The sequence below is a fragment of the Lygodium microphyllum genome, chromosome 18 (assembly GCF_053477565.2).
Source record: "Lygodium microphyllum isolate KBCC chromosome 18, Lygodium_microphyllum_v1.1.10, whole genome shotgun sequence".
NCBI lineage: Eukaryota > Viridiplantae > Streptophyta > Polypodiopsida > Schizaeales > Lygodiaceae > Lygodium > Lygodium microphyllum.
The window spans coordinates 54681902-54753990 of record NC_141152.1 but is presented as its reverse complement, the minus strand read 5'-3'; positions in this window follow the sequence as shown (position 1 = coordinate 54753990).

The following is a 72089-nucleotide window of genomic DNA, read 5'->3' as shown; positions in this document are numbered from 1 at the left end:
AGAGGATTTTCATGTCCTTTGTCTTTCCCCTTCTCTTTGCGCTTCTCATTGCACAACTCATGACACTGTGGGCATATATGACCCTTCTTGCCACAATGATGACATGCCACATTAGCATTTCTCCCACGAGACTTGCTGCATGACTTACCACACGACTTAGACCTAGACTTCCGTGAGTCTTTGCCACAGCCATTCCTACAGTCATTCTTGCCATTACCATCTCTGCCTCTAATAATCAAAGGATGCGACACATGAGAGGCATCCAAGTTCTTACGGTTGATCTCTTCCTGCAAAAGAATACTCTCTACATCAGGCAAGTTCAAAATAGTAGCAGGAGCACATAAGGCAATGCGGAATACATCCCATGACGCACTTACAGTCCCAAGCAAAAACAATGGAGTAACCTCATCATTAAAGGTAATACCCTGCGAAGTCAAGTTCTTGAGAATAGCATGGAACTGGTTCAAGTGAGCAGACATCGTCATATTCTCCTTCATGCGGAGGTCCATAAGTTGCTTCAACCAATACATCTGACTTGCTGGACTTTTCTTGTCATAGAGGTTTTGATCTTATCCCAAAGCTACCAAGCACTCTGTGCTTCTTCAACCACATTGTAATGCACCTGTTCAGTGAGAGATAAGATGAGGGTGGACTTGCATAACTCATCAAGCTCATCCCATTCGTCATCAGTCATAGTTTTGGGCTACTTGCCATGCATCCTTGGTGGCTTTATCTACGATTTTTGCACCAATCCCTGCCAAACTTAGCTCTTCCAATAGGCATAATTCATCTCACCTTCTACAACCTGCAATTCATTTTCCATGACCATTCAAGTATGTAAGGATGAGCGGTGGATTTTTCCTAAAAAACATGCTCAAAATTTGCCAAAAAAATTAAATTTCAAGGGAAAAATAAACTCCGTCGAAGGCGGCAGAGGCATTTGGGATGATTTTAAGTAGCAAGTAGTCGATAGGTGCCAAAAGTGCTTTAAAGACTCACCAAGTGACGGTTGCGGATTTTTCATAAATTTTTCAACCGCCAGATTGGATCCCGATTAGTGCGAGGAAGTGCAGGACCTCGAGATGAATGCGCAAGATTTTTCAGACTTCAAATGGGACGCTGGACGCGAGACTAGAAGCGCCCGGAGGCTAAGACCCAAAACAAAATCAAGTGTAAATGAACTTTAGGCAAAAGTGTGTGACCCTTGGGGACTCCCCCTAGGGGCCCCCAAAAAATTTGACCATTGGGGGGGGGGGGGGTGGCCGTTTTTTGCCATGGCATGGAGGGAGAAGATGGCGTCCTCTTGCATGCGATGGATTTTTGGAGAAGGGTGGGGGGGGGGGGGGGGCGCTATGCCACCTAAATACAACCCCATAATCTGATCATACTAGTCGGAAGCTGCATTCTTTCACTCCCCATGGTTGCCTCCAGCCCGTATAATGGATGCCTGGACATGGAGATAAGAAACTAGTCTTTCTTTCTCCTCCCTCTCTCTCCCCTCTATGGGTTGTTCATGTGCATTATCTTGAAGGAAGAATCGAGAAGGAGATTGAAGCAAATGATGATGGAGATTAATGGAGATGCTGAAGATTGATGAGTAGCATGGAATTGAGAGTAATGAAGGCTTTGTCCACTGGTCACACAGTCATTTAATGCATCTCGGGTTTCGTAGAAACATGGTATGACTATTTTTAATGAAGGAAATCAATCTTTTTTGACATTTTATGATGGAAATGATGCTCTTATGTGATGAAAATTTGTTTGAGTGCTAGTTGCATCATGTTTAATTGCTGTCTATTAAAAACTATGATTTCATAATGATTTACATGTGTTATTTAAATCCAGAAAAGCTCAGAATACGGTTTTTAAGGGTAAAATGATGGTTTTGTCATTTCGGGTGGGTGAAATGTGTTTCTATGGGGAAAAATAGAAAATAAAATTGAATTTCAGTATGTGAAATTATTGGCATGAAAGAATTAGAAAATAATAGTGATTATTGATAAATAAATGTTAAAAAATAAGGAAAAATGGAAAAAAATAGAAATATGCTTCATAAAAATAAGAAAAAATATAATGAGTGTTTGTGAATGTATGATAGTGGAAGAGCATGAGGTTTAACCTTAGGTTGCCCTATTTCTTTGTCAAAGTTTGTGATTTATCACTTTTCATACATCAAAACATGTCAAAATGAACCCCTACACCTATGCAACAGAAGCACTACCTAAAAGTAGGGGGTGGGTGTTTGAAAGATGCGATTTGGGTGTTGTTTATTATTGATTTTGCTGATGCATATCATGATATAGGGTTCATAGTATTTTAATTTAGAGGATAGTAGCATGAGCATTGTCTCGGTGCTATTCTTACTTCGCCGCAATGAGTTAGTAAATGAGCATTGGAAAGCCTGGTTGTGCACGACACGTTTCTAATTAAAAGTTATGTTTGAGCACATTAGGATCATCCACTTTTGCATATGCATATCAATCATGGTATCAGAATATGAAGAACTAGATGCATAGCACCTATTTTCCATTATGATGACCTACGCTTGAGTGTATGAGATAACCTAATCTATAGGCTAGTTGATCGTTTTTGGAAATTGTTTGGTAAGGACACATGTATCTCTTGGAATACGTTCAAAATGAAAGAGTGGAGCTTGTATCCAGTGTAATTTATGTTGGAGCGATGAATCTTGGGGCAATCCTAGAGACGTAGGAGCGTTACAGTGGAGCTGTAGCAATCAACCGAGAGGTACTTCCCTATGTTTGTGCTATGAGATATTATGCCTATATATTATGGGATCTCCCTCTGAGGAGAAGGGATGGTAAATATTGGAATATGACCTAATAGAAATGTAGAATCAACATTAGCATTTAGTGTAGAGTGAGTCTTAGATGCTCTTGGCCGTGCGGCCATGTGGTGGAGTTGTCTCTTGTGTGCATGAGGTCTAGCTAGTGCCAACTTGTTTTAGGTCTCATCAGTGGTGCATTTGTCGGGAGCCGCCAATAAGTGGTGGTTCCAAATATAGGGTTTCTAGGGACCAAATAGTCAGGTTATGTCCTCTCACAAGAACTGTCAAGCCGAAGTACAAAAAGAGGAACGTTGTCATGATGTTATGAGGACACAGTGTGAAAAAGTATGGAATGCATCATCATCCGACTTCTTTATTGATCTAGAGAGTCAATGTGATCTGAGCCATTAGTACTAGTGTGAGTTGCATGGGTTATCTGAAAATACTAGATTTTTGGATAATTTTAGCCTATGTGGATATTATTTATTGTAAAAATCCAAAACATTTAGAAAAAGCTTCTAGATTAGGATGGCATGCAAAAAGCTAGTTGCTTTTTTAGCCAATTAGGGGATTTTCACAAAAAAGTCAGATTGACAAAATCGCACGTGTCACGATCGCTGTAAACAGGCTGAAAACTACAGATTGAATGGAAAGAAGAAGGAGTGATCTGGGAGATTCGTGAGAAGGTGTCCTAGAGTTTTACCCCCCTTTCGAAGCCAACGGAGCTATAAGATTTGGGTTCCGGAAGCAGAGAAAGAGCTGATTTTTTTGATCCACGTTTTTGGTCTATGAAGGAGCTCTAGGAGAACTAATGCCTGGAGATTGCTTCTGAGTAGTGCAAAGATTCTAGGTTCTTTCAATACATATTGATTCAATTCATTGTGATTTGTTTTTGTAGTGTTTACCACTTGGGTATTCTCTATCTTCTCTTCCATCTCCTATCTCTACTTCTAATCCCCGGTGGATTCAACCTTTTGACAAAAAACCCTCCGACATTGGTGAACCCGATGTGAAAGGTTGTCACAAAAGAAGGAAAGACAAGATGGAAGAATCTTTGAATACATTCTCTAGTGATGTTTTGCAACAGTTGGTGCAAAATATGAATATGCTTATGTAAGTACAACAACAACAACAGGTGATGCAAGATTCAACTCAAACAGAAAGTGTTGTGATGAATGCTTTGCAAGCAGTTGAGCGTGAGGTGAAGTTATTCAATGGCAGGAATGTATCTGCATATGTACATACCTATGCTCAGAAGATGGAATTCTTTAGAGTGACTCAATCTACATGGAGCCGGTATTTTGTACGTGTTATTGTTCATGAACTAAAAACACAGATTACTGAATTATATTTGCAGGATGCTGACTCGGCCCATCATCCACTTAAAATGAAGAGATAATGGATATGTGGGTTGCAATCCATCCCGATGTCTCACAATTGAATACATTTGACATGTCGTGCATGTTTCCACAAAGTGAGAAATATCCTTATACATACCTTGCCACCAATATCTTTCTTTGATCTTTGTAAAAGTAACCCAAACACCTCTATGACCAGCCCATAAGCTTTCATGAAATTCTTGCATAACAATTACTTGTGAAGCTCTGTCACCCAAAACTTGCAATGGCATACCCTGTTTCTTTTTAATACGTTTCCATAAGTATCCATATTTTTAAAAAAATCAATAGGATTTCCTCTTGATCTTCTTAAACTCCTCATCTGACCATTCATCTCTCTTTGTTAATGTACTGAGATATTGACCAATTCTCAGTCACTCTCCTGCATATTTGTTTCCAGAAACACTTCTACACAAGATGCAAAACACCTAAAGTGTCTTCTCTTTGTTGTCCAAGCTTCTGTTAATGCTGTAGCAACACCTTGCATTGCTAAATACCATCCATCATCCCATCTTCATTCTCATAGCGTGCTCGAGATAACATGTCTGCCCCACTGGGTTATCTCTTCCTGCAATATGCTAAAATTCAGGGTTCAAAGTTTTGATGTATGCAATCCACCGGAGCATAGCAATGTCCGGGGTAGCACAACTAGTAATCATACCCAATACCAGCAAACAATTAGTCTCAATGATTACATGAGCACCCATAAAATACTCATCACATTTAAGGGCTGTCACAATTCCCCATAATTCTCTTTTTACTTGTGGATATCTTCTCTGTTGTTCAGTCAATACTTTTGCACCAAAGCATATTGCATATCTTTGCCCTTCCTCATCATCTTGCCCAATCGCCCATCCAATCCTGATTGCCCTTGTATCAATAGTAATAATGATAGGCTTTCCATGTGAATAGTCAGCCTTTCTCAATGTAGGAGCAGATTTTAAGAGTTGCTTTAATTTCTTCATTGCTTTCTGATGCTTCCTTTCCCAATGAAATTTCTGACCTTTCCTTAGAAGCTGATAAAGAGCATCGGCTACATGTGCAAAGTGAGGAACCCATATCAAATAGAACACACATGCACCCAAGAATCTATGCACCTCTGATACATTCACGCATACATCTCGCATTCTATCAATCCCATCTTTTTTTGATGGTGATGGCCTTTGCCCATAAGGCCCACATATATGCCCAACAGTCAAAACCTCTTCAACTCCAAAGACAGATTTTTGTCCAGAAAGAGTTAAATGCACCTCTTCTAGACGTATCAAAATCCTCTCACAATCCACAATATGGTCTGCAATAAACTGTCTGCATCCATGAGCATCTATCTCTTCATTCTTTTCATCCACTACACACCCTTTGATTGGAACATCATCCAAAAAGGGCATAGTCAATTGTCATATAAAATCCCTGAGCCCTATTCATAGCATTTGTCATGTGTGCCACTGAGTTTATTGCACCTTGTGGGAGAGTACACATCCTTACTAACCCCAAAGGAGTCTTCATGGTTGTGATATCCCTGCTTTCAATTGCAAGCTAAAACTGATCATAACCCGAGTAAAGATCACCCAAAGAATAGATCGCTCTCCCTGCAAAAGCCTCTGCAAATTCATCAACCACAGGACATGCACCCACATTTCTTATGGAAACTTTATTGATTGATTGCATGTCTTGAATAAATCTCAAAGCCCCATTCTTTCTTCATGGAATCTTTTCATTTGGCAAATCCATTAGCTTTGGCAAGTAAGCTTTAGGCACTGGAATAGGCCTCAAGTTCCATGGTACATGTGGCATAGTAAATATGACCATAGGAGAGACAACATTTGGATCCACACAACCTATTTCACTTGGTTGAAATGCAAACGCCTTTCCATGTTTAGCCAACATCTGCATAAAACAGTCTCTCTCAGCAAGGAAAAGAAACCCTTCTGCTCCAACTTTCAATTCTTGTAATGTTTCAGATGTAAACTGATGACTATATCTTTAGGATCCCGTAAGCTTGGCTGCCTTGATACTTTTTCATACATACCCTTGTCAAGATTGTGGGAGAGAAGGAAGGAGTCTCGCTTGAAGCTTTCTTGCTTGCACAATGGGGGAAGACACACAAGGGTGGAGGCTGAAAACAGTTTTCCTCTTCTTAGTTGTGTAAGCCAAAAGAACTCAAGTACAAAGAAATAGAAGAACCCTCTATATGGGTCTCAAAACAAACTCAACTAACTAAGGTGGCATACTAACTGAGCCACGAACTAGAGTAGATAAGGATAGCTATCATGTAGCTATTATTCATGGGCGGTGTACCAACCGCATCTGCAACTAACACGTCGGTGACATAAATGCACAACGGTCACCCTGGCGTATCACGAGTGGAGCTCGATATCTCAACACTCCCCCTCGAGCTCAATCCCAATTCCTGCACACCAAGCATGTCTCTGAACTTGCGCAACTTCTCTGCGCCCAATGCCTTCGTGAATATGTCAGCTACCTGATCCTCTGTGCTGACATAAACTAGATCAATAAGACCTAGTAAAACCCTCTCTCGCACATAGTGATAATGCACCTCAATGTGCTTTGTTCTAGCATGATAGACTGGGTTATTTGCCAAGTGTATACTACTCATGTTGTCACAATAAATGACAACTGGCCCATCTGTAGACTGATGCATATCATAAAGTAGCTTATGCAACCAAGCTACCTCACATGCAGCCATTGCTGCACCCCTGTACTCAGCCTCTGTGCTCGACAAGGCAACTGTAGGCTGTTTCTTGCTGCTCCAAGTGACTGCAGCACTCCCAAAAGAGAATACATATCCACTGGTAGATCGTCTATCAGAAATACTACCAGCCCAATCAGCATCAGTGTATCTATGCAACTGTATCTGAACCCCAGTCTCATAAAATAGTCCACACTGCAATGTGGACTTCACATACCTAAGTATGCGTCTAGCCGCATCCAAATGTGGTTTCCTTGGAGCCTGCATAAACTGACTTACCAATCCAACAGCATAGCTCAAATCTGGCCTGGTAATAGTCATATAAATCAAACTTCCTACTATGCGTCTGTACATAGTAGGGTCTTCTAGAAGCTCACCTGCATCTGTGCTCAGCTTCACATTTTGCTCCAAAGGAACTGAAATAGGCTTACAGCCTGTCATCCCATATTTGGACAGCATGTCCAATCCATACTGCCTCTGCAATAGCTGTATCCCACTTGGTGATCTAATCACCTCAATGCCCAAGAAATAACGCAGCTCTCCCAAATCCTTCATCTCAAACTTCTGCTTCAATAGCATTTTCACATGAAGGATATCTTCATCACTGTCACCTGTCATAATCAAATCATCAACATAAATGACAAGCAGCATAATACCTTTCTCTGTTTTTCTCACATAAAGTGAGAAATCTGCCTTGGAAATCTGAAAGCCAATAGTGACAAGATACTGTCCTATCTTGTCAGACCATGCTCTAGGTGCTTGCTTCAAGCCATACAAGGCTTTCTTCAACCTGCAAACAAACTCAGGATGAACAGCATGCACATAACCTGGTGGCTGCTCCATATAGACCTCTTCTTGCAAATCACCATGCAAGAAGGCATTCTTTACATCCATCTGATGTAAAGACCATCCCTTTGATGCAGCCATAGCAATGACTGCTCTTACGGTTGCCATCCTTGCAACCGGACTAAATGTTTCTTCATAGTCAATGCCATATGTTTGTGCATACCCCTTGACTACTAATCTTGCCTTGTATCTGTTCACAGAACCATCAGCATTGTGCTTCACCTTATAAACCCACTTACAGCCAATTGCATTCTTACCTTTAGGCAAAGGTACTAACTCCCATGTAGCATTTGCTTCCAAGGCATCCATTTCTTCATCCATGGCTTTCTCCCATTTTTCTTTTCCCATGGCTTGCTCAAAAGAAGTGGGTTCTGGTTCCTGTATCACCTTGACCATATATGCATAGTGAATGGCTGTAAATCCATCATATTTCAGCCTATCCACAAGATACCTAGCTCTCGTAGACCTGCGCAAAGTAGGTTCACTCCCAGGTGCTCTCAAAACATCCCTGGTCTTCCTTACTCCAGGTGTAACAATAGAAGGAATACCCAACTCATCATCAATGCTCTGCTCTGAGCCACTGGATTCACCATCCACATAAGAGTGACCTGCATTCACATCAAACATGGGCTGATCAACTTTCTCTTTTCCTTTTCGTGATACCTGCATACCACTATCTGCATTGCTTTGAGAAGAATCTCCTGATCTCAATCTGCCTGTCCATGGCGAAGAATGTGAACCACTGCTAGAGGACGCTCCAGGTCCACTAATATTTTGTGACTGCTGCTGTGAATTTTGTGCAGCATTACCATTTTGTGCATCTACATCATCAATCACATTTACTGGTTTATACCAGCTACTCATCTCATCAAAAACAACATCTCTGCTCACTGTAAACTTACAAGTAGAAGGGTTATAGCATCTATACCCTTTTTGCTGCAGAGAGTAACCAATAAAGATGCACTTCTCAGCTTTTGGATCCAACTTGGATCTCAGCTCATCTGGCACATGTACATAGGCAATGCAACCAAAAATTTTCAAATGAGAAATATCTGGTTTCCTACCAGTATACCTCTCCTCTGGAGTCATTCCATGTATTGCTGCAGTGGGAGTCCTGTTCATTATGTAGACTGCTGTAGCAACTGCTTCAGCCCAATAAAAATCTGGCAAGTCTTTTTCATTGAGCATGGCACGAGATACCTCTCCAATATGCCTGTTTTTCCTTTCTGCAATTCCATTTTGTTGTGGGGTATAACTGCATGAATATTGCTGCTTTATGCCATGCTCCCGCAAGAACTTTGCAAACTCATTTGAGAGGTACTCTCCCCCTCCATCTGACCTTAGGCATTTTATTTGCAGACCTGTTTCTTTTTCAGCCATAGCTTTAAGGGTTTTGAAATGCCCAAAAACTTCACTTTTCTTTTTCATAAAATACACCCAAACTTTTCTGCTATAGTCATCAATAAAAGTGACAAAATAATGACAGCCTCCAAGAGATGCAGCTTTAGTAGTCCACACATCAGAGTGGATTAATTCCAATGGCTTCTCACTCTCTTGAACATGTCTAGGAAATGGTTTCCTTGCATGTTTTCCAAACTGACAGGCTTCACATACCTTATGCATTTCTGCAACCTTGAATTTGGGCAATCCTGCAACAATATTTTGGGCCTGCATTGATTTAAGTCGCTGTACATTAACATGACCAATGCGTTTATGCCAGATATCAATATCTGCAACTACACCGGTCCCATGTGCAAACATTGCTGCACTCAATTCAGACATGTCTGCATCCAATGTAAACATTCTGCCCTTCTTCTTTCCTTTTGCTATCAAGCGACCTTTATTTTTCATATCCTCAACAAAGCATCCATGAGGATTAAATCTGACCTGCAAGCCCTGTTCAACCATTTGACCAACTGAAACCAGATTCTTGGTGATATTCGGGACATGAAATACATCGGACAGGTATTTCTTTTTCCCACCCTGCATAGACAAGGGAATTTTTCCAATCTGCACAATAGGATGTGCAGTATCATCACCAGTCTCCACAAATCCTGGTTTTTCCATTTTCTTTGCATCCTCCATCCATTCTGCATGACCTGTCATGTGGTTTGATGCACCTGAGTCAACATACCATACATCATTGCTTTCTTCTGCACTTGTCATAGAATTGTTCATGTGCTGCACCATGAACAAATGCTCATTTCTGTCATCACCCTGTCTACTAGAAGATGCATAATTCCCTTGTTGCAGTTTTCCATTCATGATGTCATTCTGCTTTTTATAGCAGTCTTTAGCCATATGACCCATTTTACCACAATAGTAGCATTCAACATTACTGTTTGCATTTTGGCCTCTTTGCCATCCACCACGACCTCTTTGGCTCCCCCTGCCTCTAGAGTTACCACGTCCTCCTCCATAGGACTGGTTTTCTTGAGTTTGCTGCATATTCTGATTTCTGCCACGGCCTCCAAATCGGCCTCCTCTACCTCTGCCTCTACCTCTTCCAGCATTTGAGTAGAAGACAGCTTCTTTTGAAGTTCCTCCTGAAGAAGATGCACCACCATTTCTCTGTTCCTCAGAAATTAGAAGAGCAATCAACTCCTCAAAATCAGGAAATCTTTCACGAACTGAAATGGATGTCCGAAACTGTGCATAATCCTTTCCTAGACCATTCAAGGTCACGGAAACTAAATCATCATCTTCCACTGGCGACCCAATGGAAGCAAGTGCATCTGCAATCTTCTTCACCTTCATGTGGTAGTCGTTGATGCTCATACTTTCTCTTTGCACATTATGCAACTCTTGCTTGAGCTGCATTTTCCTGGCTTGCGTATTTGTGCTATACATTTTTGACAAAGTATCCCATGCCTCCTTTGGCGTACTTGCATCCTGAATATGCACAATCATAGAGTCTGAAATACTGATAGACAGCCAATACATAACTTTCCTGGCTCTCTCATGCCATGTTTTAAATGCCTGCATTTGTTGTTGATTGGGAACATCAGGAAGAACTGGTTCTTCTTCATTTCCTGCAACAAATTCCCAATATCCTTTTCCCATAAGGAAATTCGTCATTCTAAACTTCCATGCCTGGAAGTTGTTCTTGTCAAGCTTTTCAGTGACAATCTGTGAAAGAGAATCAGATGCCATTACAGAAGACTGCAAAAAATTCTGTCACTGCAAAAACCACAGCTTCAGCCTCACAAGGGCAAATCTGCAAAACTGGCAAAAGTGGTATTTGACCACACAGTCACTTCCTAGTGACGATTTTGCATAAACAGGAACCAAGGATGATTCTGAAACTCCCAATGTCTCTGCGCACAAGCATACGATGCAATTTCTACAGTAACTTTTCACCGACCTGTAGAACAGTGGTCGCACAGCATAAAACTGAGCCTTTTCTTGAGTGCGTGCAGAAAACTTCCGTCTGCAAAACAGGCCCCGAAATGGCCTCAAATCAAAAAAACAAGGTCGCCGAGGGGTAAACCCCCCCGTAGCATATACTGCCCTCTTGCTTCACCGCGAAGGGCGTCTCAACCAGAGACAATGCACTCCTGCAATTTCCGGCTGTGCTACCTGCAGAGATCTGCTCCCAAAACAGGAAATGAAAGCAACACTGCTCCTCTTACCAGACCACCGCGAGCTTGGCTTGCTTTCTTGAGCTCCTTACCACGAACAAGGCTCTGATACCATGTCAAGATTGTGGGAGAGAAGGAAGGAGTCTCGCTTGAAGCTTTCTTGCTTGCACAATGGGGGAAGACACACAAGGGTGGAGGCTGAAAACAGTTTTCCTCTTCTTAGTTGTGTAAGCCAAAAGAACTCAAGTACAAAGAAATAGAAGAACCCTCTATATGGGTCTCAAAACAAACTCAACTAACTAAGGTGGCATACTAACTGAGCCACGAACTAGAGTAGATAAGGATAGCTATCATGTAGCTATTATTCATGGGCGGTGTACCAACCGCATCTGCAACTAACACGTCGGTGACATAAATGCACAACGGTCACCCTGGCGTATCACGAGTGGAGCTCGATATCTCAACAACCCTCACTCTCTGGTGGAAGTGGCAAAGCAATTGGTTTCACCTTTTTGTCAACTGTCTTATACTTTGTCTCCACAAGTGCTTCAGCCCATTGTAATCCTTCCTGCTGAGCAAACAATGCTATAACATCATACATATCCAAAGAACATACTGACAACACTCTGTTTTCAGCCTCATTTTCTGCATGTAGAGTTGCTGAAATTTCAGCCATAGTGTCAATAATATTCAAGCCATAAAAGATACCTGAAATGCCATCATTTTCACCTAACAACCCCAATGCTCTTAGTCTCTTAGTAGCCCATTTCATAGATATGCGTTCAGCCCTACACATAGCTTCCATAGGCTTAAACCAACATGAACTGTTTGCTGTAAACTGAGAATTACCAATAGTAAATACATGCTTCATTTCATCAAGAGACGAGTACACCCTCTGAATAGCACTACTGTAGCCCTGCATTACAGCAATGCTTAATGAAAATCTAGGTCTTTGAATTCCCTTACATTTGGAACCAAAGGAGACTCTCGAAGCGTATCACGATTTTTGGGATGATTAACACAAACAGTAAGAAATTGGACTGCTTTTATCCCATCCTTGCTTCTGACTCTTGCATAAGTAGAACCATCATCAAGCACCTTTGTTTCCATACGCCCAACTGTAATATAGGGTTGTCCCAAAATCACTGCATATGAGGAATTATCTTGCACAAAGAAGTGTTGCTCTTCATGTACATCACCAATCGTCACTTTTACATTAGGACATGCAGTATAGAGCTCCCCTGAAGAATTATTTGCAGCCCTCATACGCCAACCATAATCAGTGTCCATAGGCCATGCACCATTTTCATACAATCCCTGCTCAATGACATTTATCTCAGACCCATGGTCAAGTAAAGCAACACAAGGAGTTTCACGTTTCCCTATTTTCACTACCGTTTCAGTGGTAGCTCTAGCCCAATGATTTCTTATGTAGTGACTTCGAGGAATAAATCCTAGAGTCTCTTCTCCATATTGTTGCATTTGCCTTACTCCACCATAAATATTGCTACAAGATAATGCATTTTCAGCCACTTTCTTCTCTTTTTCACATGCTGTCCAATGATTAGTAGCATTCTGCATAGATAATCTAGTACTTACTTCATGCTCATATTCATCCCGAATACCCAACAAACCAGTTTCCTCTTCAAATTGCAGCAATGCACGAGTGGTATCACCAAGAAACTGACGCTTCCTTTTAATTATGTCAATGATTTCATCATGAAATTCTGGCTTGGCAATGCCAAGCACCTCTCCCAATGTAAATTCCACCCGACTGTTTAAGATCCGTTCTTCAAGAACCTTCTTAAGATCTGTGGCTGTCTCAATGTCAGATTGCAACTTATATCCTGGCTGCTTGCCCTTCTTTTTGCCCTCTTGTTTGTTATCCTATTTTTGCTCTTGACTGACCTCTTCCATAACATGCTCGGGGGGTGGCTGATTTGCAGCTTTAGGCTGATCCATACTTCTTGTCTTTTAGATGTCCCTGCAATATCTTCATCTCTTTTTTATTTTTCTTCAACAAGTACATCTGTGTTTTGTACCTTTGCTAAAATATGCATACACTGAATATGCATCTGCCGGTGATTCCCAACCAGTTATGCCATGAATGTCTTGCCCTGCATGGGACATTTCACTATCAGTGACCTTTCTCTTTTGAGCTGCATGTAAAACATGTGTCCGTATTTCAGTCTTTGGACCAACCATCATTTGGCGATGCATTCTATCCAACTATAAACCAAAAGACTACTGCATAAGCATTTCGGGCAGCCAAGTCTTCCAACAACTTCTGCATACCTCCCTTTCCAAAATTCAAAGCAAGAGGCAATCCCGTTTCTTGTGCATGGATCTTGCCTTCTTTCCAAAAGATAAACTGTCATGCCAAGGCCTCCTGATAGGTAGCACAATCCTTTCTCTTGTGCTGCAAATTGTCACATCACATACATCTTTTTCTAGGCTTAGGGGCTGCTGCCTGTCCCCTTTCCTCTTGTCCTTTTTTGTCCAATTTTGCAACATTCAATTGAAGATGTTGCATCCCTTTGACCAATTCATCCAAGACATCTTCCGTAATAACAGAGGGAACAATAGCAGGTACAGCCATAGGGTTAGCCACATAAGTAGGTGGCTTACTAGATACATCAACTGTCTTGCCCATAACAGTGGGCAAGCTAGAGACATGCAATCTTTCTCTTCTTCTATGCTTCTTCACAAGTGCAGTAATAGCTTCCTTGACATGTCTTCACTCTATTTTCAAACCTGTCTCTGTAGTTTGATCCTCCAGCAAATCATCAAGCTTCTCTTGAAGCTCAGGATTAGCTGCCTGTAGAAACAATTCAATTTTCTGACTTGCAAGAGCTTGCTATTCTGCAAGATCCAACTGCTCAAATCGACTTTCAAATTCTCTTAACAATTCCGTAGCCACAAGACCCTTATTGGGTTGTAAAACCCACTCCTGAAAATTCTTGCGTGTAATCAAACTGGTATCCTCAATATAAAATTCTTCCATGAGTGTCTTCTTGAAGGCTACCCAGTCAGCATCCTACAAGTATAATTCAATAATCCGTGTTTTCAGTTCATGAACAGTAACACATACAAAATATCGGCTCCATGCAGATTGAGTCACTCCAAAGAATTCCATCTTCTGAGCATAGGTATGTACATATACAGATACATTTCTACCATTGAATAACTTCACCTCACACTCAACTGCTTGCAAAGCATTCATCACAACACTTTCTGTTTGAGCTGAAGCTTGCATCACTTGTTGTTTTTGTTGTACTTGCATAAGCATATTCATATTTTGCACCAACTGTTGCAAAACATCACTTGAGAATGTATTCGAAGATTCTCCCATCTTGTCTTTCCTTCTTCTATGACGACCTTTCACGTCGGGTTCACCAATGTCAGAGGGCTTTTTGTCAAAAGGTCGAATCCACCGGGGATTAGAAGTAGAGATAGGAGATGGAAGAGAAGATAGAGAATATCCAAGTGGTAAGCACTAGAAAAACAAATCACAATGAATTGAATCAATATGTATTGAAAGAACTTGGAATATTTGCACTACTCAGAAGCAATCTCCAGGCATTAGTTCTCCTGGAGCTCCTTCTTAGACCAAAAACATGGATCAGAAAAATCAGCTCTTTCTCTGTTGCCCGGAACCCAAATCTGATGGCATTCAATCTGCAGTTCAATCTGTATTTTTTGTGAAAATCCCCTAATTGGCTGAAAAAGCAACTAGCTTTTTGCATGCCATCCTAATCTAGAAGCATTTTCTAACTTTTTCATATTTTTACAATAAATAATATCCAAAATAGGCTAATAAATTCTAGTATTTTCACATAACCCATGCAACTCACACTAGTACTAATGGCTCAGATCACATTGACTCTCTAGATCAATAAAGAAGTCGGATGCTGATGCATTCCATATTTTTTTACACTGTGTCCTCATAGGATGGGAGAAAAGCAGTCCAATTTCTTAATGTTTGTGTTAATCATCCTAGAAATCGTGATATGCTTCGAGAGTCTCCTTTGGTTCCAAATGCAAGGGAATTCAAAGACTTGGATTTTCATTAAGCACTGCTATAATGCTGATGACCAAGAAATATGTGTAAATATAGGCACAAAAATGTGCTCACATGGAAACAATTTTTTGTAAAATGACTCATTGCAATTGTACCCCTTTGTCAAAAATCAAATATGAAGCAATGTAAAATGTGTAGTCCAAAAGGCTCACATTAAAAAAATGTTGAAAGGAAAAGGAAAGGTTAAACCTTTTGTCTCATGCTAAAAATGAAAGGTCCTTAGACCTTAGTTCATGTATGCAAATTTGAATTTTATAATTCAAGAAAGGAAAAGGAGGTGGTTGCAGTCGTGGGATTTGGGGAGGTGGGAGGTTGAGGTGGTTACACCCTCTCTCTTCCTTTATCTTCTTCTCTCACGGTTCATTTCTCCCTCTCCCATTTTGGCACAACACTTGCCTTCTTGTTCTTGCTTTTCTCTCTTGTGCTTCATGCTCATTTCTAATGGAGAGTGAGGAAGAGGAAGAGGGTGAGGATGGAAGACTTTCTCTTAATTTCTTGTGTGCCTCTCTCTTGTGTGTTTGGAGAGCATGGTTCTTGGTGAGAAGGAGAGTTTTCTTGCAGGTTTTCATGGCAAGCAATGTATTTGCAGCCTCTACCTAGCCGGTTCGTGGTTCGATTTGTGCCGTGGCAGGGTGCTCTTCATTTGGTGCACTGGTCGGGAAAAGCGGTGGCTATGGAGCTTGCAAGAAAACAAGGTTTTTGAGGTTGCCCATGAAAGGTTTCAGAAAATTTCTCTTATGTTTAGGAAGAAAGGGAAGAAGATGATGAAGTGCACGATGATTGGATTCTTCCAAAATGCAATCTGCTTATTCTTCATACCATGCCAAATCCTCCAAGCCCCCTGTGTGGCATTGCAATTGGGAGTGTTACTGCCAGTGTGAACCACCTTCAAAACTGCAACACACCTTTAGAACATTGCAATTGGGATTTTGACCCGCAGGTTCCCCACAAGGACCCCGTGGCCTATCTAAAGATGCGTGAATATATCGTCCATGAGAAATGGGTTGTCAATGAGAGGGCCAAGGTCTCTCCCTCCTACGAGCCCATCTCCATCGACCCCATGTCCTAGCCCTCCCAGGACTTCCTCATCCGCGTCCACCTTTCGCCCACAGGGCCTGCGCCCCTCTCACGAAGCTTCTTCATGAGCTCATCGTGGAGAGAAGGAACCAGCTGCTTATCCAAAGCTGCCCACAGTGGCGGCGCTGATGCCTGCTAACGATGATGATGGCTGTAGCTACAGGCATACATGGACAAGTAGGCAACATGAAGCGCGAAATGCGGGTCTCCAAACGACGATGCTGCCTTCTATCATGGCTCGATCCCCTCACGTCGCTTTGACCAATTGACATCTTCTTTTTCTCCCCTATCATGATGTGGCCAATCAGAAGACCTTGAAAAATTAACATAAGAAACCTTAATTATTAACATTTTTCTCATGGGTGGTTTATATGCATATCTTTTATTATCCTTAATGCAACCTTTATTCTCACCAAGAACATTCTCCAATACTCGCAAGCTTTAATTTAGGTTTTCCCTTTTGTTATTTTCTTTTTCAATTTTAATAAAACTTATCTGTCCTTTCCTTTTCAAAAATGAACTAGGTGGAATACCTTATGGTCATATCTTTTGGGAGGGTATGCATTATGGTTATATCTTTTTTGGGTTTTTGTTATGAGCTTTATGATGTGGTTGTTTTTTTTCTTTCTATGCTAAGAGTGAAGTTGTTCTTGTATGCAAAATTGTTGAAGAGGCCTATATTTCGGGTTTTTTTTGTGTGGTTTTAATTGTGTTATTTTCAACCTAGGCTCCCCGTCCTAGTTATGTGTGTATTTTTTGTGATTATTTTTCTTTCCTTATCCAATGACAATTCAAAGATGATGAAGAAGAAAATGAAGACCGAAGATGAAGATGAAGATTTTTCCAAGAGCTGATCGTGGTTCTTCTTCAAGTTTGTTCGCGGGGACGCTTCACACTTAAGCGTGGGAGAAAAATGATGACCAAGAAATATGTGCAAATATAGGCACAAAAATGTGCTCACATGGAAACAATTTTTTGTAAAATGACTCATTGCAATTGTACCCCTTTGTCAAAAATCAAATATGAAGCAATGTAAAATGTGTAGTCCAAAAGGCTCACATTAAAAAAATGTTGAAAGGAAAAGGAAAGGTCAAACCTTTTGTCTCATGCTAAAAATGAAAGGTCCTTAGACCTTAGTTCATGTATGCAAATTTGAATTTTATAATTCAAGAAAGGAAAAGGAGGTGGTTGCAATCGTGGGATTTGGGGAGGTGGGAGGTTGAGGTGGTTACACCCTCTCTCTTCCTTTATCTTCTTCTCTCACGGTTCATTTCTCCCTCTCCCATTTTGGCACAACACTTGCTTTCTTGTTCTTGCTTTTCTCTCTTGTGCTTCATGCTCATTTCTAATGGAGAGTGAGGAAGAGGAAGAGGGTGAGGATGGAAGACTTTCTCTTAATTTCTTGTGTGCCTCTCTCTTGTGTGTTTGGAGAGCATGGTTCTTGGTGAGAAGGAGAGTTTTCTTGCAGGTTTTCATGGCAAGCAATGTATTTGCAGCCTCTACCTAGCCGTCGATTTGTGCCGTGGCAGGGTGCTCTTCAAATGCGGGGACTATAATAGTGCTATTCAGAGGGTGTACTCGCCTCTTGATGAAATGAAGCATGTATTTACTATTGGTAATTCTCAGTTTACAGCTAACAATTCATGTTAGTTTAAGCTTATGGAAGCTATGTGTAGGGCTGAACGCATATATATGAAATGGGCTACTAAGAAACTGAGAGCATTGGGGTTGTTAGCTGAAAATGATGGCATTTCAGGTATCTTTTATGGGCTGAATATTACTGACACTATGGCTGAAATTTCAACAACTCTACATGCAGAAAATGAGGTTGAAAACAGAGTGTTGTTAGTATGTTCTTTGGATATGTATGATGTTATGGCATTGTTTGCTCAGCAAGAAGGATTACAATGGGCTGAAGCACTTGTGGAGACAAAGTATAAGACAGCTGACAAAAAGGTGAAACCAATTGCTTTGCCACTTCCACTAGAGAGTGAGGGTATGTATGAAAAAGTGTCAAGGCAGCCAAGCTTATGGGATCCTAAAGATATAGGTCATCATTTTACATATGAAACATTACAGGAATTGAAAGTTGGAGCAGAAGGGTTTCTTTTGCCTGCTGAGAGAGACTGTTTTATGCAGATGTTGGCTAGACATGGGAAGGCATTTGCATTTCAGCCAAGTGAAATAGGTTGTGTGGATCCAAATGTTGTCTCTCCTATAGTCATATTTACTGTGCCACATGTACCATGGAACTTGAGGCCTATTCCAGTGCCTAAAGCTTACTTGCCAAAGCTGATGGATTTGCTAAATGAAAAGTTTCGCATGAAGATCTTGGAGCCTTCTTCAGCCTCGTACTCAAATCGTTGGTTTACTGTGCCAAAAAAGAATGGGGCTTTGAGATTTATTCAAGACATGCGATCGGTCAATAAAGTGACCATAAGAAATGTGGGTGCAGGTCATGTGGTTGATGAATTTGCAGAGGCTTTTGCAGGGAGAGAGATCTATTCTTTGGGTGATCTTTACTCGGGTTAATATCAGTTTCAGCTTGCAATTGAAAGCAGGGATATCACAACCATGAAGACTCCTTTGGGGTTAGTACAGATGTGTACTCTCCCACAAGGTGCAACAAACTCAGTGGCACACATGACAAATGCTATGAATAGGGTACTTGGGGATTTTATACCACAATTGACTATGCCCTTCTTGGGTGATGTTCCAATCAAAGGGTGTGCAGTGGATGAAAAGAATGAAGAGATGGATGCTCATGGATGCATACAGTTTGTTGCAGACCATATTGTGGATTGTGAGAGGATTTTGACACGTCTAGAAGCAGTGCATTTAACTCTTTCTAGACAAAAGTCTGTCTTTGGAGTTGAAGAGGTTTTGATTGTTGGGCATATGTGTGGGCCTTATGGGTGAAGGCCATCACCAGCAAAAATAGATGGGATTGATAGAATGCGAGATGTATGCACGAATGTATCAGAGGTGTGTAGATTGTTGGGTGCATGTGTGTTCTATTTGATATAGATTCCTCACTTTGCATATGTAGCCGATGCTCTTTATCAGCTTGTAAGGAAAGGTCGGAAATTTCATTGGGAAAGGAAGCATCAGAAAGCAATGAAGAAATTAAAGAAACTCTTAAAATCTGCTCCTACGTTGAGAAAGGCTTACTATTCACATGGAAAGCCTATCATTATTACTGTTGATACAAGCCCAATCGGGATTGGATGGGCAATTGGGCAAGATGATGAGGAAGGGCAAAGATATGCAATACGCTTTGGTGCAAAAGTATTAACTGAACGACATAGAAGATATCCACAGGTAAAAAGAGAATTATGGGAAATTGTGATAGCCCTTAAATGTGATAAGGAGTATTTTATGGGTGCTCATGTAATCATTGAGACTGATTGTTTGCTGGTATTGGGTATGATTACTAGTTGTGCTACCCCATACATTGCTATGCTCCGATGGATTGCATACATCAAATCTTTGAACCCTGAATTTCAGCATAATGTTATCTCGAGCATGCTATGAGAATGAAGATGGGATGACGGATGAGGAGGAAGAAGATGACTTTCTTATTGCTGAAAATGATGTTGCAAGAGTGAATTTAGCAATGCAAGGTGTTGCTATAGCATTAATAGAAGCTTGGACAAAGAGAAGACAACAAAGAGAAGACACTTTAGCATTAACAGAAGCTTGGACAACAAAGAGAAGACACTTTAGGTGTTTTGCATCTTGTGTAGAAGTGTTTGTGGAAGAGAAATATGCAGGCAAGTGGCTGAGAATTGGTTAATATCTCAGTATATTAACAAAGAGAGATGAATGATCAGATGAGGAGTTTAAGAAGATCAAGAGGAAAGCCTATGGATTTTTAAAAAAAGATGGATACTTTTGGAAACATGCTAAAAAGAAACAGGGTATGCCATTGCAAGTTTTGGGTGATAGAGCTTCACAAGTAACTGTTATGCAAGAATTTCATGAAAGCTCATGGGCTGGTCATAGAGGTGTTTGGGGTACTTTTACAAAGATCAAAGAAAGATATTGGTGGCAGGGTATGTATAAGGATGTTGCTCACTTTGTGGAAATAGTACAACATGTCAAATGTATTCAATTGTGAGGCATAGGGATGGATTGCAACCCACATATCCATTGTCTCTTCATTTTAAGTGGATGGTGGATTTGGTCACAATGCCTACAGGTCTTTGGAAAATGAGGTATCTTGTGCTTGCTCGTGAAGACTTGACTAATCAAGTGGAAGGGAGAGATCTACATACTAAGATGACAAATGCCGTATGTACTTTTCTCTTAGAAGAGATCTTTTGTCGATATGGCTGCGTGGGAAAAATTACAGCAGATAGGGGTGAGCTAGATGCAGATGAGGCTCATGATTTCTTTGCACGATTGGGGATAAAGCTTGCTTTAACTTCATCCTATAACCCAGAAGGAAATGGAAAATGTGAAAGAGGTCATCCACCTATTGTGAAGGCATTGGCAAAAGCATGTGGAGAGAAGATAAAAGAGTGGCCACGATTGCTCCCTTATGCTTTGTGGGCTGACAGAACGACTCATAGTGCTGTTATAGGATATATGCCTATAGAATTGATGTATGGTCAAAAACCTATCATGCCGATAGAAGTGATGACAGCCACATGGAGTCTGTTACCTTGGAAGGAGGAGTTGAATCGAGAAGAGTTGTTGGCCTTACGCATTAGATAGTTGGAAAGAAAGTCATAAGACATAGAGGCAACAACTGCAAAGTTAAGGGCAGCAAGGATACAGAACAAGAAACGGTTTGACAAAAGACATAGATTGAGACCAAGAACCATACAAGATGGGGATTGGGTATTGCTTTACGATAGAAGTTTAGATAACCAGCATAGTGCCATGCGTCAAGTTTCCAAAAGATGGTTTGGACCCTATGTGGTAAGACATGTGTTTGATAATGCTACTTATGCATTAAATGAGCTGGATGGGACAGCCATAAAACTTTCGGTAGCAGGGAAAAGAATCAAATTATTAAAAAGGCGGGAATCTACTGCCTATGAGTTGCCAAAATTGGAAGAAAATAGTGACCATGATACAAGGGCTAGCCAGGAAGATATGGAAGATGAAGAAGCAAAGGATATGGTTGCAGAGGATGAGGAGGACTCAGAATCCGATGACAACTAGGATTTTGGCACATACCGGAGGATGTGCAGGTTCAGAGGGGGTGGATGTCATGATGTTATGAGGACACACTGTGAAAAAGTATGGAATGCATCATCATCCGATTTCTTTATTGATGTAGAGAGTCAATGTGATCTGAGCCATTAGTACTACTGTGAGTTGCATGAGTTATCTCAAAATACTAGATTTTTGGATAATTTTAGCCTATTTTGGATATTATTTATTGTAAAGACCCAGAAAAGTTAGAAAAAGATTCTAGATTAGGATGGCATGCAAAAAGCTAGTTGCTTTTTCAGCCAATTAGAGATTTTCACAAAAAAGACGGATTGACGAAATCGTGTGCTTCGCGATCATTGTAAACAGGCTGAAAACTGCAGATTGAATGAAAAGAAGGAGTGATTTGGGAGATCCGTGAGCAGGTGACATGGAGTTTTACCCCCCTTTCAAAGCCAACGGAGCCATCAGATTTGGGTTCTAGGCACCAGAGAAAGAGCTGTTTTTTTGATCCACGTTTTTGGTCTAAGAAGGAGCTCCAGGAGAACTAATGCCTGGAGATTGCTTTTGAGTAGTGCGAAGATTCCAGGTTCTTTCAATACATATTGATTCAATTCATTGTAATTTTCTTTTGTAGTGTTTACCACTTGGGTATTCTCTATCTTCTCTTCCATCTCCTATCTCTACTTCCTTCTACTTCTGATCCCCGGTGGATTCGACGTTTCGACAAAAACCCCTCCGACAATGTGCTAAGAGGGCTAGACAGTAGTTGGAGATTCTAAGGTGCTATTTTCCTCAAAGAAGTAGCCCGCTATTGTTGAGAAATAGACAAATGATGTATGCTCCAAGAGGAGCTGTCCTGAATTCCATATGCACAGTGAGGAGAGTGGAACAACTCAAAGCCTATAAAGCATTGTACTTGACTATGAAATGAACACAATATCATGATGCTTTGTACTTTCAGTTAAGTATCTGTCATTGTCGATTCTACACAAGATTGTGTTTATGAGTCCAAGCTAATCTATCTTGGAACCTAATTCACTTGTGTAATAGTTTGTCTCTACTTGTCCATGTCATTATGAACTTGGTTTACATCTTTGATCCACCATAGTTGTGTCATGTCCTAGATCCACATCATTTTACATGGTATCAGAGCCCAGTTGGGCATGGCACAGCTCACACTCTGAATCTCTAGTCTCCCTTCATCTCTGGTGATCTCTAACCAACCCACATTCAGCTCATATCTTTAGTTTCAACTTCAAATCTCAGTTGGACCTTGTGGCAGCCATAGCCAGCAGCACCCTGTCATCTTGAAGCTCCTGTATCTCACTCCACATACCAAATCTCTCTGAGCTTCCTTCTGGAAAGTTGTTCTCCACCTCACAAATGTCAAGATTGTGGGAGAGAAGGAAGGAGTCTCGCTTGAAGCTTTCTTGCTTGCACAATGGGGGAAGACACACAAGGGTGGAGGCTGAAAAACAGTTTTCCTCTTCTTAGTTGTGTAAGCCAAAAAAACTCTAGTACAAAGAAAATAGAAGAACCCTAGATATGGGTCTCAAACCAAACTCAACTAACTAAGGTGGCATACTAACTGAGCCACGAACTAGAGTAGATAAGGATAGCTATCATGTAGCTATTATTCAGGGGCGGTGTACCAACCGCGTCTGCAACTAACACGTCGGTGACATAAATGCACAACGGTCACCCTGGCGTATCACGAGTGGAGCTCGATATGTCAACACTCCCCCTCGAGCTCAATCCCAATTCCTGCACACCAAGCAGGTCTCTGAACTTGCGCAGCTTCTCTGCACCCAATGCCTTCGTAAATATGTCAGCTACCTGATCTTCTGTGCTGACATAAACTAGATCAATAAGACCTAGTAAAACCCTCTCTCGCACATAGTGATAATGCACCTCAATGTGCTTTGTTCTAGCATGATAGACTGGGTTATTTGCCAAGTGTATACTACTCATGTTGTCACAATAAATGACAACTGGCCCATCTGTAGACTGATGCATATCATAAAGTAGCTTATGCAACCAAGCTACCTCACATGCAGCCATTGCTGCACCCCTGTACTCAGCCTCTGTGCTCGACAAGGCAACTGTAGGCTGTTTCTTGCTGCTCCAAGTGACTGCAGCACTCCCAAAAGAGAACACATATCCACTGGTAGATCGTCTATCAGAAATACTACCAGCCCAATCAGCATCAGTGTATCCATGCAGCTGTATCTGAACACCAGTCTCATAAAATAGTCCATACTGCAATGTGGACTTTACATACCTAAGTATGCGTCTAGCCGCATCCAAATGTGGTTTCCTTGGAGCCTGCATAAACTGACTTACCAATCCAACAACATAGCTCAAATCTGGCCTGGTAATAGTCATATAAATCAAGCTTCCTACTATGCGTCTGTACATAGTAGGGTCTTCTAGAAGCTCACCTGCATCTGCGCTCAGCTTCACATTCTGCTCCAAAGGAACTGAAATAGGCTTACAGCCTGTCATCCCATATTTGGACAGCATGTCCAATCCATACTGCCTCTGCAAGAGCTGTATCCCACTTGGTGACCTAATCACCTCAATGCCCAAGAAATAACGCAGCTCTCCCAAATCCTTCATCTCAAACTTCTGCTTCAATAGCATTTTCACATGAAGGATATCTTCATCACTGTCACCTGTCATAATCAAATCATCAACATAAATGACAAGTAGCATAATACCTTTCTCTGTTTTTCTCACATAAAGTGAGAAATCTGCCTTGGAAATCTGAAAGCCAATAGTGACAAGATACTGTCCTATCTTGTCAGACCATGCTCTAGGTGCTTGCTTCAAGCCATACAAAGCTTTCTTCAACTTGCAAACAAACTCAGGATGAACAGCATGCACATAACCTGGTGGCTGCTCCATATAGACCTCTTCTTGCAAATCACCATGCAAGAAGGCATTCTTTACATCCATCTGATGTAAAGACCATCCCTTTGATGCAGCCATAGCAATGACTGCTCTTACGGTTGCCATCCTTGCAACCGGACTGAATGTTTCTTCATAGTCAATGCCATATGTTTGTGCATACCCCTTGACTACTAATCTTGCCTTGTATCTGTTCACAGAACCATCAGCATTGTGCTTCACCTTATAAACCCACTTACAGCCAATTGCATTCTTACCTTTAGGCAAAGGTACCAATTCCCATGTAGCATTTGCTTCCAAGGCATCCATTTCTTCATCCATGGCTTTCTCCCATTTTTTCTTTTCCCATGGCTTCCTCAAAAGAAGTGGGTTCTGGTTCCTGTATCACTTTGACCATATATGCATAGTGAATGGCTGTAAATCCATCATATTTCAGCCTATCCACAGGATACCTAGCTCTCGTAGACCTACGCAAAGTAGGTTCACTCCCAGGTGCTCTCAAAACATCCCTGGTCTTCCTTACTCCAGGTGTAACAATAGAAGGAATACCCAACTCATCATCAATGCTCTGCTCTGAGCCACTGGATTCCCCATCCACATAAGAGTGACCTGCATTCACATCAAACATGGGCTGATCAACCTTCTCTTTTCCTTTTCGTGATACCTGCATACCACTATCTGCATTGCTTTGAGAAGATTCTCCTGATCTCAATCTGCCTGTCCATGGCGAAGAATGTGAACCACTGCTAGAGGACGCTCCAGGTCCACTAATATTTTGTGACTGCTGCTGTGAATTCTGTGCAGCATTACCATTTTGTGCATCTACATCATCAATCACATTTACTGGTTTATACCAGCTACTCATCTCATCAAAAACAACATCTCTGCTCACTGTAAACTTACGAGTAGAAGGGTTATAGCATCTATACCCTTTTTGCTGCAGAGAGTAACCAATAAAGATGCACTTCTCAGCTTTTGGATCCAACTTGGATCTCAGCTCATCTGGCACATGTACATAGGCAATGCAACCAAAAATTTTCAAATGAGAAATATCTGGTTTCCTACCAGTATACCTCTCCTCTGGAGTCATTCCATGTATTGCTGCAGTGGGAGTCCTGTTCATTATGTAGACTGCTGTAGCAACTGCTTCAGCCCAATAAAAATCTGGCAAGTCTTTTTCATTGAGCATGGCACGAGATACCTCTCCAATATGCCTGTTTTTCCTTTCTGCAATTCCATTTTGTTGTGGGGTATAACTGCATGAATATTGTTGCTTTATGCCATGCTCCTGCAAGAACTTTGCAAACTCATTTGAGAGGTACTCTCCCCCTCCATCTGACCTTAGGCATTTTATCTGCAAGCCTGTTTCTTTTTCAACCATAGCTTTAAGAGTTTTGAAATGCCCAAAAACTTCACTTTTCTTTTTCATAAAATACACCCAAACTTTTCTGCTATAGTCATCAATAAAAGTGACAAAATAATGACAGCCTCCAAGAGATGCAGCTTTAGTTGTCCACACATCAGAGTGAATTAATTCCAATGGCTTCTCACTCTCTTGAACATGTCTAGGAAATGGTTTCCTTGCCTGTTTTCCAAACTGACAGGCTTCACATACCTTATGCATTTCTGCAACCTTGAATTTGGGCAATCCTGTAACAATATTTTGGGCCTGCATTGATTTAAGTCGCTGTACATTAACATGACCAATGCGTTTATGCCAGATATCAATATCTGCAACTACACCGGTCCCATGTGCAAACATTGCTGCACTCAATTCAGACATGTCTGCATCCAACGTAAACATTCTGCCCTTCTTCTTTCCTTTTGCTATCAAGCGACCTTTATTTTTCATATCCTCAACAAAGCATCCATGAGGATTAAATCTGACCTGCAAGCCCTGTTCAACCATTTGACCCACTGAAACCAGATTCTTGGTAATATTCGGGACATGAAATACATCGGATAGGTATTTCTTTTTCCCATCCTGCATAGACAAGGGAATTTTTCCAATCTGCACAATAGGATGTGCAGTATCATCACCAGTCTCCACAAATCCTGGTTTTTCCATTTTCCTTGCATCCTCCATCCATTCTGCATGACCTGTCATGTGGTTTGATGCACCTGAGTCAACATACCATACATCATTGCTTTCTTCTGCACTTGTCATAGAATTGTTCATGTGCTGCACCATGAACAAATGCTCATTTCTGTCATCACCCTGTCTACTAGAAGATGCATAATTCCCTTGTTGCAGTTTTCCATTCATGATGTCATTCTGCTTTTTATAGCAGTCTTTAGCCATATGACCCATTTTACCACAATAGTAGCATTCAACATTACTGTTTGCATTTTGGCCTCTTTGCCATCCACCACGACCTCTTTGGCTCCCCCTGCCTCTAGAGTTACCACGTCCTCCTCCATAGGACTGGTTTTCTTGAGTTTGCTGCATATTCTGATTTCTGCCACGGCCTCCAAATCGGCCTCCTCTACCTCTGCCTCTACCTCTTCCAGCATTTGAGTAGAAGACAGCTTCTTTTGAAGTTCCTCCTGAAGAAGATGCACCACCATTTCTCTGTTCCTCAGAAATTAGAAGAGCAATCAACTCCTCAAAATCAGGAAATCTTTCACGAACTGAAATGGATGTCCGAAACTGTGCATAATCCTTTCCTAGACCATTCAAGGTCACGGAAACTAAATCATCATCTTCCACTGGTGACCCAATGGAAGCAAGTGCATCTGCAATCTTCTTCACCTTCATGTGGTAGTCGTTGATGCTCATACTTTCTCTTTGCACATTATGCAACTCTTGCTTGAGCTGCATTTTCCTGGCTTGCGTATTTGTGCTATACATTTTTGACAAAGTATCCCATGCCTCCTTTGGCGTACTTGCATCCTGAATATGCACAATCATAGAGTCTGAAATACTGATAGACAGCCAATACATAACTTTCCTGGCTCTCTCATGCCATGTTTTAAATGCCTGCATTTGTTGTTGATTGGGAACATCAGGAAGAACTGGTTCTTCTTCATTTCCTGCAACAAATTCCCAATATCCTTTTCCCATAAGGAAATTCGTCATTCTAAACTTCCATGCCTGGAAGTTGTTCTTGTCAAGCTTTTCAGTGACAATCTGTGAAAGAGAATCAGACGCCATTACAGAATACTGCAAGAAATTCTGTCACTGCAAAAAACACAGCTTCACCCTCACAAGGGCAAATCTGCAAAACTGGCGAAAGTGGTATTTGACCACACAGTCACTTCCTAGTGACGATTTTGCATAAACAGGAACCAAGGATGATTCTGAAACTCCCAATGTCTCTGCGCACAAGCATACGATGCAATTTCTACAGTAACTTTTCACCGACCTGTAGAACAGTGGTCGCACAGCATAAAACTGAGCCTTTTCTTGAGTGCATGCAAAAAACTTCCGTCTGCAAAACAGGCCCCGAAATGGCCTCAAATCATAAAAACAAGGTCTCTTGCTTCACCGCGAAGGGCGTCTCAACCTGAGACAATGCACTCCTGCAATTTCCGGCTGTACTACCTGCAGAGATCTGCTCCCAAAACAGGAAATGAAAGCAACACTGCTCCTCTTACCAGACCACCACGAGCTTGGCTTGCTTTCTTGAGCTCCTTACCATGAACAAGGCTCTGATACCATGTCAAGATTGTGGGAGAGAAGGAAGGAGTCTCGCTTGAAGCTTTCTTGCTTGCACAATGGGGGAAGACACACAAGGGTGGAGGCTGAAAAACAGTTTTCCTCTTCTTAGTTGTGTAAGCCAAAAAAACTCTAGTACAAAGAAAATAGAAGAACCCTAGATATGGGTCTCAAACCAAACTCAACTAACTAAGGTGGCATACTAACTGAGCCACGAACTAGAGTAGATAAGGATAGCTATCATGTAGCTATTATTCAGGGGCGGTGTACCAACCGCGTCTGCAACTAACACGTCGGTGACATAAATGCACAACGGTCACCCTGGCGTATCACGAGTGGAGCTCGATATGTCAACAACAAAGCTTCCCTGTATCACATCAATCCATGAGATTTGTCTATCTAGACCTCAGCATTGTCACTATTGTCAGTTGCGGCCATAGCCCCAGTTTGTGGCCTGCAGGACATACCTCACTTTGAGCTCTCATATCACTCAAAACAGGAAATATTTCAGTGTGCTTTCTTTAGGAGGATTGTTCTTCTACTCAAGGAGCTTCTGCCTATCACATCTAAGCCTGACATTGGATACTTACAAGCTTGGCATTGCTGAAATTCGACGTCGCTGCCATATCTGCGCCTGGTTACGTTTCGCTGATCTGCGCGCGGACTGCAGTACCCGATCTTGACGATTATCATGGGGCTCTTGTAGAGCATGGAGTAAGCTACATTTCCATAAAAAAAGTTTCCAAAATGATCAACTCTAGATCTAGATATCTGGAAAAAACCAGGCCTGGGTCAAAACCCTAATCCATGAAGCCATAGCCATCAAGGTGCAAGCTCATTTTTCCTTCAATTTCTCATTCCTTTCAACTGAGGGCACGCACTGCCACTCTTATCTGAGTTTGAACTCAGTTCCCAGGAAGATTAACACTTCAAATCAACAAGCAAGAAGAAGATCAAGCACCGACATTCAATACTAAGCTCAAGAATAGTATCTATTGATACTCAACTAGTGTTAGTTGACACTAACCTACTTGTGACACTTCACAAATCCCCCTTGCTGGTCTTTTCTCAGTTAATTGGAGCTGCTCAACATGGCAGAACTTGAGCAAATAGCAAAGTTCAATGGAGAAGGCTTCCATGCTTGGAAGGAAAAGACCATGTACCACCTGATGCGAAAGGACTTATGGGACTTGTTTGAAGATGATGCAGATAACAAGAAGGAAGATGATGAAGACGGGTTCGTTGAAGAAGACCAGTTCAAATCCAAAGAATGGAAAAAGATGAATAATAAGGCACTAGGCATCATTGCTTGGGGTTAAGTGATGATGTGTTACATCATATATTTGGTATTAGAAATGCTAAAACCGCCTGGGAGGAACTTGATAAAATGTTTGGTACTCAAGCAAAGAATTCAAAGGTAAAACTTCTCATGCAATTTTATAAACTAGATATCAAAGGCAGTGCTTCTATGACCATACACATTAATAAGTTTAAGATTTTAAAAACTCAACTTGCATCTCTTAAAAAGAATATTGAGGAAGATGAAGCAATAGCCGTACTGCTTGCAAGTGTAAAAAAGGATCCATATGAAAATCTTGTGTCCACTTTGAGTAATGTTCCAAGCCTCACACTTAAAGATATTGAGCACTCACTACTCGATGAAGAAGGTAAAGTAACCACCAAGAATGCAAAATACAATGTCTCATCATCTAGGGAAAATCTTTTGTACACCAAAGGAGCTGCTGGACCTAAAGGAAGAGGTCGAGGATTCATCAACAACAATAACAAGGATCGGATTACATGTCACTATTGTGGTAAGACTAGCCATGTAGCCAATGAATGTTTCCACAAGAAGAGAGCCCAACAATTGCAAAGTGATCATCACCAGAACCAATTCATGGAAGAAGCAGAAGAAGAAGAATATGCTTCCGCTACCATCAACAACTCTGACAGATTGTTTTGAAGAACTTTCATTGTATCTTTCATATGTTTTTCCCATAGTGGATCTTTCTTTTCCTTAGTGGATTTGATTTGTACAACCCTTGCCAAGATGTAAAGTCTCAAGCTTTAACTTGACTAGGCTGCCTATGAGCTAGTCTTTCGGGCCACGTTATCATGAAGGGGGGGCAAAAGCCAGCAAGTGTAGGGACTCATCATTTGAGGGGGGGTGTTGAGAAATAGAAAAATGATGTATGCTCCAAGAGGAGCTGTCCTGAATCCCATATGCACAGTGAGGAGAGTGGAACAACTCAAAGCCTATAAAGCATTGTACTTGACTATGAAATGAACACAATATCATGATGCTTTTTACTTTCAGTTAAGTGTCTGTCATTGTCGATTCTACACAAGATTGTGTTTATGAGTCCAAGCTAATCTATCTTGGAACCTAATTCACTTGTGTAATAGTTTGTCTCTACTTGTCCATGTCATTCTGAACTTGGTTTACATCTTTGATACACCATAGCTTGTGTCATGTCCTAGATCCACATCATTTTACAGCTATGCATAAGCGGTAGTGGTTCTAATAACTTAAGTGTCACAAGCAGCCCTTTGAGTGCAAGCGGAAGTCTTAGTACTTCCCTTCTTCCAATCAATCAACCCGCTTGAAGTGGGGGTGTAGTTTTACCTACATAAACTCTTGTTGTCAATCCAGTTGTACCCATGGCACAACCCATCGCAATTCCAGCAGGGACAACAGATTTACCGGAATTAGGAGCACCTTTGCCCATCTTCCATGGGTTAGCAGAAGAAGATGGAGAACTCCATATTAAGGAGTTTCAAATGCTTATGTTCAACTATCGAATCCAAGATGAAGGACACCTAATGATGTTGTTCAATATGGCATTAAAAGGAAGGGCAACAGTATGGTATCACGGTCTAGAGGTCGGAACCATAACTAGCATTGACCAATTCTTCACGATCTTTCGTAGAGAGTTTACTCGTAAGAGGGGTGGACAATATTGGTTGCATGTCTTGAATGTAACACACCAAGAGCCAAATGAGAATGTCCATGCCTATACCAAGAAACTAAAGCAAGTTCTTCACAAATTGGTTGCATAGTTGCAATATTTCCTACTTGGATTAGATTTCAATATCCAAGTGTAGCTGAGTAGTGTCGCTTTGGCTGACATTGACATGGACCCCATGTCAAATGAGAATGGAAGAGGGAGTATCATGCCAAATTTGCAGATGTTACCAACTCCTCCTAGTTTGACTATGCCTATGGCTAGTCGGATGGGCCCACTAAGTGGTGGAGGCCAAACAACAAACCCGAATGTTGTCCCAGTAGGCTAGCGGCCAATTCCTAATCAAGTGGTTAGGCCGATGGGACGACAAACAGATGATCGTAGCTATGAGTCGAGTGTCTCTAATGTCCTTGGTGAAGTTAAGGACATGATGAAGCACTACATTCATATAATTTCTGAGTAATATAGACAAATATCTGTGGACATCAATTTCCTTAAGAAGCAGCATAATTTGATAGGGAGTCGACGCCTTGAAGAGGGTGCCCCCTCAAGATTCAGATGTAAGTGGTGTGGTGGCCAACATTTCCCTAGGAATTGTCAGAATGTCAAATGCAATATTTGCAAGAAGTCTGGCCACTTAGTTGCTACCTGTTGGAGTAAGATGTTAGATATGATCAATGCCCCACCCTCATTAGGTACTACCAATGATCCATGGTGCTCAAAGTTGTAAGGCCCCCATTATGAGGAGAAGCCAAATGTGAGCCCGGACATTGGTTGAGTCCTGACTTGTATATCAGATGAGGTCTATGTGACCGGATGGCAAAAAGGTGACTGTTGTGGGTCTAATCTTTGGGTTAGACGGAGTGGTTAAGCTGGTAGCAACTCGAGGCACATTGCATTGAGTTGCGTGGTAAGGGAGTTAAAAGGGGCCCCTATTGTGGGGTCCGGGGGCCGCGGAAGCGGCCCCTGGCTGGGGGGTCCCAGGGGGGCCAGCGGCCCCCCTGGCGGGGGTCCGGGGGCAGCGCCCCCGGCCCGATGGTAAAGGGAATATTCCCTGGAATATTCCCTGGCCGACTAGTGGAGGCTCATATGGTAGGTCGGTCAGCAGGCCGACCTAACGACCTTCGCGAGCTATAAAAGCTAAACCCCTTCGCAGCCATCTGACACTAATCTTTCATCCAGTCAGAGTTGTTGTTCCAGCTAGCCTTAAGCTCTTCACCTATCTTCTGTCTAGATCGCCATCTAAGCTTCATTCATTGGAAGCGCACGGGTGGACAGAGCCATCTTTGTATCAGTTGTTTGGAGTTAAAGAATTTTATTGATTCTCCTCTTATCTGTTGTGTACTCTCTATCTCTTTCTCAGATTCTGTTCGCTGCGCCGTGTAATATTTTACATGGTATCAGAGCCCAGGGGGCTCTAGAGATCGGAGAGCGTGCAAGAGGCAAAGGCTTCAACAGCAAAGAGAAACGATGTCGACTCCGGGAAGCAGTTCTGGCGCATCAGGAAGCGGTGCAGGAGGTGGTGCTGCTGTACCGGCTATTCAAACACTGAGGATTCGTCCACCAACCTTCAGCGAAGGCAAGTTAGATGGTACAAACTACACCTTGTGGAAGTTCAAAATTACAACTATCCTTGATTCTTATGAGCTTCTGGAGACTGTGCTGGGGACTGACGCAGAACCACAGCCTACCCCCGACCCATCAAATCCTAGTGTGATGATTCCTCCGAATGCAGATCTTCTACGAGCTTGGAAACGAAGGAATGCAGATGCATTGTGTGCCTTAGTTACAAGCTGTTCTGACAGTGTTTTGACTCTGATTCAGCATACAACCAAAGCGTCAGAGGCTTGGAATGTACTAAGGAGTCAATATGAAACACGAAACCAAACAAGGATTCAAAACTTGGAGAATCAACTAGCAGCGGAGAAGTTTGCTGAAGGAGAGACGGTTGAAGCATTCATCACTCGGATTAAGAATCTGCGCGACCAGATGGCTGGCGCTGGGATACAAAAGACTAGCGAAGAGCTAGCTCGGAGGTGTCTTCGGATTTGTCCACAAAAGTTTGATGGACTAGTAACTGCCCTTAATACTCAGGTGAGACCTCAAGCTTTGACTTTTGAGGAGTTTTGTGCATTATTAATGGAGGAGGAGTTGAGGCTGAAAGCCCGAGAAGGAAGCAACAATGGAGATGCTGCATTCTCTGCCAATGCAAAAGGCAAAGGTGTTTCCTCCACCAAAAATGATGGTGACAAAAAGAAAAAGGGCGGCAAGAAGAAGTTTCAAGGAGAGTGCTTCTACTGTAAGAAGAAAGGACATGCGATTGCAGATTGTCGTGTCAAGAAGGCAGATGAAAAGAATGGCACCCTTAAAACTAAAGGGAAAGAGACAGCCAATACGGCTGAAGCAGAGTTGGAATTATTCATGGCGACCATTGAGGAAGTGTGCTCCTCGGCGCAAGAAGAATCTACCACTGACTCTTGGGTGTTGGATAGTGGGGCCTCCCGTCACATGACCAACAAGAAAGGTCTATACAGTTCTATGCAGCCTCTACAAGAATCCATCACTGTGACGGTTGGAAATGATGCTAAATGCCCTGCTGCGGGCACAGGTACTATTTCTTTTGTTGCTGCAAATGGTGAAGTCAAAAAGCTTTCAAATGTGTTGTATGTTCCCGAAATCAGAAGAAATCTCTTATCAGTTGCTGCCATAACTGATCTTGGTCATGAAGTAAGGTTCAAGAAGACAGGTGCAGAAATTATTGATAGTGCTGGCACAATTGTTGGCAAAGGAGAAAGGAGGAACAACCTGTATGAGCTAAGTGCTCTTACAGCCACCGCTGGAGTGGGCACAAGTAAGCTTTGGCATGAAAGGTTTGGACACATCGGATTTGCAGTATTGAAGGAGATGCAAAAGCAAGGTATGGTTGCTCACCTACCTACAATAACTGAATTGGAGGAACCATGTGAAGCTTGTATGATGGGCAAGCAACAGAGAAAGGCATTTCCACAAGAAAGCAAGAATAGAGCACATGCTCCTCTAGAGTTGGTGCATGCTGACTTGTGTGGTAAGATGCCTACACAGGCCTTGGGGGGATCTTCTTATTTTATGTTGATTGTCGACGACTACAGTAGGAAGATGTGGGTGTACTTCCTTCGTGATAAGGCTCAAGCTTTTGGTAAGTTTAAAGAATGGCTAATACTTGTTGAGAATGAAACAGGGAAAAGTGTGAAGAAATTTAGAACAGATGGTGGTGGTGAGTTCAACTCAAAGGAGTTTGAAGGCTTTTGCAAGAGCAAAGGGATCAAGCGTCAATTGACGACGCCTCACACACCTCAGCAGAATGGTGTTGTGGAACGCAGGAATCGTACCATTGTGGAGATGGCAAGATGCATGCTAAAGGGCAAGGGATTGCCTAACCATTTTTGGGCTGAAGCTGTTAATACTGCAGTCTACATTCTAAATCGGAGCTACACAAAGGCTCTCAAGGGAAAAACACCTCATGAGGCTTACACTGGTAAGAAACCATCTGTTTCACATTTCAGAATTTTTGGATGTGAATGTTATGCACATGTTCCAGATGAGAAGAGAAACAAGTTACAACCAAAAAGCAGAAAATGTATCTTCTTGGGTTATAGTGATGAGCAGAAGGCTTACAAGTTATATGACCAAGAGGCAAAGAAGATCATCGCGAGCCGTGATGTGGTGTTCAAGGAGGAGCCGCATACAGTGGAGGAGGAGAAGGCAAGGTCTTCCACTTTATCATCAAGCGAAGAAGTAGTCCACTATGAACCTGTCCCGAGAGCTATCCCTATCCTTAAGGAGGAGGAAGCATCATCTTCAGATGATGAGGAAAAAGTTCACCAACCTGACATCACCCCACCGGAAAAGCCATTGCCGCGCTGGGTGAAGCAGCTCTATGACCACAATAATCCTATGCCTGCATCTGTTGAGGAGAAGGCAGACGGACCAAGGAGGTCTCAGAGAATAGAGGAGCAAAGGAGGGCTTCTGCTCACATAGTCAACATGGCCTTGATGGTTGAGATTATGAGAGAAGTAAAGGAGCCAACTGACTTAGAAGAAGCACTTGCAGATCCATCATGGAAGGCTGCTATGCAGGCGGAGTATGACAGCATAATGAAGAATGACACTTGGGAGCTAGTGGATCGGCCAGCAAAGCGGAAGATTATTGGCACCAAGTGGATCTGGAAGGTAAAGTACAAGGCTGATGGTACCTTAGAAAAGTACAAAGCTAGACTGGTTGCCCAAGGATTTTCACAAGTTGAAGGGTTTGATTTTCAAGAGTCATTTGCCCCAACTGCCAGAATGACCACTATTCGCACGGTACTTGCAGTGGCTGCCCACAAGAAGTGGCCAGTGTACCAAATGGATGTTAAGTCAGCGTTCTTAAATGGTGACCTCAAGGAGGAGGTGTACGTGGCTCAGCCACCAGGGTTTGAGGCCCCCCATTCTGAGAACAAAGTGTGTAAACTGAAGAAGGCATTGTATGGGCTGAAACAAGCCCCCAGAGCATGGTACCAGCGGATAGATAGGTTCTTTTTAAACCTAAACTTCAAAAGATGTGCCTCAGATGCTAACTTGTATGTTTACAGGGATGGTAAAAAGTCTGTAGTGATTGTCCTATATGTGGACGACCTTCTTATTACAGGTGACTATGAAGATATGATCAACCAAACTCGAAAGGCTTTGAGTTTTGAGTTTGAAATGACAGACTTGGGCTTGCTGCACTATTGTTTGGGGATTGAAGTCTGGCAAGAGCCAGGAAAGATCTTCATCTCTCAGAAGAAGTATGCATGGGAGATCTTGAAGGCATTTGGTATGACCGAGTGCAAGGAGATAGCTACACCTATGGAGGTGAATGTAAAGTTATCCGTTGAGGATACATCAGCACTAGCAGACATTGGGAGGTATAGGAGGTTGGTCGGCAGTCTAATCTACTTGTGTAACACCAGACCAGATATCAGTTTTGCTGTTGGTGTTTTGAGCAGGTTCTCAAACAAACCTCATGAGAGTCATTGGAAGGCTGGGATGCGGGTGCTCAGATACTTGAAGAAAACTCTTGACTATGGTATCACATACAGTTTCGGAACTTCTCTTGTGGGGAACTGTGACTCAGATTGGGCAGGAGACATTGATTCCAGGAAGTCAGTTTCTGGTTATTGTTTCTCTTTGGGTTCAGGAATTTTCTCTTGGATTAGTAAGAAGCAACCAACAGTGGCATTGTCTTCTACCGAAGCAGAGTACAAGGCAGCTTGTTTTGCTGCATGTGAGGCCGTATGGTTGAGAAGGATTCTATGGCATATGGGAGTGCAGGATGAAGAACCAACTGTGCTGAGATGTGACAATCAGAGTTGCATCGCCATTGCCAAAAATCCAGTGTTTCATGCACGCACCAAACATATAGAGATCCAGTATCACTATGTGCGTGATTTGATGGAGGATGGGATAGTGGAATTGGTCTACTGTCCAACAGAGGAGAATGGAGCAGATATCTTCACCAAAGCACTTACGAAGGATCTGCTTCAAGTTCATCTTCAGAGACTCGGCATTGGGCCGAGGAGATAGTTCACCTATGGGTGGACATTGAGGGGGGGTGTTAGATATGATCAATGCCCCACCCTCATTAGGTACTACCAATGATCCATGGTGCTCAAAGTTGTAAGGCCCCCATTATGAGGAGAAGCCAAATGTGAGCCCGGACATTGGTTGAGTCCTGACTTGTATATCAGATGAGGTCTATGTGACCGGATGGCAAAAAGGTGACTGTTGTGGGTCTAATCTTTGGGTTAGACGGAGTGGTTAAGCTGGTAGCAACTCGAGGCACATTGCATTGAGTTGCGTGGTAAGGGAGTTAAAAGGGGCCCCTATTGTGGGGTCCGGGGGCCGCGGAAGCGGCCCCTGGCTGGGGGGTCCCAGGGGGGCCAGCGGCCCCCCTGGCGGGGGTCCGGGGGCAGCGCCCCCGGCCCGATGGTAAAGGGAATATTCCCTGGAATATTCCCTGGCCGACTAGTGGAGGCTCATATGGTAGGTCGGTCAGCAGGCCGACCTAACGACCTTCGCGAGCTATAAAAGCTAAACCCCTTCGCAGCCATCTGACACTAATCTTTCATCCAGTCAGAGTTGTTGTTCCAGCTAGCCTTAAGCTCTTCACCTATCTTCTGTCTAGATCGCCATCTAAGCTTCATTCATTGGAAGCGCACGGGTGGACAGAGCCATCTTTGTATCAGTTGTTTGGAGTTAAAGAATTTTATTGATTCTCCTCTTATCTGTTGTGTACTCTCTATCTCTTTCTCAGATTCTGTTCGCTGCGCCGTGTAATATTTTACATAAGATTAGTTCTCTCCAACAAGGGAGTAAACTGCCAGGTCTAGTTAACCATCGCGCACAAGAGAATAATCTAGCAAGATGAGGGACCAAGACAAATACTGCAAAAGAGGAAAGGCTAATGTAGAGGAGTTGCCTCATGTCAGTGAAGTTAGACTTATTGAGGCCTTCACAAGTTTGTTTTAGGTAAAGAAAAGGAGCTAGAGTTAAGTAATCCTATGACTACAAAAGAAAGGCATAGAAATAATGGAATACAAAAGATAAAAAGATGATGTATTAGTTATCTACAGCCATTGACAACACAATGGGGGCATTTAAAAAATGCATAAACTTCATATGCATCTTGGACCATCTTTGAGAATATGTTTTCAGCAAATATAAAGGTATAAAAAATTTTGCTTAAGCAAGAGCTGAATGCTTTGAAGAAAGGAAAAATATCTACCAATGAGTATGTTTTGAAGATGAGGAGCATTGCAGATGCTTTGGCACAACGATCGATGCAATATCTAATGATTATAATTTGGTTTTATCTACTTTGGATGGCCTCAATAATGAGAAGGCCTGAAAATCAATTGTCACTTTTGTATATGTATGGATGCCAGTTCTAGTTTTTGATGAGTTGGTCTCTCTCATGATCAGCTGAAGAGATCAACATGCAATGTGAATCATCTAAAAGAACTAGTGAATAGGTCCAAGCCTTTTACTCAAGTTCACAAAAAGGGGATGTGGTAGATCCTCTTCAAGAGGGTATGGTATGGGATGTATTGGTGATGACTAGCAAAATAGGTTAAATCAATAGTTTAGGTTTTAGGATGCCATGAAAACTTTAGTGTAGGGGGAGCTCTAGAGGAAGGGGTGGATGCAAGGATAGAGGTTCTAGCAATTCTGGTATTGTTTGTCATTATTGTGGAAAAACATGTCATATTGTAGTCCATTGTTATGCTGAGAAGGATGATCCACGATGGTAAATTATAGAAAGGTAACTATATGCATCGTCTTCACGAGACACAGATTGAAGACAAAAATGAGCATCTGCTGGTTATGCAACATGTGATGAATACTGTTATAGGAAAGGGAATATATGATGATGTGTGGAATGTTGACTCAGATGCATCTAATCATCAGTCATGTGAAATGGTTTCAAGAGATGTTGGATTTATAAAATCTAGATTATGTGTAGATAGGTGATGATTCATGCCACCCAATTTCACACATTGGAAAAGTTCTCTTATTCTTGCATGATGGTTGGACAAAGAGTCTATTAGATATATAGCATGTGCCATTATCACACAAATAATTTAGTGTCCATTGGCCAAATAGTAGAGCAAGGGTTATAAGTTTGATTTAATGTAAAAGGCTACTTTGTAGAAGATTTTAATGATAAGTGTAGGTTGGTTGCAAAAAAGGAAGTAGAGTTGGTTGCATGTTCACTTTAGAAGTTGGAAATCTTGTTATGAATGTTATTATGTATGCTAAAGGAAAAGGAGTGGTTGTAGATATTGAAATATGCCACAAACATATTGCACATATACATGTACAAAGGCTAAAATTAATGTAGTCCAAAGGGTTAGTTACAAGGTTGCCTACTTTTAGAGTTATAGAATTTCATAAAGTGTGTGAAGCTTGCTAGTTTGGTAAGTAGGCAAGACAACATTTTTCACATGATAGAAATGTGAGAAATAATATACTTAATGTTATGCACACATATGTTTGAGGTTCCACACAAAATATATCTCTTGGTGGTGGCAAATATTTTATCACATTTATTGATGATTGTTCAAGAAAGCTATGGGTATATTTCATGAAGGAAAAGAGTGATGTATTTGAGTACTTTAAAACTTTCAAGGCTACTGTTGAAATTGAAGTAGGTTTGAAAGTTAAGTGTCTAAGGTCAGGTGGAGGGGGAGAGTACCTTTCTAATGAGTTCAATGACTTTTTGAGGTCTCATATAACTCCATATTCAGGATTTTGGGAATTTCCCATCAATATGGGAAAACCAAATCCAAATGGATTTCATGAATTTTGGGAATTTCATTAATTTGGAACTTGTTGCAATGGAACATATTACTGCTTATGGTTGTTTTCAAGAGATTGAAAAAAACTCAAAAATGTGGTGTTAATAAACACCCTAGTTTTAATATCCTTGAAAATATTCAAGGAAAATCTTCAGTTGATGGATTCTTGTAGACTTTCTTTGGCCTTCAATACAACCTTTGGGGGAATTTTAAAATTTTTTGGGAGATTTTGTACATTTCTTCATCTAAGAGAAGACAATGCTATCTATTATTTCCCATCGTTCATGATCTTTTTTGTTGCACATCCAATATTTATCCCAACAATTAAAATATACCTCTGCATATGTAGCATTTTGATGATTACAAACTGAGCCCAATATTATATACGTACCTTATTGAAGTTTTTGGAATTTCTATTTGTATTGACCTCACTTTGTGCAACACCAAGCCATATTGGATATACTGGATCTAAAGGTCTAACAAGCACAAAGTCATATTTCTTAATATCAAGCATTGGTACAAATGCGTTGGGGATAAAGACGCCTTTGCCTAGCTGCCCCTGTATTACTACAATGACAGTACCCGCCACTGCACACTGTAGGTGGTGGGTGCCCAATCGCCGTCACTTTATTCTTTATTCTTTTAGTGACAGTTTGAATAAAGGAAGGCCCGATCACACATTGTGACTATTGGAGTTTCCATTTGTGTGTCTATCTCTCTTCTTGCTCTTGCTCTCTGCTATAGCTCACTTCCAAGCAAGCTTCGATCATTGTCACCTTTCAATTGGTATCAGAGCTTTAGATTAGAGCTTGATCATGGAGCTTGGCTTGACATTACTTCAGCCTAGATTGAAGACCTAGAGCTTGGAGCTTCAATGCCAATCATGGCTTCTTCCCCTCGAGGTAAGATTTCATCTCTCACCTCTCCTCGGCCCTCGTAGGCTCTTTGCAGGTGTTTCTTGGCTTCATTGGGCACCTTGTATGCCCCCATTTGCCCCCTTATCCTGAGCATAACTAGCAGGCCCCACAGTCAGCTCACGTTTTTTTTGCACATGTTTCAGAATCTGGCTCAAAAATCCCATTTTTTCTCATATCTCGGGCATTCGGAACCCAATTTAGGTAAGATAAGAGTCTAACTTGGGATTTTGGCACACTTTGGATGGGATGGTGATGTCAGATTTGCCAAATTTTGATTACAGTATTTTTTGCAACATATCTGAGTTGATTTACAGCAAGAAAATGCCATACTCTTAGCTTATGTGATGCTCCCAAGACTTGGTATTTGATGCCCATATACTTTGGGAATGTTTGCTTAATGTTTTGAGATGATTTAGAACTTGTTTGAGCTTCCATAGCTCGATCTATGCAGGGATTTACTACTGTACATTGTTTGGGCAGCAAGGTTTTATCAGGGACGGCTTATGCATAATGCTCTTTGTTGACATTCGGGTGTCTTGTTGGATGTATTGATGCTTGATCGTCATGGTTTATGCTCAGATATGCTATTTGAGAGCTATTGAGCCTTGATTTGGATGCGAAAACTTTGTTGTTGGTTGGGATTTATGCTACCTTGGTTGACATGTTATTTTTTACGACATTGAGCTTGTCTTTGGTTCCAGATCTTCATTTGAGCTTGAGCTCGGCTTTGGAATGTATTTGATGCTCCGTCTTGGATGTACATATGGCATGCATATTACCTATGTCTTACCGGTCTTGACATGCTTGGCATATGCCACTACTACATGCTACTTACATTGTTTGGAGCCGATTGCTACTAGTGCCTTGTCTTGGCTTGCATCTCGCTTTCGGAAACTTACTTGGCATATTTCTTGGCTTGCCAGAGTTGTATTTAAGATACAGCTGATGTCTATGGATGCAATACTTGGAGGCTACAGAGTCTATATGCTCATGATGTCTTATTGATATTTGGTCTTGGATCTTTCATCACTAGTGCTCTCATATACCTTTCTTGAGCTTCTTGGCTTGATCCATATGGATTTTGTGCTAGTGGGAGCATCATTGGATGTTTGACAGACCTTGAGCAAGTGGTTTATGCTATTGAGCTTTGAGTCGTTTGAGACTGGGATCTTCTTCACTTGGATGTTTCATGGTTGATATGCCATGGTCCGCATACATGTACTTGGGTTGATTTGGGCTTCACACTCCCTGAGCATACACCTCTTTGTGTCAGGTCTTGCCAGTGTTGTGTACACTTTGCCGTATTACACAGGGGTGTGCCGGCTTACTGACAAATTTGTTTGACATGCTTGGGTGTTTGATTGATGTCTGTATAATTGTCATATGCTAATTTATGCCTGCTTGATGCTGGTTATGCTTTGATAGTCAGTGGCTGACTTGGTGCATTGATTTTGCCTACAGTTTGCTCTCATTATACCTGGTTGTAATTTATTACAGCAAGCAGTTATGTGTGGACTGGTGTGGAATTTTCATACTAAATCATCTTGATTTTATGTGCTTTTTATGGTACTTGTGGGAAGCATCATTAGCTATCAGTTCGTGGTCATTTTGCCTTGGTTTTGGTGGTATTTTGACTGTTTACAACAGAAAATAGTAAGCAGTTTTAAACTATCTACATTGCTTTGGACTGCATTATGGGTTCTTCATCCATTGATAGTGCTCTCTTCAATATCATTAAGCTTGATGGTACGAATTATGCCTATTGGAAGAGCCAAGTTTGGCAGGTATTGGTGCAAAAATTGCAGAAAAAGCCACTAAGGATGCATGGCAAGCAGCCGGAAACTATGGCTGATGACGAATGGGATGAGCTTGATGAGTTATGCAAGTCCACCCTCATCTTGTCTCTAACTGAACATGTGTATTACAATGTGGTTACTCCATTGTTTTTGCTTGGTGACAGCAACCCTCCCACGGCAGGAAATGAACATGAAACCAAGGTAGAAGCATGCAAAATCTATGCACATGGCTGAGCCATTAATCTCAAAACTGAAAAGAAACCATAAATCTTCCACTTAATAATGAACCGATTCGTTATCTTCATCATCTTCATCCATAGCTTCAACCATTATACAAGAACAAAAGGGAAAAGAAGAATTTCTGTACAAAAGACAGAGGAGAGAGAAGAGAGAACAACTTTTTGCACCACCAAAAAGAAAATGTGCCATTGGACAAGAGAGGAAAGGAAAGAGGCACATAACCACTCGTGCACTCCACCCCACCTCTTCCCCAAAAAGCACACCCCTTCATATTTTTATTATTTCTTTGACACTTTGATACATTTGATATCATAAGACCTTTGGCCTTTAATTTTGAGTATTCCTACCTTTTACCAATGCATGCACGTAACACTTTCGTGTATATCATTTATTTATGATGGTGTATGTGGATGTGGATGTGGCCCCCTCATATAGGTGTGTATTTTAGTGATTTTGTAACAATGTACTTGTTATCTTTTTTACAAAAGATGAAATTATTATATATGCATGGACATTTTTGTGCCTTGTTTTTATGCTTCTTTTCGGTGTCATCATATTCCTCCCACACTGAAATGTGAAGCGTCCTCGCGAACCTTGTCAAAGAAGAACCACTGTCTAACATAAACAACTTCCAAAATTGTTAGTAAAACAACTTTAATCATAAGGCCTAGCCATGGTAGGGTATGGGACTCCAAATCCACGACCACCAGAGTAAGGGAACTCCTGCCTCAAATACTCCCACACTGAAAAACTTTACTAGTCTTCAAAGGATAGGGTTCTATCTTCAATAATGATCACAACAACAACTTCTCCATTCCAATAGGGGAAATAAGGATGACTCCCTATTTATGTAGCTCAAAGGGTGAAGGAAGGAAGAGACTATTGTTGATATATGAGTCTTCTTACGTAATCTCAAATTAGACCTTTGTCTCATCTTTTAAAGGCTAAGGGAAGCCATCAATAAGATAAGCAAGAGCACGGGAATATGTAGTGATGAAAATGATGTATTTTTAATGGACAAATTTTTAGTATTATGTGTCTTTCTTTAAAGGCTCACCTATGTTTTATTTTTGTGTGTGTTGGGGTGCTTGGAGAACTATGAGTATGTCCAATTGAGGAGGAGGTAAGGAGTTAGGTAGGTGTACATAGGAGAGCAAGGGACATGCTTTTTAATTTCATAATATAATGACTTCGTTTAACCTAGACTATTTTAAGGGTTTAAGTGTGTCCGTTGCTTTGTGGAGAACGAGAGAAATCGAGGGGATGTAAAGGGATAATGAAAAATGAGATTGGAAGAGGAAGGGAGGCAATGTTGAAAGGTAAGGTAAGGGAAGGGTGGATGACAAAAGGGGAGAGGAAGACCAGGGAGGAGACAAAGTTAAGAGGAGAAGAAGGCCGTTGTTGATGAAGGACGAAGAGGGAGGGTTGTCTCAACGAGGAAGAAGAGGTTGCCTTGATGCCGTTGGGGTTGTGGCAGCACCCCTGTCTACCTCTTCTCTTCTTATCCTTTAAAACATCCCTTCTCCTTGGAATTCTCCTCTTCATCTTCCTCATTACAGTAACTGAAGGTCTTGAAGGGAGCTTCAAGCTTGATGGATCGATCCCTGCTGCTGCGAGGACCAAACTCTCTCTCTCTCTCTCTCTCTTGTGCCGATAAACAATCTATCTCTGCCTCCACCAGTAACAACGAGGGTGTTTCCTGCTAGGGTCAAGGGCATTGTCTCTCTCTCTCTCGCTCGCTCTCTGTGTCTTTGGTTCAAAAGGAGGTCATACATTACTGCGGGATGGATTAGGACCCATGAAGTTGCGATGGCAGACAAAACTTGCGACTTTGAGGGCAAGTGTTAAGGGCTGCTTGGGCGGCATCCCCAATGCACTACGAGTAGATGCCTGGTGACACGTCCCCCCCACATTGGTATGCCCCGAGCACCTTGTCGCTGCCACTATAGGTGCTGCTGTCGGGATACTTCTGTGTTCTGCATGTTGCACAAGATGTAGATCTCCGTGGAGGGGTCGAATGTCGCCCAGCCTATTCTGTACTTCCCACCACTGCTCGAGGACATTCTCTCTCTGTGGATTGTAGGACTAGTTGGACTGATGCCTCCTGTGAATACCTAGGTCTTCCTCTCAATGCTGCTTGCAAACAGATGAATGACCAGTGAAGTAACCCTTCCTGTAAATGTTGTCTATGATAGATAATGGCCAATTGGATGCCTTCCTATCAACGCAATAGATTCCCAGTCAACCAGGCTTGTTTCTTTCTTGTCTCTCTCAATCTGTAGATTGTACGAACGCTTGCAGGGAAGCTTCTCCGCTTCGTATTAATGCATATGACAGCAAAAGGGACAAGAAGAAATATGTCTGCAATAGTCCTTGTAAGCTGTTTCCTTTCCCTTCAACTAAGACTATATCCCCTCATCAGTTTAAACACTAGACGTGATGAAATCTTAATATCTGTCCAAAGAAGCTTGATCCCTAGCCAATAGTGCTTAATAATATCCTTGATTTTTCCCTTCCAATGACTCAACTGTTTCATCCAATCGTCCTTCCCCATAGAAGCCATAGCCATTCTTATCTTCTGAGAGAATCTTTGCGGTGGGATGTCTTCTATGCAAGTAAGGTTTGCTTTAGCAACTTCATTTTTCAGATCCTTGTTCTTTTCCATTTCGTGATAAGACTGCGATGCCGATGTACACGATCCAGAAAATGTTTGAGATGGAGACCTCTTAATGTGTGGTATGTCCTTGGCAGTGTCAGCAACCTGTGCATTTGTCCAGCTTGTACAGACTTGCACAGGTAGGGGTACTCTCCGTAGCAAGCTGTCCCCGTGTCTTCTCTGTCTAGCAAAAGCCTTGAAGGACCAAGAATCGGTGGCCGCATTGTGATGATTTATAAATTTTCTATACTTACCCTCCCATTGAGATTCGACTAACAGATGATCGTGTTGCAATATTAGCCTCGAGAAGCCATAGCTTCATTTTTAATGGATCAAATAGCCATCATCGTTACTGGCAATAACCACTGTGCCATCAAATGTTACCGGCCTCTCCTCCTTCTCCCCCTCCAAAAAACTTGAATCGTTTTCTTCTTCTTCCATCAAATCTGAGAAATAGTCAGTCATGGCAAGAGGATTTCTTCTCCACCGGCTTCTCATTCCAAGGCTGCATTAACATTGCTTGTTAATGTATAATCCCGATCAAATAGTTGTTGAGATCAGCTTCTTCCCCGGCTGCGCACCAAAATGACAGCAACCCTCCCACGGCAGGAAATGAACATGAAACCAAGGTAGAAGCATGCAAAATCTATGCACATGGCTGAGCCATTAATCTCAAAACTGAAAAGAAACCATAAATCTTCCACTTAATAATGAACCGATTCGTTATCTTCATCATCTTCATCCATAGCTTCAACCATTATACAAGAACAAAAGGGAAAAGAAGAATTTCTGTACAAAAGACAGAGGAGAGAGAAGAGAGAACAACTTTTTGCACCACCAAAAAGAAAATGTGCCATTGGACAAGAGAGGAAAGGAAAGAGGCACATAACCACTCATGCACTCCACCCCACCTCTTCCCCAAAAAGCACACCCCTTCGTATTTTTATTATTTCTTTGACACTTTGATACATTTTATATCATAAGACCTTTGGCCTTTAATTTTGAGTATTCCTACCATTTACCAATGCATGCACGTAACACTTTTGTGTATATCATTTATTTATGATGGTGTATGTGGATGTGGATGTGGCCCCCTCATATAGGTGTGTATTTTAGTGATTTTGTAACAATGTACTTGTTATCTTTTTTACAAAAGATGAAATTATTATATATGCATGGACATTTTTGTGCCTTGTTTTTATGCTTCTTTTCGGTGTCATCACTTGGGACTCTAAGTGAGTCATGGGATGTATTCCGCACTGCCTTATGTGCTCCTGCTACTATTTTGAACTTGCCTGATGTAGAGAGTACTCTTCTACAGGAAGAGATCAACCATAAGAACTTGGATGCCTCTCATGTGTTGCATGCTTTGATTGTTAGAGGTAGAGATGGTAATGGAAAGAATGACCGTGGGAATGGCTGTGGCAAAGACTCGCAGAAGTCTAGGTCTAAGTCGCGTGGTAAGTCAGGCAGCAAGTCTCGTGGGAGAAATGCTAATGTGACATGTCATCATTGCAGTAAGAAGGGTCATATACACCCACAGTGTCATGAGTTGCGCAATGAGAAGCTCAAAGGGAAGGGGAAAGACAAAGGACATGAAAAGTCCTCTGATCACAACATTATGCTTGCAAAATGTAGTGTGAAAATCAAGGAGATAAATGTCATGTAGACTAATGAATCCGATGAGGAGCACATACTTGCAGCTAGTTCTTGTGATGCTATGTCGTTGATCGATGTTTACTCTATGTATGCACAGTGCTGGCTTTTGGATTCTGGTGCTTCATTTCATGTCACACCATGCCGTGAGTGGTTCCACTCCTACCGCACTGTCTCTGGTTTAGTTCACTTGGGTGATGAGAGGTCACTTGCTATTGTTGGCATTGGGGATGTATGGCTGCAATTCTCTACTGGTAGTAGTTTTCTGTTACAGGATGTACATCATGTATATGCGCTTACACACAGTCTTATGTTTGTAGGACAGCTTGATGATGCTGGGTTTCATGTTTCATTTGGGGATTCTGCTTGGAAGATTACACGTGGTAGACTGGTGCTTGCTAGAGGTGCCAAAGATGGTAGCCTCTATCCTCTTGTAGTTGATGGGTCCTCTGTTGACCATGTTTTGTCAGTGGGTTCCATCCCACATGTATCTCTTTGGCATGCCTGTTTGGGCCATATGTCCTTGAAGGGAATGAAAATTCTTTCCAGTTTGTAGTACTTACCACCCCTTGACTACCCATGTTTTGATTCATGTGAGCATTGTCTTTATGGCAGGCATACTAGGAATACACATAGGAAGTCTGGTAGGACACGCATGAGTGAGCCCCTGGCATTGGTACATTTAGATGTCTGTGGGTCCATGCCCTATTAGTCTATGGGTGGTGAAAAGTATTTTGTGGCATTCATTGATGATTTTTCGCGTAAAGTCTAGGCTTACCCCATTAAGCTTAAGTCTGAAGTCTTGGCTATATTTCAGAGATGTCTTGCATTGGTTGAGAACCAGACTAGGCATAGACTGAAATGCCTTAGGACTGACAATGGAGGAGAATATGTGTCACATGATTTTGAGAAACTATGTGACAAGAGGGGTATTAAGTGTTAATTAACTGCCCCCTATATCCCACTCCATAATGGTTTGGTTGAGCGGATGAATAGAACCATCTAGGAGCATGTACGCAGTATGCTTAGCCATGCAGGCTTATCACAGAGCTTTTGGGCTGAGGCAATTTGTACAGCTGTTGCATGTCATAAATAAATCACCTTCTAGTGGTTTGGATTTCCAGGTTGTAGAGGAGGTATGGACTGGGAAACCTCCATCTTATGTGCATCTACGTGTCTTTGGATGTGAGGCATTCTACCTTGTGACCAAAGACAAGCATACTAAGTTGGATCCTAAGAGTGTCAAATGCATTTTCCTTGGCTATGGGGATGCAGGCAAGATGGCTTGCCACCTCTGGATCTGCAAGTGCAGAAAGTCATCCGTAGCCATGATGTAGTCTTCCATGAAGACAAGATGCATAGGCAGCCTGAGAAGGTGGTAGAGATACGTAGGGTTATATTCTAGGAGGAGCCACGTGCTCCTACTGCATAGCCAGTTGGATAGCCTGCAGCAACAATTGGTACACATGGCCAGGGTGTTGGACCGGCTACAGAGCCTGGTCTACTAGAGATAGAGGCTATGCGTAGGGGTGACAGTCTCTCCGGGGAGAGGGGTATGCAGTCTGAGATAGACTCCTTGCACAAGAATATGACTTGGGATTTGGTTGCACTACCTCAGGGCAAGAAGGCTTTGCCTTGGAAATGGGTGTACAAGCTGAAAAGTACCCCTGGACACCCCAAGTCGGCTTATAAGGCAAGAATTGTTTCTAAGAGTTTTAAACAGAAGTATGGAGTTGACTTTGATGAAGTCTTCTCTCCTATGGTCAAGATGACCACCCTACGCTTGGTTTTGGCCTTAGTCGCGTAGCTTGACTCAGACATGTATCAGATGGATGTCAAGACTGCATTCTTGCATGGGGATTTGCATGATGAGATATACATGGAGCAGCCTAAGGGCTTTACAGAACCTTGTAGGGAGCACCTAGTATGCAAGTTGAAGAAAAGTCTTTATTCCTTGAAGCAGGCACCTAGGGAGTGGTATCATAAGTTTGATACCTTTATGCAGTCACAGGACTACAGCAAAAGTGCTATGGATCCGTGTCTTTACACGAAGAAAGTCCATGATGGCTCATTGCTTATTTTGGTACTTTATGTGGATGATATGCTGATACCAAGGAAAGCTCATGATGAGCTGGATGCTCTTAAATCTCAGCTGAAGAAGAGCTTTGAGATGAAGGATTTGGGACAGGCCTCTCACATTCTTGGTATGCACATTAAGCGTGATAGGCATCAAGGACTACTCTAGCTCTCACAGAGGGAGTACATTCATAAAGTCCTTGAGTGTTTCCGCATGTAAGACGTAAAGCCTATTGGTTGTCCATTACCTTCTTATGTGAAGGTTTCACAAGCCGATTTTTCATAGATGGATGAGGAGAGGGCCGAGATGGTCAAGATCCCTTATGCATCAGCCGTGGGCAGTTTGATGTATGCCATGATAGCCACTTGTCTAGATATTGCCTTTGCAATTGGTATTATGGCACACTATATGGCTATACCTGGAAAAAAGCATTGGGATGCCGTAAGGGTATCATGAGATACCTGAAGGGCACAACAGATATGTGTATTTGCTATGGCAGCCAGGATACAGGAGTTGTGGGCTACACAGACTCCGATTATGCAGGACATGTGGATAGTAGGAAGTCCACTTCCGGCTATGTCTTTACCTATGTTGGAGGTGCTGTTTCTTGGATGTCTAGGGTTCAGAAGTGTACGGCTCTCTCTACCACTGAGGCCGAGTAAGTTGCGGCCACTGAGGCTTGCAAGGAGGCCATATGGTTGGGCTGTTTGGTTCATGACCTTGGGATTGATACTATACCTACACTGCATTCGGATTCTATGAGTGCTATTCAGCTAGCCAAGAATCCGGTCTTCCATGTGAAGATGAAACACAAAGAAAGTATAGGCACTGAGACGAATGGTCAACAAGCCGCGATGGGTCCCCAAGACCTTATTGCGAGCGCGAGGCTATTACAAGAACAATGCTTGGATATGGGTTCCTAAAGCAAAGATAGCTAGTAGCACTATTCAAACACCACCCTCAAAATTGACCACCCAAAGCCCCACAATAGATCAGGCCCTAAAGCCACAAAAAGCTCAAGCTGTGAAGCCCATAGAGCTCAACACCGTTAAGTCTATAGAACCTCAACAATCCTATCAACTAAAACCGTAGCTTGCTAACTCCAAAGAAACCCAGCCTAGCACTGTTAGTGCTATTCAAGCCTCATAGACATCATGCAACACAAAGTAAGAATCCCAAACCAAGCTTAGTGCATGAGAGGCCAAAACGCATACTCTAGGGGTTGTGGAGGACAAGTCTATTGACCTTGTCAAGATCTCCACTGACGAAAATCCTGCAGATCTGCTCATGAAAAGCCTCACTACTGAGCGCTTTGCCTTCCTCAGGAGATTCATGGGCATTGGATGAGATGACGTTTTTCCTCATCCTGTTGTACATTTGTACATTGTACTATCTTTTCTTTTTTTTTCACTCCTCACTGGGGCAAATTCACCTTTAAGTGGGAGGTTGTTGGTGGTAAAGGCACCTCTGCCTAGCCGCCCGTGTAGTACTACACTGACAGTACCCGCCACTGCACACTACAGGTGGCGGGCGCCCATCACCATCACTTTATTCTTTATTCTTTTAGTGACAGTTTGAATAAAGGAAGGCCCAGTCACACATTGTGACTGTTGGAGTTCCCATTTGTGTCTCTCTCTCTTCTTGCTCTTGCTCTCTGCCATAGCTCACTTCCAAGCAAGCTTTGATCCTTCTCACCTTTCAAAATGCATGTTTGGGTCGTTTGCTCAGAGGACCACAATAGTGATCATTCAACTCTTCCAATCTAATTAAGTGATCTACATTATCTACATCTATATTGGTTACATCACTTTGTGTTCTTGGCCAAAAATCTATGAAAAATAAATCTTCTTGGATATTTGGAGTTTGAAGAGCGTAGATCATATGATTCCAATAATCAATCACTAGTGTTATAAACTTTGTAAACTTTGCTTTAGGTCCTTGTACATTTGACCATCTTTCCCAATACTTCAAATAATCTTTAACTCCACTTACTACTTCTTGATGATCCTTAACTTACTCAAACATGGGCAATAACATTGGAACACCCTTTGGAAGAGTAGGCTTTCTTGCAAGGTCTCTCTTCCATAATTCAATGCCACCTTCTCTTAGTAACCAGTATGGGGACTTTGGATGCATCTTTTATTACATGACAAGTGTATCTCCTTGCATATAAAATCGAAATTGAAGATGTTTTGAGTGACCAACAAGTGTATCTTTGGAATCACACAAGTATCCCTCAATGTATCTCTTAAATTCAGGCACATGTGTCAATAATAAAGGTGCAGGACTTGTCATCTTGCATGATTGAAAATGTTGCATAAGATGAGGAAAAGTGAAGGTCATGCTCATCCTTAGCTTCTCTGAAAATTTTCTAAACATTGCATCGACGTCTTCATGTGTATGACCCACCATGAGAAACCCAAGCTGGATCATCTTGAATGTTCCTCGTGCAACAAGCAATGATAGATATGCAAAGAGATATAGATTTTTGTTTTCTGATCCACAAATTTCAAGTTGAAGTAGTAAGTTCTTTGACAATCATTTGAAATGATGATGGTCATCCTGTGGTGTATTATCTTCCATGCGTGATTTATTTTGTGCAACATCTTGATGGTGGTCTAGTGCTTTTTTCGAGTTGAGGGCATTTAGTAGCACAAAGGTTGATCTCGACATTCCATCTACTTATAGATCACCATTTTCATGCCTATGTAGTCACTCCAAGTTCCTAAAGCACAACAACAATGAGGCAATTGTGAAGTTAGGATCATGAGGCCATAGATCAAGTGAGAAATGTCCATATCTACCTTCTCCATGTCCATGTGTAATCATGCATGTTAAAAAATTTGGTAGTTGAGTAGATCTTTCAATCTCTTTTGATCGAACCTTTAACCTAGGGATAGTTGTATTTGCTGGTCCATTTTATCATGTATGTTACACAAGTTTTTATTTGGATCTAATGCTAAGGCAAAGCGCCAACTGTAGTATATGTTCCGACAACTTTGTTGTTGTAGCATGTGACATTGACGCTTGTTTAGAAGCACATTTCGCTCTTGAAGACACTTTGTTGATGCAAGTTACTCTTTGATCTTTGAGCAAACTTTGAGCAAATACTACATTTGGAGAACTCACTTGTCTTTGCTAAGGTTACATACTTGAACTTCGTGTTCCAAATATGATTGAAGGTAGACAATGACATTTGCTTACATCCAATACCACTCAATGTTGTATTTACTTCTGCCCATATATCCATATATCTACCTGCTTGTAAACATCCAAGATGACCAATTGCATCTCCCTTGATCCATCTTGCATTGTTCTACTCTTGTGTGGCATTTGCTCTACATTCTTCTTAACAAAGTCTTTAAGGATGGCTCTTCCCATCTCTGTGTGATCCCAAGTTGCTCTTATTACCCCCTTGTTTCCATGCATTGCCCTCCTCACGCCATGCTCAAATTGTGTTTTGTACATGTAGATGTCTTTGGGATTCCATGAATCTCATACCATGCCCTTCCACATACCACTTGTCCATTGAAGATGAAGTTGTACTTCCTTGTTCTCAAGTAATCAATCCTGCATGATGATTCAAACTTGTCAGAAACATAGTTTGTGCGGTCTTCAAATTGCAATCCCCAAAAGTATTTACGTAATTGTTGCATTGCTTCTCTATCAACAAATTGACAACACTTTTCTTGGCAATAATCAATCATGGAAACCTGTGAAATGGAGTCCATAGAAGTCCTCAAGTTTGCACATTTAGGGGCAATGATTCGAGGCTTTCTATTGACCATACAATATGATCTCTTTTGAACAAAAATTGATTTTTTTATAGAAACATAATCTTCGCTGGTATCTTCCATGTTTTTGGCATAAACATTTGTAGAGATAAATTGCATGTATGATTGTTGTTGTAGTAGTGATGGTCCATCATCAAAGGTGACTTGTTTAATAGGCCATATTTTCAAAGTGACACAGTGGAGGTTGTCATCTATGTATGTTCATGTGGTTTGATCAAGGGCTTTATCTACCACCACACCAACATCCTCTTCTCCTAGCAATTCAAAGTTTATCACATCATATGGAAAATCCAATAATATAACCCTTGTCCCAACACACACATTGTTGCCTTCTGTCCATAGCGTCACTTTACGTTCTCTCCAACTTTCACGAATGGTAAGCACATCAATATCCTCAAAAGGTAGGACATGGTTTGATTCATAATCATCCCCTCCGTCATGAATTGTTATTGAGTTTGAAACAACCACAACATCTTTCTTTCCCCATTTTGCAAAACCACCTACACCTTCATGAACCTTCATTGCGTCAATTGTTGGGATGGCAAATATGGTGCTACATTTAAACATTTATCAATAGCCATTGAAATATATCCATCTTCAAGTGTTTCTCCATGGCATGTCTCATTTGGATGTATTGCATGCACTCTCCCAAGTGCAACAATCTCATGATCAACTAGCAAATTCACAGTTTCTCCAAAATAAAATTTGTTATTCATGATACTCGTACAAGTGAGAAAATGGAGATTTTATCATTTATATGTTGTCACCTCTCAGAAAGAAGAAAATAGTAATGAAATTGCTAAATACAATGAAGTATCAAATTTCATTGAAACAAAAAAAGTACTTAAACATTAGATAGAATGCGTCCAACTTCCATAATAGAAAGTATTAATGGAAACATCGTACAGAAAGGGGATAGACTTGACCATATGGCCAAAAGCAAACTTTCTCATGACCTATGCCCTAAAGTAAATAAGAAAAATTTCTTCTATTATTTTTAGTTGCCCTTGATTTTACTTTATTTTATTAGCTACTCTTTGAGTAAGCAAAAACTTCCTTATGTGTTCTCATTGGAAAAAGATATAGCATATGTTCAAAACTTCTACTATATCTAGTCAACACGAGAACAATGATTAAAATTATTTATAATCTGTATAGGAAAAGATTTAGCCACCTGGTCAAAATTCTATTGTATGTATTCCATACCATAGCAAATATAGAAATTATTTGTGATCCCCATAGGAGAAAACATAGTCAAATGATTGAAACCTTTGTTGTATGTATTTTACATGACAAAAAGGATAAAAGTTCATTGTGATCTTCATAGAAAAATATTTAGCCAGATGGCCAATACCTCCCATATACATCTATATGTCCCAATTCCACATGAGATTACACTTCCCCATACCTATATTATCCTTTGAAATGTTGAATAAAGTAGTACTATGCAACCCTTCCCCCCCCCCTTTGAGCCACACCCACCAATAAGTCCTCTTTTTATTTTTGATAGTAAAAACCTTCGAGATTGGGATGGAATGTAAAAGAGTGGGGATAGATGGGTAGGACATAGGGTTAGCATGGGAATACCCAATTACACTGATGAGATATTTAAGGTGTTGAGAGACCAAATTAGGACATCAATTAACCAATAATCAAGTCTGCCTTTACCCTTCCTTCCAGTTTTCATGGCTTCCCTTCTCTTTCTCTCTCTTCTTCTTCATCTTTCTCTCTCCTCTCTCCTCTCTGCAATCTCCCTTCTCTCTCTTATCTCTCCTAGGTCTCCTTGTGTACGTGTGCATGTGCATGTGCATGTGTGTGTGTGCATGTGTGCGTGTACGTGTGTGTGTGTGTGTGCATGTGCATGTGCGTGTGCGTGCGTATACGTGTGCATATGTGTGGGTGCCTATGTGGCTATATACATTTATATATGTTGTGTGCTACTATAAGAGAGATTTATCCACATGGTAATTGAGAAGGAAAGAGAGAGCGTGTGTAAGGATTTAATGAGAGATTTAATAAAACATATGCATAGATGTATATGTGTTTATTGCAAACTATCAAGAGATAAAATGTGTGTGTGTGTCCATGGAAAAAAAAAATTATAAGAAAATGTATCCATGTGATATAAGTATGTATGTGTGTATATGTGTTGAGTGTTGAAATGACTTTTTTTTGGCTGATTTTTGTTGTTTTTGAGAGCTGAATGGTTGATTTTATGGGATGATTGGTTGATTAGGAAGTGGTTTGAGAGTGTTTTGGATGATATTGATTGTGTTTTGGAAGTTCATGATGTTTGTTGATGGTTCTGTGATGTTCTGATAGGTTCTGAATGGTTCTGTATACCTTCTGTTTTGTTCTGTTTTGGTCTGTTTTGTTCTGATTGTCTTCTGTAAGGAGGGATGGAATATTGATTGATGAAGAATGAGATATTGTGAAAGTTTATTGAATGTTTTTTGAGAGTTTGGAATGGTTTGAGAGTGGGTTATGTGGTTTTGATAACCTTCTGTAACCTTCTGTAGGTCTTCTATAGAGCTTCTGCTTCTGTTCTGTTTCTGTTATGTTCTGTACTGTCTCTGTTCTGGTACTGTTCTGTATGCTTCTATAAGTGTTCTGTGGAATGTATGTGTGACTTTTGGGAAATTTTTCTAGCCTTGGAAAGAGGTGAATACAAGTGCAAAAGAGCTGAAAGAAGTGGAAGAAGTAGCTGCTGAAGACTCAAGTGAAGACTAGAGTGAAGTGACAGTAGTGAGCTGTGAAGAGACACTGTAGTGGCTCTGGTGACCCTTCATATCAGACATATCTCTTGGGAGGGGTATCCATGACCTAAGAGTGATTATTGAGAGTGATTTTTGAGAGATTGTAGTGAGGATATGATGTATTATTGATGGAGTGAGAGAGAGAGAGTCAGAGATAGCCAATTCTACTCAAACAGAGTGATTGTATATGAGAGATTGAGAGAGAAGACTATGAAGATATTGAAGATGAATACTATGTGATGTATTTCCATTCTAAGATGGTGTACTTCTTTGCTTTCTTTGTTCTATTGATGGATTTTGTGAAGATATTGAAGAATATGGTTAATTCTATTAAAAACCGTGGGAGATTTACATGATGCTGCATGAAGATTTGTTGTGCCTGGTGTTCTTTTCTTCATTGTGATCATATGAAACATGATAAACAAGCTTGTTGATGTTACAAGATAGATTTTCTTGCAAGAGAATTCCCTTTTCCTTGGTGTTCCTCTCGGGGTTCCATGTTTTTGGTGCGCAGCCGGGGAAACTTGCCATCAACAAGCACCAAAAGAGGCTGAAAATGAAGGAAATGGCATTGCCAAGAAGAGAAGAATTCAATGGATGATTGTAAAGTTCCTTCTTCCACTGAAGAGTTGGAATTCCTCATAATCAAAGCCACTTTCCACAAGAAGTTCATCCCACAATGGCGGAAACACATCACCATCATGATGTATGCTCTATGTGGTGAACAGTTTCCTCTTCCTGTTGAAGCAGCAGAAACTTGCATCTTGGTGGCAAACTGTTTGGGAACAAACTGAAGAGCAGAAACAGAGAGAATGAACATCCATGGAAGATTTGGCATTCATTGAGAAGTTTCCAGACAACATCAAGTGGGAGATTGTGAAGAAGCTTCAGGAGTCTTGGTCTGTAGAGGTTCACAGGGACAAGAAGGAAAAGAGTTGGAATTTGTTCGTGGATGCTCAACAACAAGATACATGGGATGCTTGGTGTACTAATAATCTTCTGTTTGTTCAATTAGCAACCCACTGGAAGTTGGTAGATAGAGTGTTTTTCACAACATACACTGTTGAAACCATTAGAAGCTGGCATTACTATAATGATGGCACCACCACCATGCTCAGACGTATGCATTTTGACACCTTCAGAACTGAATAGCTTCCCCTGTGTAGTGGCATGAAAGCAGAATTCAGGGACGTTGAAAAGAAAGAAGTAGAAGAAATGTTGGCAAGAGAGTCCTACAGAGACTGAGGCCTTCTGTTAACCCTTTGTGGAGCACTAACAACATAGTGGAGCCAACCCCCTGATGAATGACGCAATAAAAAGGCAAGCGTTAGAACGAGTCCAGAGGTACGTGAGAAGAGAGAAAGCAAAAATCAAGGCTGAGAACGAGCTCGCAGCGGAAGCCGCCTTTGACGCCCTTGCGGAACTCTTTACAGAAGTCCCAATGGCACATCAAGCCCTTCCTCCTCCTGCTGGAGGTCCACTTCCAAGCCAGATCCGTCCTGGAAATATTGATGATAGACCAGCGAATGTAGTCCCATTGCCAGTTTTTAAGGGAGAGTACAATGAAGACCCCAATCTTCATGTAGCAGAGTTTATGGTAGCGTGTGTGGCTAACAATGCCAGAACCCCAGAGCATTGGTTAGCAATATTCCCCGCCACTTTCAAGGGCGCGGCGTTTCAGTGGTATGAGAGACAAGCAGCAGGAACTTTTGGCACATGGGACGACCTGAAGTTGGCCTTCCTCACTAAATTCAGGCGTGAAGGTTTTGAAGAGCGGATGAGAGAGGAATTTATGAACCTAAGTCAGTCCTCTGGAGAAAGAGTAGAAGCTTATGTCTCAAGAATGGAATCCATCCTGAAGAGATGGACTAACCACAATCTAGATGATGGCATTCAGAAGGGAGTGTTTCTCAGAGGATTACAACCAGAAGTCCCTAAGTTTGTGGAGCTGCAAAGACCAGCCACACTGCAAGCTGCAACAGAAGGTGCAAGACTGTACGATGAAGTGGAAGCTCGATTAGCGATGAATTCAGGAAGAGGAGTCCTACCTCCTTTGATGCCAGGAATGATGTATCCACCAAATGCAGTCCCACGGACTGTTCCCTATCCCTACCAACAGATGCCCCCAGTATCACAGTACAGTGCACCAAATCCACAATGGCCACAATCCATGCCTCAAATGGTGGTTCAACCTCAACAACAATGGTCCCAACCAATTTCCTCAATGACAAATCAGCAACAACAGTGGAATCCTACCAACTGGAGCCAACAGCCAACAGTTCAAACAGGAGCACCGAATCAGAAGCAGAACAGAGACCCCTCTGTACCAGCCCAACCCGTTTATGCAGTGATTACAGAGACTCCTCAAAACCCTCCTGCCAGTACGTCAGGAGGAGAAAGCTTGAAGGATTATTTATCTAACTCAGTTGCAAACATCAAAAAGGAGTTGATGGATGTGATTACAGAGCAACTACAGACGTTGAAAGTGAATACCGCTAGCATATCCAACGTTGCAGGAGCAGGAAGAGGTGTGGTAAGTGTCATCAAGCAGGCCATTTAGCCACTGAATGTACACGAAAACCAACCATCCCTGGAGCCTTCTGTTCCTACTGTTTGCGGAAGAACCATACAGAGGACATTTGCACTCTGAAGGAGATGCATGATAGGAGAAGAAAGGAAGAAGAAGCAAGATTTAACTTGCTGGAATCCAAAATGACAACACAAGATATTGGACCCAAGCCTAGAGAGTTTGGTCCTAATTTTGGACCCAGAAGATTTCCTTCCCAAAGTTACAGAGGAAGACAGTCTGGCGGTGGTCAGAGATCAGAAGTGGAGTGTTACAGATGCGGAGAAAAGGGCCACATCTCACCAAATTGTCCAAATCCTCGAAGGTCAGTGGATTACAAGCCCTTATGCAGTCATGCAAAGGAGAAGGCCACACTGCAAAAGACTGTCCAAGCCCAGCCCCAGTGAAAAATAGTGCTACTGATAGTCCGTCCAAGGCCCAAGAGCCTACCTCCAATTTGGTGGAATTGGAAGTTGCTGCCATCACGCGTGCAAAGCAGAAGGAACCACCTATCCAGAAAGAAAATAACCCTCCTGCCAGAACAGTGAAGTTCAATCTTCCACCAGAAGAACAGAACATAACAGAGCCTAACAGTGCCGTACAGAGCCCTACAGTGCCACAGAGAGTTACAGAGACAGTTACAGAGGCAGGACCAGAGGTCCAGGATACAGAAGAGGAGGAAGTGCCACAAGTGGCAGAAGAAGCTCATGTAATTCCTCTGTTGGAAGAAAGAGGGAAAATGAAAATGGGTGTTGCCCCATTCCCTAATCGTTTAGAAAAGCCAGTGGATCCTATTAAGGAATACGATCTGGTCAGAGATCTAGATACCTTTAGACCAAACCTTACATTCCGACAATTATTGATGTTGTCTCCCAGTTGTCGGAAAAGGTTCAAAAGTATACTGACAAAAAGACGTGGTTTAAGGATTGCTCCCTCAACAGTAACAAAGTCCAACAAGGCTCCAGAGCCTGTAAAAGAAGTGGATGTGGCTAATGCTTTCCTAGATCCAGGTACTCCAGAGACTGGCGCATGTATAGAAGGCTGCTTCATTGCAAATGCACTAATTGATGGAGGTTCATCAGTGAACATTATGACGGATGTGACAATGAAGGATCTAGGCTTACAAGGTGTGCAACCCACCCAATGGCTCATCAGACTGGCGGATCAGAGTAGAATCAAGCCTTTGGGCATTCTTCCATATGTGAATACTACAGTGGCGGGAAAAGATTATTGGCTAACCTATCTGGTGGTGAAGCCAAACTCTTATGGTACATCCTATCCTCTGTTACTGGGTAGACCATGGCTTTTTGAAGCTAGAGCAAGGACGGATTGGTTTAAAGGAACCTTGACCTTGGGTAGAGGACCCAACAAAGTGGTGCTGAAACTGTATGGTTCTCAAAAAGGACATGGATCCACCTCCTTGGAATTATCTTCTGACTCCCCTAACGAGGCTACGGATGGAACATCAGCAGACGAAGATGCTATCAAACAGATCCTTCCCAAGAAAACAGTGGCACATTCCTTAACAGTGGATACTGTAAGCCGACTTCCAAAAGATGCAAAGCCGTTATCAATGGGTGAATACTTCCTGCCTGAACCGAGAATGACTTCTGAAATCACTTCTGACAATGAGATAGAAGCTTGGATGTATTGCTCTCCCTGTTACATGGCCACAGCAGAAGCAGAAGCAGAAGCAGAGACAGAGGCAGGAGAGGAAACAGAGAATCTGTTCTTCTATTACAGAGCTCCTACAGAAGCAGAAGCAGAAGTAGAAGCAGAAGCAGAAGCAGAGACAGAGACAGAAGGGGTTGGGTTTGATATGGACGAAGAAGATGATGAAAGTAATCCGGAAGAGTCTATCTCACTTGAAGAGAATACATTTGAAGAAGAAGTTCCAGAAGTATCAGAAGCCGATGAGCTCATGCTATGGGACAGAATGGCGATGGTACCATTTGGTCTGGTAAATGGATCATCTCATATGCAAAACCATTATAAGAAATGGATTAAGAAGAGCAAGCCGTCTTTTAAGTGTGGCTCCTGCCGTCCTACCCCATCCTTGCCAAAGAAAGATGATGATGATGCACCGTGCCAACAAGCACCAGTCCCACCAACCCAACAAGCATCAGAGGGTCCCTGTTATGTGACGTTCCTGGATGTGTCATCATCAGAAGATGAGTCTTCAAGCCAAGAGGTAATTAATTTTGAAACCAAACCCGAAACAGCGCTAATCCCATTCCAATATCTTAAAGAGCAACCTAAGTCTCCACCAAAAGAAGAAATTGGTTCTAGTGGGACATCAGAAGAGGATACCATTCCCTTGAAGGAGTCGGATCTCTACCCAGAAGCAGTCCGCGGGACCTTCATCCGAGAAGTAGAAGGTGAAAGGCAGTTAACCTTTGTGGATGCAGATGGCATTGAACGCCACTTGAAGGTGGGTAGCAGTCTCCCAGAAGAGGAGTTGTCAACCTTGTACAATTTGTTGAAAGAAAATTTGGATGTGTTTGCATGGTCTTACAAAGACCTAAAGGGGATTGATCCCACAATATGTCAACATCATATTGACTTGGAGCCTGAGGCCAAGCCAGTACGGCAACGACAGAGGCGAATGAACCCGAATTATTCCACATTGGTGAAAGCGGAGCTGCTGAAGCTTCTGGAAGCCGAGTTCATCTATCCAGTGGCAAATAGTGAATGGGTTTCACCCATCATGGTTGTACCCAAGAAGAATGGCAAATTGCGAATATGTGTGGATTTCCGAAAACTTAATTCCAAGACAAAGAAGGATCACTTTCCAATCCCTTTCACAAACCAACTGTTGGACACAGTGGCAGGACATGAACTTTATTCTCTTTTGGATGGATTCAGCGGATACAACCAAGTCCAAATCGCAGAAGAAAACCAATCCAAAACGACCTTCACCACAGAATGGGGGACCTACGCTTACCGAGTGATGCCATTTGGGCTCTGCAATGCCCCTGCTACTTTCCAACGAGTCATGATGGCCGCATTTCAAAATCATCTGCACGACTTTATTGAGGTATATTTGGATGACTTTTGTGTCTATAGTTTGATCAGTAAACACTGGGACCACCTGGAGCAATGCTTTGATCGATGCCGGGAGTACGGGATTTCCCTCAACCCTGACAAATGCATCTTTGGGGTCTCTTCTGGAGTCCTGTTGGGCCACATTGTCTCTGCACAAGGGATATCAACAGACCCTGCAAAGATCAAAAAGATCGCAGCTCTGACAGCACCCACCAACCTCAAACAGTTGAGGGGATTCCTAGGCCACAGAAGGTTCATAGCCCATTTTGCGACAAAGGCAACTTCCTTGCACAAGCTTCTGAGGAAAGATGCAGAGTTTACTTGGACGGAAGAATGTGACAAAGCCTTTCACACTCTGAAGTAGTGTTTGATAGAAGCACCCATTCTGCAACCTCCTGATTGGACGAAAGAGTTCCATGTACACACTGATGCATCAATTGAAGGCTTAGGTGCTGTCCTCTGCCAAAAGGGCCCCTCGAAGCTGGATCAACCAATCTATTATGCAAGCCGAAAAGTCACTAATAGGGAACGAAACTATACAGTGACCGAGTTGGAGTGCTTGGCAATGGTGTTTGCCCTGGAGAAGTTTCGCCATTACCTCCTATCTACCCATTTTAAATTTTATGTGGATCATGAGGCCCTGTCCTTCTTGATGAACAAAGCAGATGTGAAAGGACGAATGATGAGATGGCTCCTTTTATTCCAGGAGTTCGACTTTGAGGTGATTACTAAGCCTGGTCGTTCTCATGTTCTGGCTGATCATCTGTCGCGTATCCCACAAACTGCAGACGAGGAGCAAGATGATCCAGACCTCCCTGATGCTTCCCTATTCTTGGTAGAAACTGTCACTCCCTGGTATGCGGAGATCGCCAATCTGTTGGCAACCCAACAGTACCCTCCTGGTATCTCTAGTCGGGAAAGGAAGAAGCTCATGCTAGAATCAGCCCCCTACACCCTGCTCGGCGGTGCACTGTACAAGAAAGGCAAAGATGAAGTACTCAGAAGATGTGTTGCAGGAGATGAGATTGGGATTGTTCTGAAGGCTTGCCACGACAAGCCATGTGGAGGTCACTTTGCAGGAGAAGCTACAGCCAGGAAGGCTCTGCTAGCGGGATATTGGTGGCCTACAATTCACAAAGATTCCTATGATTACTGTAAAAGATGTGATGCTTGTCAAAGAATGGGAAAACCCACCAAGACAAGTGCCATGCCATTGCAACCTATCCTTCCGTTGAAGCCGTTTGAGAAGTGGGGCATTGACTTCGTAGGTCCAATCGATCCTCCTACCAGAAGGAAACAGAACCGATACATCCTCGTATGTACGGATTATGTCACAAAGTTGTGTGAAGCTAAAGCCCTAAAGCGGGACGATGGTAACAGCGTGGCCCTGTTCATGTACGAGAATATCATCACCCGTTTTGGCAGTCCCTTAGAGCTGGTAAGTGACAGAGGCACTCATTTCCTCAACAAAGTCATGGAAGAGTTGACAGAGTTGTATAAGACCACCATCGCAAGTCCACTCCTTATTACCCCAGAGCCAACGGCCAAGTCGAAGTCACCAATCGCATCCTCTGCTCGATTCTGACAAGAACAATTGCCGCACATCGTCATGATTGGGATGATCGACTTACAGAGGCCCTCTGGGCGTACAGAACCTCCCATAAAGTAGCAATGGGACAGACACCTTTCCAATTGGTGTATGGAACAGAAGCTATTTTTCCTGTTGAACTAGAATTACCCTCTTTGAGAGTGGCTATCAAAGAGCGTTTGGGGGATGATGATTCACTGCAACGCCGTCTCCTGCACTTGGAATGTTTGGATGAAATTTGTCGGATGGCTCTACAGTGCATAGAAGCCACGCAAGCTCGACGTAAGGCTTACCATGACAGTTTCATCAAGCACAAGGAGTTCAAAGAAGGTGATTTGGTGCTAGCTTATGATTCACGCTTTGGCAAGTTTCCTGGCAAGCTCCAACAGCGGTGGATGGGCCCCTATAAGGTACTTGCAGTCAACCCTAATGGTTCTGTTCAAGTACAGACCCTAGATGCCTCTGATGATCCCTTTCTGATCAATGGATATCGCCTAAAGAAGTACTTCCCTCCTTGGGGATCTTGACAATTACGGACACTTGATCCTTTCCCTCGTTGGCACGGCACTGTACTTCTTATGATGTTACTTCTAATAGCCGTTCTTCAATCACTCCTGATGAAGTGGACGCAACCCTCTATCTCCTCAAACCCCCCTTCTAGCCTTGATCTCTTATCCTCTATTTTCCACCAGCGACAGTGGCGAGGTTGGTTCTGACAAATGGTAGTTCTACCATTCCCTTGCTCAATTCGAAAAAAAGAGAAAAAGAAAAAAAAAAACAAAACATATCGGTCATGGGAGAAAAGGACTTAGGTCCCTGTCATGCCGACCTATTCTTCGAGAAAAGGTGGAAACACCCTCGGGAATAGGGAAAAAAGAAAAGAAGAAAAAAAAAACAAGAAAAAAAAACAAAACAAATCTGTTATGAGAGAAAAGGAAGCAATTCCCTGTCATAGCAGGCCTCGTTCCAAGAAAAGGTGATAAACACCCTTGGGCGAGGAGCTGGCTGTGGAAAAGGTGGTAACACCCAGCAGTCCAGAAAGTGGATTCATTAATTGATATCCCTAGGATCCAATTCCGACGCTGCCTCCCTTGGTACGCTGTGTCCTGGGTCTCTTTGCAAAGTGTCTAACTGTCCTCTAGCAGATGACATGTCCTATTCAACACAATGTTCGATTTGATGGCTACCTCCCTGGGTACGCCTCTTCAACAACTGATGACGCGATCTTCATCGACAACCCCTTGAGTGATGTGAGCTTTCATCCTAACCGGATGGGGAAGTGAGTATGGGTTGCCCTCTCTAATTATCAACAATGAGTGAGACAGAGGGTGGGGCGAGAAACCAGTCTTTTCCCTTCAAATCGAATGAGAGGTGAGAAGTGTGAATGAAGTGTTGCACGCACGGGATGGGCCTCTCAAAGCACAAAGCACGATTTGTTTCTGTACAATGCACCATAAGGCTCCCTGGCCTTCCTTCTCGCACCGTATGCCGGCACAGGGCTGGATGCACAGTTGCACCAATCAACTGCGCACAAGGCATACACCCTTTGCACAAGTGATTGTGAGGAGTACATCAATGGGTTTTAGGAAAAGGCTGCCCTCCTGTATTTATCAACAGAGCGTGAGACAGAGGGTGGGTTGAGTTTGACTGGAGTTTCTTCAATCAATTACCGAGAGGTGAGATTGAGAGACGTTACGACACTTGGAGTCAGGTATGTTCCCGTTTCCCTATGCACCCACGGGATGGGTCTTTACCGTCAACACAAAACACATCACCCTGTTCTGTACACTGCACTGTAAGGCTCCCTTGCCTTTCTCCTTGCACTTATGCCAGACGGGTTGGACGCACTAATGCACTATCAACTGTGCACCCTGGCATACTCCTTCTGCACCATTTCTCCCTTGTCGATTCCTAAACCGGGTATGAGATATGGGTTTCAATCATTCTTCCTCAAGTGATATCAGTCATGGGGCGAGTGACTGATCTTTCATTCCAATTGAGTGACTGTGAGTTGAGTGTAGTATCCCTCATCATCGACGAATTTCCTGCGATTCCTTCCATCAACTACCTCCCTAAGTACTGCCGCGTGGTCCCTTCCATGACGGACGTGTGCCGAGAAGATGCCTTGGTCCCTCCAGCGCTGACAACCACACTGGACGTGCCGTGGACATTCAACCTTGATTCTTGACGAAACGGGCCAAGTTTTTCTAACCCTATAACTTCTGTTTCTTAGTGATGTTCATGTTTTAAGTGTGGGGAAGTTAGTGGATGGTCTGTGGCGTGGTCCTAGGTCCCTGTTGCTCGGTTAACCCTATCCGTTAAGGTCTTAAGTGTGGGGACGCGTCCCTACGCGTCTACATTGCATATCCTTTGCATATGCCTTATCTTGCTCATGCATGAATGCCTTGCCTTGCTGTTACCCTGATGGGGTCCCTTCCCATCCACCCGGTTATGTTCCACCCACCCTTGGGGCTATTTCCTTGCAGTTTTCCTTCATTCCCTGATTTTGAGGTCCTGCCATGTGAATGCACCCTACGTTCACCAAAGTCCCAATCCAACCTTATATCCCTGTTCCTCCCTTCAAACTGCTCATTTTTCCTTTTGACCTACCTTTGTTCCGGTGCACGGTTTTTGAGTTATTAATTTTTGAAGCATTTTACGCAATTTAGACGGTTTTCCATGTGAACGCGCTTTTCTTGCTTCCAAATCATGCTCTGACGTCATAGCCCTGACTAGCGCTTTTCCCCTGACATTTTTCCTTTTTATTCCGCATCATTTCGATACATGGTTTGTCCGTTATTAATTTTCCGGGTTTTCACGACTTTTTCGTGCGTATTTTTGACATTTTTCCATGTGAACCTGCTCTTTTTGCATCGGAATTCCAATTTGATTTGACAGCCGTGTCTCCTGTGCCTTCCCCTACCTTTTTCCTTTTTCCTCCACCCTTTTTCGACTTTTGGATTTTTATTTATTAATTTTTAAATGAGTTTTCGGGAGTATTTTTTGGAGTTTTTCACATGTGAACCCCTCTTACTTCCACCGGAACTGCGGTTTAACGTGATAACCCTGTGCCACCCCTTCCTGCAGACATTTTTCCTTCTTACTGCATGTTATTCCGGTGAACGGTTCGTCCGATATTAATTTTCGATCCCATTTTCGGGTTTGTTTTTTGGGTTTTTCCCATATGCACGCGTCTTATCTCAGTCGGAATTATGTTTTGACGTGATAGGATTGTCGGGCACATCTTTCTGCACAGTTTTCCTTTTTTCTGCACTTCATTCCGATGCACGGATCTTTCGGTATTAATTTTTAAATTGCGTTTTTGGTTCGTTTTTTGTGTTTTTGCACGTGAACGCCCTTTACCCCTCCCGGAACCCCCGTCCCGTATTTTTCTTGTTTCCCCCCTGTCGTCCTGCCCACTTTTCGTTTTTACGATATTTCGTTTTGACGTCCAGATTGGGAGTTATTAATTTTTCTTTATTTTTTCGTTTTTTCTCGCGCTCGTTTTGCGTGTGAACGCGCCCTTTTTCGATTTTACGAATCTCCACGCGCCTCGGTCGTGTCCGCGAAACCCGTACCGTCTTCCCGGTGCCATTTCAATCCCGTCACCGCAAATTTTTTTACCCCGTCCCGCGCATGTGCGCGGGACGAGGGTACCTACCCTTGTCCCCACCCCTCCCCGCCCAACTGCCCATCCCCTTCCCCCCCAACTGCCCATCCCCTTCCCCTCCAACTGCCCATCCCTTCCCCCCAACCGCCCTTCCCCCACTCGTTCTCTCTCCCTTTCTTTCCCTTCTTCTCCCTCCACTCCTTCTCCTCCCCCTACTCCCCCGTCCTGCCTCCCCCCGCAGCCCTTCTTCTCCCTCTCCTCCTTCTCTTCCCCCCACTCCTTCTCCTCCCCCCACTCCTTCTTCCTCCACCGTCTCCTCCCTCCTCCCTGCGCGCTTCCTCCCCCTCTACCACCTCCGCCCGCGGACTCTCCCTCCCACTCCTCCTCCCCCCACTCCTTCTTCCTCCACCGTCTCCTCCCTCCTCCCTGCGCGCTTCCTCCCCCTCTACCACCTCCGCCCGCGGACTCTCCCTCCCACTCCTTCTCCTCCCCCCACTCCTTCTTCCTCCTTCCTCTCCCTTCTCTCCTGCCGACTTCCTCCCCTCCTCCTCCCTCCTCTTCCCCTCCCTCCCCCGCCTCCTGTCTTCTCCCCCCAGCCCCCCCCAGCGTCCCGCCCGCAGCCTTCTTCCCAGCGCCCCGCCCGCAGCCTTCTTCCCTACCCTCGCCCGCCGCCTTCCTGCCTACCCAGCGCCCCGCCGTCGCCGCCTTCCTGCCTACTCCCGCCCCCCGCCATCTCCGCCACCCCCAGCCCCCCCGACTTCCTCCCTCTCCTCCTCCCCCAGCCCGCTGCCCGCCCTTCTTCCTTGCCCTCGTCCTCCACCTCTCCTTCTTCTCCCCTGTCCCGCCGCCGGACGCCGCCCCGCTGTCGACGTTGCCGCCGCCGCGCCGCCTAGACGCCGCCACCCTGCTGCCAGCCGCCGCCGAGTCCGCCACCACCTCCCTTCCTCCTCCCCCACCCCCACCACCACTTCCTCTACCCTCCTCCTCCACTAACCCACCTCAGGTTAGTCACTAACTTAATTTCAGTTAACTAACCTAATTCGTGTTAATTAACCCTAGTTACTAAACTAACCTAACTAAGGTTCAACTAACCCTAACTTAACCTTAGTTAGGTTGACTAACCCTAACCCCACCCCCTAACCCTAACTTACCCATAGTTAGGTTAGTGTTACCCTAACTATAGTTAACCTAGACTAACCTAATCATAACCTAACTTAATTAACTAACCCCAACTTAGTTAATTTAACTTAGTTAACTAACCTAACTTAGTTGATTCAACTAGCCTAGTTGACTAACCTAAGCAACTTAGACTTACCTGACTAGACTTAGGTAGACTAACCTGACTTACCCCCACTAACCAGACTTAATTGACTTATGCTTAACTGACTTATGTGATTAATGTGATTTAGGTGACTTAATTAATCACTACATTAATTTTTCTATAAAAAAATTTCAAAAAAATTTCTAAAAATTCCTTTTGCCAGTTGTCAATTTTTGGAAATTTTTCTGCTGAGAATTGCCTACCCTATAATTTCTGAAAATTCCACATTTCCTAAATTTACCCCTAAATTACCAAAAAATGTAGAAAATTCGTTTAAAAAATTGCAACAAATTCTAAAAAATTCTAAAAACATTCTAAAAAATTCCCCTCACCTCCCTGGCTCATTTTCCATTTATTCAACCCTAAATAATCCCAACTTACCATAATATAAAAAAATAAAAAAATAAAAAAATAAACATAAACATAAACATAAAAATAAAAAACCCACACAAACCAAATCAACACATCTGCTAAGGTGTTGTCATTGTTGTTTCCTCAGTGCTCTTTACTTTTCCTTTACAAGAACTCTTCCGTGCGCATTCCTGCATTACATACACACCCCTTCCAGGTATTTATTTTATGTGCTTTATTTATTTATTTCCCCCCTTAATCACAAATTAATTGTTAAAATGGACCCTTTAATTCACCCACAGTTTCCACGCGCATTCGCGCTAAACACACATACTTTTTAAATTAAAATCAACCAGCCGTTCACTTAGCACGCGCTACGTGCGCTACAGAGGCACTGTAAAATTTTAAATTAAAATTAACCAGCCGTCACATGAGCACGCGCTGGCAAAAAAGCGCTCCACATCACCTTAAATTATAATCAATGAATTGCATTTAGAGACCCAGTCGAGAATCGAAGTACGGGAATAGCATAACTACACCGTTTAACCTAATAATTGGTAATTAAATTTATAATAAGGAACCGCCGTTTTCTTGTTAAGGTTTATCACCTAATAAAAATTCACCCATTTTTAATAATTGATTAAAATCAACCCTTCATTAAATTAATTCCCCCCTCACTCCACTTAATTCCCCTTTTTAATGAAGTGTTTCGTGGGATGGGTATACGCAGTTCTTAGTGTTATTTTCCATGGTCCAGTCTTGGTTCTATCACAGATGTCGTATTGATATGTGTCGGATATGGTATGGTTTTGGTTTCCTGTCTTAGTTACGGTTACGGGTACGGTATGCAGTTTTTTTCTTTTATTGCCTGATACGGGGTTCAGGGTGTTTGTCTGATGCATCGCATGAAGCTTTCGGTCGCATTTGTCTCGAGGTCATGTCAAATTTTTTCTAGGATGTGGTTTGCTTGGGGTTAGTAGGTCGTGTCACGTTTTGATTGGTAATTCTCTTATCCTTGGATTTTTGTCTGTTGCTTTGCAGGCATTCTCTTTGATTGTCTGTGTTTGTGGTGTGTGTGTAACCATCTGAATGGCGCCTTCTCATGCTCCTCCCCCTATCCAGTACGTCCCACTAGTTAGTAGGGATTACTCGTCCCTACTTACTTTTGAGCCCCTCACGAAGGCGGGACTTGCTGCTTTTGTGGTCACTCCTTTTCCATTACTTCCAGAGGATCCGTCCTTATGTGATGAGTTCCTGGCCTCTTACAGCAAGAAGACAGGCGTAGTCCAAGGAATGTCTATGACATTGACATCTCGAGGCTTAGGGAAGGCTCTGTCTTTACCCTTCAAAGGAGAACCTTTTGTGACCACTCGTCAGCTCTTCTCTAATGAAGAGATTCTCAAACTGTTGCAGAAGCAGACGAGGGAAATCCTTGATGTTAAGAAAGTGATAAACTCTTCAGGAGTTTCGTTTTCTATGATTACTGATCCTGTATGGAAGACGATCTGTCAGTTCCTTCAAGATAGGTTCATGCCTGCCAAAACGCCATCCCACTATTTGTCCAAAGAGCTTTTCACAGCTTCCAAGATGGTGCTGAAAGGAGTTGCTATTGATTGGAGCACATACCTCCTTACTAAAATGGATCAGCATTTTGTTAAAGTCATGAGGGGTAATGTTACCAATGTTACCTACGGATCATATTTGTCAGCCTTCTTGACCTATTCAGGTTTACAGAAGACTGTACCTCCACCTCCTCCATCAGATCCAGTACCTCCTCCTCCACCTTCAGAAGAGTCAGCACCTATTGACATTGAGGATGATGATTCTCCGCCTCCCCTGGTCATACAACGCAAATGCTTGAAGAGGGTAGCGGACAAAGCCCCTGCTGTACTTCCCTCAGTGTCTATCCCTGCTACTTCTGGCAGTGAACTCCCTGGGTATCTCACTTGCAATAATCTGTTCCGAGCACATAGAGAAGGATCCTTGGAGATCTCAGTTCCCTCCCTGAATAGTCTCGTCTCAGGAGATGCCATTCCTTTCCTCTGCAAGGATATTCAAAGTTCCATTGAGTTGTCAGTGACAGCCTGTGTTCAACAGCTGTACGCATCTTTCTATGAGGAGCTCATGCAGTCCAAAGACCAGTTGCATAAGGCAACATCTGAGTTAGCTTCTGCTAAGGATACCCTAGCAGATCTATTTAAGCAAATGGAACAACAAACCCAACTGGTTGCCACCCAAAGTGATGAGATTTCTTCATTAAAGACCCAGTTATTCGAGGCTCAGTCACAGGTTACTAGCCTTTTAGCAGAGAAGGAGAGGATGTCCAGCGAAGCGAAAGAATTCCAAGTTCTCTTCGATGACAAGCTTTCAGCTTTACAGATGGCTAATGACATAGTGGCCAACCAAGCCTCCCAAATCCAGCAGTTGCAAGATCAGCTTGCAAAGTCCCGCTCTGTTCCTCCAAGCCCTCCTGTTCCATTAATTCCTTCTCTTTCACATCAGGACTTGGTTGCCTTACAGAGACAGGCTACTTTGTGCCCTCTATTCCAAGATAAAGTGGAAAGATTGCAGTCCAGAATGGACTTGTTATGGTCTACCTTTGAGCAGTTTCAGGAATATGTCTTACCAGACCATTCTTTCTTTGTCCACTACCACTTGCAGAAGTTGGTCTTCTATATGAAGCTTTCCACGATGGATTTACCTTTTCCAGAGGATGGCTGGAGTGGAGCTTGGTCTGCTGAGTTGTTGACAGAGGTAGTTAGAATGCTCTTTGAAGATTCTGTCACGCCAGACACCATGTTGATGTCATACATGTATCTCCGAGGAGATTTGTTAATTCCAGATGAGGTAGATATGGCATGGTATGTGGGGGATGTGGTCTTACAGGCTGTTCTATATGTCAATCATTTGGAGTTGCGCATAGCTGATATGTTTCAGAGTTATTCCTCCAAAGTGGCTGATTGTCAGGATAGTTCGTGGCATCCCATGATTGATTCGGTGGTCCTAAATCAAAGACAAAACACAGCTCCTACCTTTGTCCAGAGTACTAACCAACTGAGGATGGATCTCTTAACCTATCTTTCCAAACATAATCCGTTTGATGCTACTTTCTTTGATGCCTATCATAGATCTCTCTTAGGACCTTCTGTTCCTACCCTCCTCTATTACCAACAATTGGCTCACCACTATGCTATATATTTTTCCCTTTGTCAAACTAATTCCACAGTAATTTTACCACTTCTTTTCCAACCTTCATCTTTCCCTCAAATTCCTATTTTCACTTACTGTTCCTTTATTGAGGATAGGGTATTTTCCCCTTCTCCACCCTGTTCTTCACCCCTCATTAACGTACCCTCTACATTTTCTATTTATCAGTTAACACCGTTCCTTAGTGATTCCTTCCAAATTTCTGCCACTCCTTCTTTAACCTTTTCTTCCTTTTATGATTTTTCCTATCCTTCCCTACATCCACTTTCCCTTATTCCATTACCCTCTCCTAACACTTCCATATCTCAACCACCTCAGTTGGTTAGTGACTGTGACGGTTTTGATAATCAGATTTCCAGAAGAAGGGGATGGAGTTCGGATGATTGCCTTACAGGACCACAGATTAATTGGCCAGTAATTCCAGGGGAATGGACAGCTTCAAGTCAAGCTTATCAAAACTATGTTCATTTTGCCCAACAATATTCACAGTCTGCAGATCCCTCAGTGAGATTAACTGCTCACTTTGCTTGGTACCTGGCGTATATGCATAGGCACTCTCATACTGATTCAAAGCCTATTCCAAAGTTGTGCATGAATGTCAATGTTAGCATTGATTCCCAACAGTTGGAGATACTGTATTTTCATGCCCTTTGTTTGCCTAGCAGATACTTGGTCCTATTGGAAAGGATGTGCTGTCTCCAATTTTTCCAAAATCCTCCTAAAAACTTTGTAGATGAATCCTTATCTATGGATCGATTCCGACAACATCAATCTTTTAAGAGGGATCATCTTCATTGATACCTTTCCAATGTATGCTGGAATCTTTTTAATGAACAACTCTCTTTTTTGAAGAAGTCATTCAGATGGTTGTGTTATGTATTAGTGTTTATGTTGTGAGTTCATGTATGCCAAACGAACGTGGTGGTTTCCTATTGGATTTTGTGTACGAGCTATGTTTTGGAGATTTGTAAG